This window comes from Nylanderia fulva, unplaced genomic scaffold (assembly GCF_048542155.1).
Source record: "Nylanderia fulva isolate GAGA-0341 unplaced genomic scaffold, ASM4854215v1 Scaffold476, whole genome shotgun sequence".
Taxonomy (NCBI): domain Eukaryota; kingdom Metazoa; phylum Arthropoda; class Insecta; order Hymenoptera; family Formicidae; genus Nylanderia; species Nylanderia fulva.
Genome location: NW_028190561.1, coordinates 46 through 70,000, shown reverse-complemented (window position 1 = coordinate 70,000; position 69,955 = coordinate 46). Strand labels below are relative to the sequence as shown.

At 44.6% G+C, this 69,955-nt stretch overlaps 1 protein-coding gene and 4 pseudogenes across 1 annotated transcript; all 5 read right to left on the bottom strand.

Annotated features, from left to right (window-relative positions):
- The window catches only part of LOC146721438 (large subunit ribosomal RNA), a 4,842-nt pseudogene extending 3,066 nt beyond the window's left edge, over positions 1–1,776 (bottom strand).
- A 1,043-nt stretch (positions 1,777–2,819) lies between these two features.
- LOC146721437 (5.8S ribosomal RNA) lies at positions 2,820–2,984 on the bottom strand (annotated as a pseudogene).
- An 830-nt stretch (positions 2,985–3,814) lies between these two features.
- LOC146721436 (small subunit ribosomal RNA) lies at positions 3,815–5,122 on the bottom strand (annotated as a pseudogene).
- Positions 5,123–24,728: 19,606 nt separating this feature from the next.
- Positions 24,729–26,372, bottom strand: LOC146721435 (large subunit ribosomal RNA; annotated as a pseudogene).
- A 2,135-nt stretch (positions 26,373–28,507) lies between these two features.
- On the bottom strand, positions 28,508–29,509 carry LOC114932961 (uncharacterized). The gene has a single exon (XM_029305364.2). The coding sequence runs from the start codon at positions 29,507–29,509 to the stop codon at positions 28,508–28,510; it is 1,002 nt and encodes a 333-aa protein (XP_029161197.2).
- Between the last annotated feature and the right edge of the window lie 40,446 nt (positions 29,510–69,955).

The following is a 69,955-nucleotide window of genomic DNA, read 5'->3' as shown; positions in this document are numbered from 1 at the left end:
CGCGACCCTCCTACTCGTCAGGGCTTCGTGACGACGCGAGAGAAGACTAACGCCCGCTCCCGGTTGCCGCCCCACTTGCCGCTGACGGCAGAGTATAGGCTCGACGCTTCAGCGCCATCCATTTTCAGGGCTAGTTGCTTTGGCAGGTGAGTTGTTACACACTCCTTAGCGGATTCCGACTTCCATGGCCACCGTCCTGCTGTCTTAAGCAACCAACGCCTTTCATGGTGTCCCATGAGCGTCGAGTTGGGCGCCTTAACTCTGCGTTTGGTTCATCCCACAGCGCCAGTTCTGCTTACCAAAATGGCCCACTTGGCACTCTGATCCGAAGATGCTCGTGGCTTCATAATTCAAGAAAGCCAGAGATCTCACCCATTTAAAGTTTGAGAATAGGTTGAGGTCGTTTCGGCCCCAAGGCCTCTAATCATTCGCTTTACCAGATGAGACTCGCGCGCGTTCCGTGCGGAACGGCCGAGTGCCAGCTATCCTGAGGGAAACTTCGGAGGGAACCAGCTACTAGATGGTTCGATTAGTCTTTCGCCCCTATACCCAGTTCCGACGATCGATTTGCACGTCAGAATCGCTACGGACCTCCATCAGGGTTTCCCCTGACTTCGTCCTGACCAGGCATAGTTCACCATCTTTCGGGTCCCAACGTGTACGCTCTGGGTGCGCCTCTTCTCGCGATGAGAACGAGACGCCCCGGGAGTGCGAGGCCGCATCGCGACGCGGCCCATCCTCCCTAGGTCGACGGCCAGGGCCGACCTTCACTTTCATTACGCCTTTAGGTCTCGCGACAAGTCCCAATGACTCGCGTACATGTTAGACTCCTTGGTCCGTGTTTCAAGACGGGTCCTAAGAGTACCCAAAGCAGTAGCGTCGCCGACCGGTATCGGTCTCCCGCGAGACCGCGGGAGACGTTCGCAGGCCTGTCGAAGGTGTACCGTACTGTAACCAACAGTGGGCCAGGACCGGGGACGGCGCGAAGTCCGTAACCTCCGAGTACCGTGGCGCGCGCTTGCGACGGTCTCGACGCACCGTGAATAGTGCGGCCTGATACCTTGCGCGTACCGCCGAGCAGCCGGCCGGGCGACCGAGGGTTTGTCGCGTGCCGTTTTACCGGCGACGCGACAGACACCGCACCCGGGCCGTAGACCGACACCCATCGGGTCGCGACGTTCTACTTGGGGAGAAGTGCACGACGACGAGCGCCGGACATCGGCGCACGGTAGCGTGCCCGCGCGCGAGCGCAAGGACTCCGCGGGACATCGCCGACCGACGCGAAGCCAGCGCCGCGGACGATGAAGCTCCCCGTTCGATCTTTTTGGGTTCTTAGGTTTACCCCCTGAACGGTTTTCACGTACTTCTTGAACTCTCTCTTCAAAGTTCTTTTCAACTTTCCCTCACGGTACTTGTTCGCTATCGGTCTCGTTGGTCGTATTTAGCCTTAGATGGAGTTTACCACCCACTCTAGAGTGCACTCTCAAGCAACCCGACTCTAAGGAGAGATCCTCCCGAGGCGCGCAACCGGTCTCGACTACGGGCCTGGCACCCTCTACGGGTAAGTGGCCCATTCAAAGCTGGATTGGACGAGACGCGGCACCCTCGGGATAAGCGGATCTCCCAAACACCACATTTCCCTGCGGCGGAACGCGGGATTCGGTGCTGGGCTCTTACTGTTCGCTCGCCGCTTACTAAGGAAATCCTGGTTAGTTTTCTTTCTCCGCTTAATAATATGCTTAAATTCAGCGGTAATCTCGTCCTGCTCTGAGGTCGTCGCATAGTGAGTTTTCGTAGCCGTTTGCCTCCTCCGCGTCGCTCATCGTCGTCTCTCCTCTATAATATATATTATAAGAGGGGAGAGAGAGAGAGCGTCGAACGAGGAGAGCAGCAGCGGCAGCACACGAAATACGCGAGAAGGCAAATCGCCGGGGCGCTAACCGCACACACACTCGTTGGTGGTAATGGAGACGATATATCGCGGGGTTCGAGATTCTCGGACTCTCCTTTCTTTTATATACGAAATTCGGGCGGAATCGATTCGACGAGTACACGACGCGGCGCGCCGGTCCCCTTTTTCGCTTTACGAAAATTTGTGGACTCGGACACGCGGTCGGCTCGCGATTCAAAACCCTTCTCCGTAAAGAGGTTAAAGGATTACGAATGCTCTCTCCGCCGGACGACGACGCGCCGTATATTTCTCCGTAATACCGTTATGTGTGCGGGCAAGGGCGCCTCGGCATAAGACGCGCGAGCGCTATCGCACCGAGAGACGCGGCACAGAGTGCGAGAGCAGTCCGGTCAGTCTGTGTGTGATGTACGGAGAGGAGAGACGGTGAGACAAGCGCTACCTACTTACGGGAGACAACGACGCACGCGCCGCTCTAGGGAAAGCGGTGCCATTCACCGTCCTGACCCTTTTTTGGCCGTTTGTTGACTCCCTTCGCGCGCGCTCTTACTCTCATCCCATTTCTCTCGGCTCCTCGCGTACACACACGACTTGGATACACAAACACGCTCCCCCTCTCTAATTCGCGCAGCATTCTCTGGGCGCGCGTTCGCCAACGTTTTACACGCTTGTGCGCTCACCTCCTCATTATTATATTATTTCGGTGTGTGTCCATTTCAGACGACGCCAGGATTTGCACCGCTGCCGCCGTCGGCGCGGCACAGACACCTCGGGCGAACGTCCAAACGATCGCTCGTACGCCCATTGTAGGCGGTTGCACAGGGCACAGGCGACGCGCGCGCCAATTCTCTGGTCGCACCGCGTCGTGGCCGTGCGCGCTTTTCGGCGCAAGCAGTTTAGGGGTACTAAACGACCCTCAGCCAGGTCGGTTCCGGGAATTGTATCCGTGGACCGCAATGTGCGTTCGAATGTCGATGTTTCATGTGTCCTGCAGTTCACAAGTTGACGCCGCTAATTAGCTGCGTTCTTCATCGACCCACGAGCCACAGGACAAGTGATTCCACCGTTCCATGGTAATCGTTCGAAATTTTGCGTTCCGCGAAAGAAACGCGCTGCTCTCGGTTCAACCATCGTGAGTGCTCTTCCTTCTCTCGGACGAAGAGAGAGAGAAATAAATCGTGGTGGCTCTTACGATCAGCCTGTCCGCGCGCGTCCCTGAGGACGCGCGCGGACCGCCGGCCTCTCGCCAGGGATGGCTACGGCACAAAGATAGAGGTTGTGTTGTTCTCTCGTTCGGAAGCGTCTCTCCCGCAACGGAGAGAGACGGGGCGGAAGCTCTTTGAAGAACCGTCGGCCCGACACAGTTGACAGATTGGTCGAAATATCATCGATCCCTTCTCTGTGTTATATATATATATTATAATAATATATGGGGGTCCTCTCGCTACGCACTCGCGGTCGCACACCGTGTGTTCTCGGCACGCTGACCGCTGCCCCGCGACAACGGGGAGGGCGCGCGTCCGACGAACGTCGTGTGGTGCTGCACACACGCGTGCGCGGGCATAGGTTACCACCGGTTCGCGCTCAACGCCGAATCGACGCTCTGTGTGTGTGTGTGGCGGAGAATGGCACACACACGAGCGTGATCGCGCAAGCGTCTCGCTCCGAATCGTCGTCGAACACCGCCGGGCGCGCTGCTCTGCTTGCCGACTACTTTCGGTCAGAGAGGCGCGACGGCGTCCGTCGTTATATCAAAACACAACAACAAAGTTCCGTCAAATCCGTTATTTTCTTTTTCTCTGAGAGCGCCTTTTCAGCGCGTCCATTTCAGTCGCCGACTGCTGCGAGCGCGCGTCTCTCCCAAAAGAGAGGACTCTCGACGCAGAGCAGGACCTCCGGAACCGTTAATGATCCTTCCGCAGGTTCACCTACGGAAACCTTGTTACGACTTTTACTTCCTCTAAATGATCAGTTTGGTCATCTTCCCGGCAACATCGTAAATGCCGAGACATTACCCGCACAATTCCGAAGACTCACTAATCATTCAATCGTAAGTAGCACGGGCGTTGTGTACCAGGGCAGGGACGTAATCAACGGCGAGCTTATGACTCGCGCTTACTGGGAATTCTCGTTCATGGGGAACAATTGCAAGCCCCAATCCCTAGCACGAAGGAGGTTCAGCGGTTCCCGGGCCTTTCGGCCAGGGAACACGACGCTGAATTCCTGCAGTGTAGCGCGCGTGCGGCCCGAACATCTAAGGGCCTATCAGCAGACCTGTTATTGCTCAAAGTCTCGTGCGGGCTAGAAGCCAAGCCCTAGTCCCTCTAAGAAGATTGTTTTGTACGTTGGTAGTAAGAAAGCCCGCCAGCCGAGAGCCGGGGGCCTTCGCGATACCATAAGGTACGCCTATTGTAGCAGGCTAGAGTCCGTTCGTTATCGGAATTAACCAGACACAATCGCTCCACCAACTAAGAACGGCCATGCACCACCACCCACCGAATCAAGAAAGAGCTATCAATCTGTCAATCCTTCCGGTGTCTGGGCCTGGTGAGGTTTCCCGTGTTGAGTCAAATTAAGCCGCAGGCTCCACTCCTGTGGTGCCCTTCCGTCAATTCCTTTAAGTTTCAGCTTTGCAACCATATTACCTCCCGGAACCCAAAAGCTTTGGTTTCCCGGAAGCCTTGCCCGCCGAGTCATCGGAGGAACTTCGGCGGATCGCTAGCTGGCATCGTTTATGGTTAGAACTAGGGCGGTATCTGATCGCCTTCGAACCTCTAACTTTCGTTCTTGATTAATGAAAACATTTTGGCAAATGCTTTCGCTTCTGTCCGTCTTGCGACGATCCAAGAATTTCACCTCTAACGTCGCAATACGAATGCCCCCATCTGTCCCTATTAATCATTACCTCGGGGTTCCGAAAACCAACAAAATAGAACCGAGGTCCTATTCCATTATTCCATGCACGCAGTATTCAGGCGAAGGTCAAACCGAGAAAAAATCGCAAATCTTCCTGAGAGAACTCCCAAAAAAATGACCCTCCAACAATTCGCCGAAAGCGACGCGTTCCCGAACAAACTATGAAAGGAGATATACGAGACGATGCGTTGCAAGACACGCACTGCAGAACTCGAGAAAGCGGGCCGAACGAGAACATCACAAGCTCGCGTTGAGAACTCTTCTCCGAGAGAAGGAACGAACAGCGTCAACCCAGCTCGAATTATGATCCTCCCTCGCAGGCAAACTAACCAGCTAAGTCCTTCTATATAGAGAGCTTCTGGGGATACACGAACTGAAATTTAGCTTGCGGCGAGTACCGCGATGCGCGATAGCCGCGAGTGCCATGATAAAACAGCGGGCGAGACGAGACCGGTGACTTCGTGCGAAAACGACTTTAAACTGAAGCCCGATACATTCGATGAAGTGGTTCCGCTGCGGGAAGTTCCTCTCCCATTTCTTTTTTTATAGCCGTCCCGCGAATATGGGGATTAGAAAGCAAAAATGATTACTCTCCTCGCTGCACATTTCAAGGGGAAAAGCCCTCGGTCCGTTTTTAGAAAATGTTGAGATTTTTTGAAGAATTAACTTCCCGGAATTAAAATCAAATTAAGGTTTGCTTTTTTGAAGCCGGAAACTTGACGTCAAAATTATTACTATTCTTTTTACGACACTGAAACAAAAATAATGAGAGGATTTCGCATTCCTTCCTTTTGGAGCCGAACTTGAGAGACTGTCGCGTCGGGCTTACCCCGAATGTCCATAGCGTTCCGCGATAAATAAGCATGCGCGCATTTGGTGTCCTCGGCATTAATAGAGGGTTTTTCAAAGAACCTCTTCACTGAGGATTACATCCTTCATTTGCTATAGAAAGAGCTAAGGCCAATAAAAATAATTCAGGGGGATAGTTTTATATAAAAAGAGACAATTTTAGTAACAAAGGAATTACGCAAAAATAAAGTCAAAATCAATCAAAAGGGAGAGAGGGCGACGCGCGCGAACCGATTCCAAAAAAAAGAAAGCGACGGTTTGACTCGAAAGGGAAAGCGCAGCGAACAACTTTTCGGACCAAAGGGAAATATGTTGGTCTTTTGCGAGAAAATCGGACATTTGCGTTTTTAATGTCCTTAGTCTGAGGAAAACTAGAGGTAGTTTGAATTTTTTCACACACGGAAAATTCACTCTTACAGAAACGCCACGACTTCCGATTTGTTGATACTCTCATTGATTGTAGTGTTAGAAGGATTTCTAAGAAAGATTCTTAATTATTCTATTTTGGTAGATTAAATAAAAAGGGAGTGTCGTTTTAAAATGATACAGGCTCTGATGTTTCCATATTAAATAAGCAGATTAGGGGAGAAATCTGAAAAGATTCGAGTCAATGATATTAATTTAAATATCCGACGGGAGACAAAATGTTAATTAAATTTTTTTAGTAAAACAAAAATTGAAATCGGAAATTATTCGGTTTGCAAATTCCGTTATTGAGTTCCTGAAATTAATGATCAATGTATTTTGGGGAATGGATTTTCTTAAATGATTAATTTGGGAAAACGTTGGTGGAGAAAGTTTTTTAATATCCAGTTGTGACCGATAAATTTTCAATGTTCAGAATAGAGAATTTTCCAAAAGGAATCCGTCGATTTTTAAAAGAACTTTACAGAAAATAGCTTCGATTCATTTGCAAGAAAAACAGAAAGAACCTTTGTAAATTGTCCTTAAATGAATTTAAAGATCTATTCTCCATTCTCCTGTAATATTGTTGCTGGGAATTGCAATATTATGAACATGTGGTCATAAATGTAAAAGACTCTCTCCCCATAAAACGGGTCCCCCCCGAGGATCCTTTTCAGATTGAGGGATGAGGTTGATAAAATATGGAAGAGATGAAATAGAAGGAAGCTAGCAAATCTCACATCTTTGGGTTTCGCCGGCTGTTATGGTCAAAAAGAAAGACGGAACACTGAGATTCTGTTGTGATTACCACCGGACACCTTAACACTATCAATCAATCACGTAAAAGATTCCCTATCCCTTCCCCTCGAATTGACGACATTTGGATCAGTTATCAAGTACACTTGGTTTCTAACTCTTGATTTAAAACGACTGTTACTGTTGGTTCTGGCAGATAAAAAGCGATTCGTTCTTCAGACAAAGAAAAGACACTTTTTCTATCGGTAAGGGGACCTTTGGCAATTTACGATCAGCCCTTTCGGTTTGTGTTACCGCTCCCGCACCGTTTCCGAGACTATGGAAAGGTTTTTAAAAACGGATTGAATTTCGACAAAGTGTCTAGTTTATTTTAGACAAATAATCATCATTTTTTGGAAAAGAATCTGTTGAACTGTTTTCAAAACCTTAAAGAAGATTCGTGCGACTACGGATAGCAAATCTTAAAATTAATCCAAAGAAATGTGGGCTTTTCCAAAGAAACGTAAAATATCTTGGGACAGGTAATTTCCGAACAGGCATGTACCACCACACCGACCCAGAACAAATAACTGCTATTAAAGATTGTGACCAGGTACCACATACTAAAAAAACATGTGCGTAGTTTCTTAGGATTTGCTTCGTATTATAGAAGTTTGTTAGATAGGGTTTTCTTCAATGCTAACCTCTTTTGCTTTAACAGGAAATCAAATTAAATTTTTTGGAACGAACTAATGTTGATCGTGCTTTTCAAAAAAAACTTGAAAATTAATGTTATCTTCTCCTCCCCCATGTTATCTTTTCCTAAAGAAGAAAGTCAATTTATTTGGATCCTGACGCGTCAAACTTCGGAATGGTGCAGTGTTTATCACCGATACAGGATTAGAAGGAATGGTTATCGCGTAATTTTAGTCGAGTTTCTTAGCAAACTGGCGAATTATTGTGTACCGCGTCGAGAATTATTAGCAATTATCAGTGCTATGAAATGTTTCGACATTAGCTTATTGGGTCGAAGATTTTTGATTCGACTGGATCATGTTTCCGTAAAATGCTTATGTTCATTGTTAAAAGAATTTGGAAAGGGCAACTAGCTCGTTGGTTTGAAAAACTCCAAGAATACGATTTCAAGTAACAACACCGAAAGGAAATCTCACAAGAATGCGATGGCTTGTCATAACGACTATTGCTACTTATTTGTTTTGATATTTTTCCCCTTCGCGATCACCTACATTACTTCTGAAACCGAGCAAATGTGAGCAGCCGACTTATATTCCAAACGAAATCTGGGAGAATGGCGTAAAGATCAAGAGGAAGATCCTGACATTGCCATTTTTAATTCAGGGAAAAATGAAAGAAACACGACCATCTCGTTCTGAATTCGTGACTCGTGAGACATTTCTGCTCGAAGTTATTGGACTTATTGGATGCATTAATTCTTCAGAATGGAGTCCTTTACAAACAAGAAAGTGGGAAGCTCCGAATTTGAAGTCTAGTTTTCTTCAAATTGATTGTTCCTCGAAAGCGAGTTAAACAAGTCCTTGAGGAAGTACATAATTCTCCGTTCGGAGGTCATTTTGGTGTAAACAAAACCTTAGAAAAGGTACGAAAACGCTTTTATTGGGCGACTTACAGCAAGACATTGAAAATTGGTGCAGATCTTGCAAGGTCTGTATTTCTAGAAAGGCCCCACAGGAAAAGGAAAATCTCCTATGCAAGATCTATAATGTCGGAAGTCCTTTTGAAAGAATTCAAATGGATATCCTAGGTCCACTTCCAATAACTTTTTTCTGGAACAGATATTTAATTGTCATCGTAGATTGCTTCACCAAATGGGTAGAAGCTTTTCCCCTGAAGAATATTAGAGCAAAGACAGTGGCAGAAATCTTCATTTATGAGTTTATTTCAAGACATGGAGTACCTTTAGAAGTACATACCGATCAAGGGAAGAATTTTGAATGAATCGAAACTGTTCGCTGAAATAATGAAGCTTCTCGGAATTAGGAAAACGCGAACTACTTGCGTGGCATCCCTCAGTCTGATGTCAGGTCGAACGACACACATCAAACAATAATCAATTATCTAGCGAAGTATATTTCACAAAATCAAAAAGATTGGGATCGGGTGGATTCCCATGTTTCTTCTAGCTTACAGATCTTCAAAGCACGAAACACTGGGATGACTCCTGCGGAATTATATTTCGCTCGAGATCTAAGACTCCAGTGGATCTATTGCAAAAGGAAATGTTCCTAGATTAGAAGAAAAAGAGCTGTCTTCGATAGAAAATTTCGCTAATACTTCAAAGAAAGTTAAATGATATCCATTCCGAAATTAGAGACAAGATGAATATTAGATCTTCTAGGGTGAAGAGTTGGTACGATAAGAGGAGTTAGACAGATTCTTTTTCAAGAGGGAGAGAGAGTCTGGTTTTATAACCCTCGAAGAATTAAAGGTAGAGCTAGCTCCCAAGTTACAGAGTAATTGGGAAGGACCTTTCTCTATTGTAAAGAAATTCAACGATGTGGTGTACTGCATTCAGAAGACACCCAGACATCGGAAGAAAGTAGTGCATGCAGATAGATTAGCTCCATTTTTAGATAGAAATATTGATTGTTAATTAGAAATAGTACAAAAACTCAAATAAAGATTGCTAGGAATTGGAGAGTTGTGTTTGGTGTATATTTGTAAGTGCATTTTTTTTTAATTGGTGAATTTATTCTGCGTAAGGAATGTTTTCTTTTCTAGTTGGAAATTTTTAAGAAGAGGCTTGCCTGAGTTTTTGTTACAAGAGAATTCTCTGAGGAAGTTCCTGCGACCATTACTCATCGAGGGCAACTGGCTCCTTTCAATTGAGAAGACCGTCTCATCTTCAGAAGATTGGTCATTTGGTTCATCACGTTGAAGACTGTCCCTCTCGTGGTTTTTGATCCGTGGTTTTCCCACGAGACTGACTGAGGGCAAATGTCGGGACAGAGACTTAGGGTGTTCACGAGGAACGTTGGGTCCACGGAAGATATTCCCCCCTTTGTCTGAAGATTCATGGACCATTTCGTTATCCTTCCGGGAGACGGCGAGTATAGTGAACCGCGAAGACAGCAGGGATATCTTCTATCAACTCGACTGTTATGGGAAAAATCTGGCCAATTTTTCTTCAAAAAAAACAGTTCGAGTACGGAGAGGAGGAGGGCGAAGCTCGGTAACCTGTAGCAGCAGCTAAGGGAGAGCAGGATTCGTCCGGACAGTGTAGACGCAAAAAGAGAGGGACCAGGCGTTTCGTTCGGTAACCTGTAGCAGCAGCTAAGGGAGAGCGGAGTAGTCGTTGGTGCCCTAATAGCAGCGTCAGAGTCCTGGGTCTTCAATCTCCGTGAGAATTGTCGGGACGACAATTTTGAAGAAGGGGGGCAGTGTTGCGCCCCCGTGTTACGCCCCTGGATCTACACTACATCTTTGTATCGGGTGATACTTTTCGCGGGATCAACTCTTTACGCCTCCGGGAGATCGTCGTCAAGGGAGTTGTTGTTAAACAACTAAGGGTCTTCTTCTGTTTTCGGGAGACATGACAGTTTTGGTCTAGCGGTCGCATCGTGCGGACGTTTTCCGAGACCGGAGCTTCTTTGCATTACGAATGCACTATTTGTTATATTTCATTGGTTTCGTGTATTGGTTCCTCATATTAAAGTTCATTTCCCTATTATGCGAGTGTCTTATTTCGCGCGCGAGTGAGAGTGACTGTGTGTGAGTGACTGAGCGAGAGGCGTCCCGAGGGACGCAACAATATATATGTAGATACATGTGTATATGTATATATTTATTAATAATAATAAGAATTTTATTTGTTATATTAATATTACAGTATTATAGTTAATCATATATATACAAATATTAAAAATTATAATAATTAATAAAAATAATAAAAATAGTATATATTAAGAATTATAATTAATAAAAAAGAAAAAATACAATACACATATAACGCTTTTTATAATTACTCTAAAAAAATATATTACAGGTAAATTTGTTTGAAAAATACACACATTAATTGAAAAAATTTTTATAGAGCAAAAGCGAAAAAGCAACAGGAGCGTGAAGCACTCGACGAAGCAGAGAATGCGAACTGATGATGGAAAGATGCAATATATAATTCATATTAAGTCATATTAAAACTCATATTTAGTTTATTTTATATATATTGTAAAAGTTATATATAGTTTATATTATACTATTAAGTTTATTTATCCGCAGTAGCGTTATTTCCGGTTCATTTTTTTCAATTTTCAATTTTCTAATTGGCTGGTTCTAAAAGTAAGAATCACGTTCGATTGCTACTTGAGCTGTTGAGTCTGTTGAACGCGGCCAATAAGTATTATTTTATTTCGTTCTAATTTTTATTTAAATTTTTATTTAATTTTTTAGTTTTAATTTTTCTTTAATTTTTATTTAAAAATATAATGCAATTTTTATATGTTTGTGCAAGGGGACTCAAAAAATTTTTGCGGAAGCATCCCAGCCAAAGAAATTGTTACGCTACTGCGTTATTATTATATAAAAATCATTTATAATAACATTATATATATATATATATATAATGTTATATTAAAATAATATATAATATATAATGATATATATATATATATATATATTAATCTGTGATATGTATATTAATAATGTAATAATTATATATATTTATATATATATTACATAATAAATAATATAAAACATATATATACAATTTTATAATTTTATATATATATATATATATATATATATATATATAAATGAATCTCTCATATATCCTAATAAGCTTACAATAACCTTAAATTGTAAGATTCCACAAAGATTAATAAATATGCCATTAACCTCCCAATAACATGTGCATGTTCGTCCAATCTCATTCCCTTAACATCCCACAAACCTTATAGGACATGTTGTATTAATATTCATATAACATACTAACAAAAGAACCTTTTAATTTGTAATATTAAAAGGTTCTTAGTATGTTATATGAATGTTAATACAACATGCCCTGTAAGATTTCTGGGATGTTAAGGGAATGAGATTGGACGAACATGCACATGTTATTGGGAGGTTAATGGCACATTTATTAATCTCTGTGGAATCTTACAATCTTACAATTTAAGATTATTGCAACCTTATTTAAATGTTGATGTGCTGTGAGGGAGATGATGAAAATGTTGTGCAAAAATGAGAGAATACAGGGGAAACTGGATGAGTGTATGCGTCGAGCGAGTCGGGACTTAGCCTACGGCGGAAGTGGAATGAGCTATGCGAGCGTGAGTGCGAAAAATGTTGAAAAGAGCGTGATTGAAAAGGTACAGGAAGTGAATGTGAAAACGAGTGAAAACGAAAGAGAAGAGTTATGCGGTAATAGTGAGAGCGGATGATGCAAGTGCGAGTGTGACAAGTGAGGAAGTAAAGGAGAGAATGATGAAGCATGTGAGCAAGTCACTGAATGTGCGTGTAAAAGCGGTGAGGAAAGTGAGGAATGGAGGTGTAGCGATTGAGGAGACGATGAGCGAGAGTGAGTTGAAAAGAATAAGAGAGTGTGGTCAGTTTAAGAATGCTGGCCTAAAGGTTGAACTGCCTCGCAAGATAGGCCCAAAGATCATTCTTGTACGATGTGCCGAATGATATGGCGAGTGAAGTGTTAATGAGAGAAATGTATGAGAGGAGCTTGAAAGGGCGAGTAGATGAGAGAGTATTTATGGAACGTGTGCGTGTTGTGAGTAGGAATGCGAAGAAAGATGCAACCTGCGGAAATGTGATATTAGAAGTTACGAGTGCAATAAGAAATGTGCTCTGTAGTGACGGACGAGTGTTTGTGCATTAGAAGGCCTTTAGGGTGAAAGAGTTTTTCAGTGTGCTGAGGTGCCACAAGTGCTTCGCATTTGGGCACATGATGCGGCAATGCACCGAAAAGGAAAGACTGTGCCAAAAATGTGGATGTGTAGGACACATGATGAGAAATTGTAAAAAGGAAAGTGTGTGTAGAAACTGTAAGCTGAAAGGGAGCAAATGTGATCACTCGGTTCTGTCCGAAGTGTGTCCGGAATACGTGAAAGCGTTGTTAGAGAGAGAGAAAGCGAGAATAAATGACGAATGAATGGTGCGTGAATGTGGTGCAGTATAACTGCCCGAGAGCGTATGCGGTTATGTGTGATCTGGGTGAGATGATGCGCGCAACGTCGAGTGAGTGTAGCACTGCTGCAAGAACCGTATGAAAGGCATGGACGTGTGGTGGGCTGCCCATAGGTATGGATGTGATTGTATGCGAAAGTGGGACGGGTGTTGAAAGCAGCAGTGGTGGTAAATGACTCTAGGTTAGACGTGATGTGCGTGAGAGAGTGTACGAATAAGCTTGGAGTGAGTGTGTGGTTGAAGGGGGACTTTGGCGAATGTATGTGGTGTCCATGTATTGCAGTATGGTAAGTGTATCGAGCCGTACTTGGCGTACATGGACAGAGTATGTGAGACGGCCGGGAGAAAGCGTCTGCTGATAGGTATGGATGCGAATGCCGTCTCTCCCTTGTGGTATAGCAAGGGTGGAGGCAGCAGAGAGAGTGAAGCGCGTGGTAGAGTGATTGAGGAATGGATGATTGCGAGCGGGGATGAATGTTGTTGAATGAGCCAAGCGAGTTTTACCGTTCCAGCGGGCCGAATGGGGAGAGTGACATCGATGTCACTTTCGTGAACGGCGTGAATGGAGGGTGCCGGTATGAGTGGGAAGTAAGCCCCGACTGGGGAGTGAGTGACCATAACGTATTGTTAATACGGATGGTACACAGAGAAAATGTAGGTACAAATGAGGGCATGCGTAGATGGGTGTGCAAGGACGTAGACTGGGAAGGATATATGTGTGATATGCGAGAGAGTGCGTTAGAGGATGCAGCGAGCGCCATAGACGAAGCGGATGCGCAGAGCTGTGTAGAGCGAATGATGAAATGTATCCATAGTGCGAATGATCGATGGATAAAGAGGTGTAAACCTGTGTATGCTAGGAAGCTTGTGTGGTGGACGGACTGAGCTTGAGAAACTGAAGAAGGCTGTAGGAAGGAGCAGACGTGCCTACCAGCGTGCGAGAAAGAGGAATGGAAGCAGAGTGGAAGAAAGAATGAATGAATATAAGTATGTTTTGCGGGAGTATAAGGAGGAAATGCGACGAGTGAAAGAGGAGAATGAATATAAGTATTTTTGCGGGAGTATAAGGAGGAAATGCGAGAGTGAAGAGGAGAATTGGAAGCGATTGTGTGCGTGACTGGGAAGAGGGATCCATGGAGCGATGTATATAAGGTGTGCATGGGAAAGCGTGATAGGGTAAGATTAAGTGGCATAAAAGTGGGGTGATAGAGTGACGAGTACATAGAAAAAAAGCGCGGATGAGCTAATGAAGAGATTCTTCCCGGCAGCAAGGACGAACGTGGCGATAGACGCCAGGGGAGACGTGAGGGAGGAAGAAAAGCAGTTTGAATGGAGCGAAGTGGATGTGGCAGTGAGATCGATGAAAGTGGGTAAGGCACCTGGTATGGATGGTGTGAGTGCTGAGATGTTGCGAGCGATTTGGCGTGCTGTCCCGGTATGGATGAAAAGAATGTATGATGTATGTCTGAATACAGCGTGTTTCCCCCCGGCGTAGAAGACTGCGCGGGTGGTAGTGTTATTGAAGTCCCCCGATAAACCTAGGTCGGACCCTGGGTCTTATAGGCCCATTTGACTGCTGTCCGTGCTGGGGAAAGTGTTGGAGCGAATGATGGTTGGAAGACTCGAGCGAACGATGTGTGGAAGAATGTGTGACGCCCAGTACGGATTCGTAAGGAATCGGTCGACCGAGGATGCATGGAATCGAGTGCATGACTGGGTGAATGGGTCGGAGAGAAAGTATGTGTTAGGAGTGTTCGTGGACTTCAAAGGAGCGTTTGATAACCTAGAGTGGGAATGTGTGATCGAGAAATTGCGTGAGGTTGAATGTGAAGAAATGAATTATGGAAGAGCTATTTTAGCGGCAGACGTGTATGCATGATGGGTGCGTGTGACACAGTGTGGAAAGACGTAAAGCGTGGCTGCCCGCAGGGCTCCATCTGTGATCCATTTATATGGAACCTAATGATGGATGAACTGTTGTGGCGGCTGCGTGAGAGTGAATGTAAAGTGGTTGCGTACGCGGATGACTTGTTGTTGGTCGTGGAAGGACAGAGCCGAGCGGAGTTGGAGAGAAAGGGTACTGAGTGGATGAGAATGGTGTACGAATGGGGAGTGAAAGTAGGTGTGAGTGTGTCTGAGAACAAGACTGTGATGATGTTGATGAAAGGTAGTATGGCTGGGACGAGGCCTCCCAATATACGAGTGAATGATAGATGCGTGAGGTATGCGAGGAGCGTGAAATATCTGGGTGTTTGTGTGAGTAAAAGGATGAACTACAGGTTGCATCTGGAGTGTCTGAGAAAGAAATGTATGAATGTGGTGAGAAAATAAGACGCGTGTTGAGAAGTGAGTGGGGTTTGCGAAAGAAAGCTGTGACTGTGTTGTATAAAGGTCTGTTCATGTCGTGTGTGATGTATGGAGCGAGTGTATGGTATGGAGTGATGAGATTTGAATATGCGAGGGAGCTCATAAATAGGTGCCAGCGAGTGGTGTTGAGTGCGTGTCTGAATGTATGTAGAACGGTCTCCACGGCGGCCATGCAAGTCCTTATGGGTGGCTTGCCGTGGAACCTGGAGTGCGTGAGAAGAGGAGTGTTGTATAAGGTGAGAAAGGGAATTAGTATGAGTGAGTATGATGTAGTGAATGATAGTGACTTGCGTGAGAGAGGTGTGGAAGGATGTATGGAATTGGTGAGTGAAAGGCTGTATGAGATGTGGCAGAATAGATGGAATAAGTGCGAGAAAGGAAGAGTGACGTATGAATTTATAAAGAATGTAAGGTTCGCGGGTGAGTGCCGAGAGTTCGAGCCTAGCTTGAGCCTGGGCTATATCCTGACAGGGCATGGAAGTTTGAATGAATTCCTGTATAAGCGTGGTCTGTCTGAGAGTGAGAGCTGTGCATGCGGAGCGGAGAGAGAGAAGTAAAAGCATGTGTTGGTTGAGTGTCCAATGTATGGTGATGTGAGGAACCTGAGTGAGTGGGGTGTGATTGTGCGAGAGAATGGCAGTGTGGATGAGAGTCGCATGTTGGAATGTAAGGAAAGGTATAAAAGTGTTGGTGTGTATGCGAAGATTGTATTTCAGAGAAGGAGGGCGATGCTGAAAGGAGGATAAGAGAAGCCGATGTTCCCGAGGAACATAGGCCGACCACTGCCTGGGAGGTGTAGGCCTCCGAAAGCTGGGAGTGGTCTCGGCCACGAAGATCCAACCAGTGATCTTGACTGGTACCACGGGAGTCGGGTTGCCCAGGGGGATTCGTCCCTCGTCCCGGCAATTGAGGTCGGACTCGTGGGGGTAGTGGTTGAAGCCGCATGCTAGTTAGGGGCTCTCGGGCCTCGACGGGTGAGCAGCGTATCTGCTCGGGCACCAGTCCTGCACAGCTGGTAGAGCGTTGGACAGGCGCTCGCCCCAACCGGTGGGTTGCCGAAGAGTCCTACAAACTCGGAGGCGCTACTGGTAGTTCCTGGCCTGCTGGAACGATCTGATTGAGCTTATCCCAATTCCGCACCCATGGGGGTCGTGTGATTAAGCTCTCTGAGCAGGTACCGCACGTTAAATCAACCACGGACATCTGTTCCTATCTACTTTTCCCCAGGAGGCTACTGACGATTCGACAGTAGTACGGGCATGACGCACCCGGGGCCCCGAGGTCCCTTTCAAGCCAGGATGGGAGGCATCGTGTCTGGGGCTGCATGGCCGCGGGGAGGTTAAGTTGCGCGACCGCAAACGATCCCCCAGGGCACCTGGCGCAACCTTTGTGGTATATAAGTCGCCTTACCCAGGTGATGGAGGCTCTGCCTGAGTCGACATTTTTTTTCCTGCCATACTCGTGGGATATACATGGAAAGAACAAAATTCAAACAAAAACACAAAAACTTGGCTGATACTTTGGTAACGACTAATGCTGGCACGAAAGTAACCGAAACTCTGAACGCCGAAAAAGAGAGAAAAAGAGAATTGCTGTTTGCGCGAAGGGGATCTGTAAGTAGAACACCACCTCCTTTGGGTAGTACCCAAAAAGACACTGAAGAGACGCATGAAGGGAACACAAGGCTGAGTGATTCTGAAAATGAGAAGGATGGATATGAAAAATTAGAACAGAGCACAGGAGTAAATGAAGTAGAGGAGATGATGGAGACAAAGGAACAGCTCGAGACATTCATGTTTAATGATAACAACAAAATAACAAAATCTGCAATAAAATACATATTGTCCAAATGGGCAGTACTAGAAAATAGACTACATAATGTAGTTTTAGAAAAAGAAAAATGGAAAGCTGCTTACCAAGCTGTTGCTGACTTGAGGCCTAAAGGACTCTCCTATGCCAATGTTACGGCAGGAACTCCAAGGACTGCTACAGGTGCTGTAAAAGAAAAAGAAAGGAGGTCAGATACTACGCACAAAGTAGTACTAATTAAACCTATAAAAGAAGACGAAGATGCGAGAACGAATAGTGAAATAAAGAAGGAGGTTATAAAGGAACTGACAAGTACAAATAAAAGGCTGAGGATAAAGGCAATAAGGCAAATGAGAGGAAAAGGAGTAGTGGTGGAGGTGGATGAAAGAGACGGGGACTTTGTGAAAAGAATAAACCTAACAACAAAGAAATTGAAAGTAGAGGAGCCAAGGAAAATAAATCCTACTCTTATAATTTATGACGTAGACAGGGAATATAAGTTTGAAGATCTCAAAGAAGATTTCATACTTAAAAACTGTGACGATCCGGATCCAATCGAAATAGAAGAATACAAAAAGGATTGTGTGGGAGTAACTATGACTCTCTTGGTCCTCAAAGCAACACGCTGCGATGGTACTTAGAGAGAGTCGTGGTTGATTCGTGATGCGCCAACGAAGTCCTCTAGTAAGGACCTTCAGCCTCTCACGTCCAAGTTGTACCTCCACCTCCTCGTAGTGCTCCCGGAAACGGCCTACTTTGAAAGTTTAAACTCGGTAGGTGTCGACTAAGAGAGTGTACAGCGAAGTGCGCCCCTAAGGGCTTCGGCCCATGCGCCTACGGTCATGATGAGTTGTGGGGCTAAGAAAGACCGGGGTTTCTTGAGGGGCTCTCGGTTGTCAATCCGTTTGCCCCCCTACACGCAGTTAATTATGGAGAGAAATTTGAATGAGAATACTGTCCCGGGTTCTCGGATGGCCCGGGGACTGCGTGCGAGTGCTCGCTTGAGTGAGAGCGCGAGAGGTGCGGAGGACCCTGACGGGGTCGCAGCTGGTCCGTCGCAAACCACTATAAGGACCAGCCAGGCTGAAGTGGACAGCCTAGAGGAGGAAATGGTCAGCTGTGAGCAGTGTTCGGCGAGGTTCCGGAACATGCGTGGTCTTGGTGTCCACAAAGTACGTGCTCACCCACTACAAGCCAACAGTGCTATCAATGTTGACCGCGTAAAGGCCAGATGGTCAGTTGAGGAAACTAGACTCATGGCACGCGCTGAGGCTGAAGACACCTTAGCCGGGGAGCTTTTCATTAACCAGTATTTGGAGACAAGGTTCCCCAATAGGAGTCTCGAAGCCATCAAGGGTAAACGGCAACAGGAGCCTTACCGAGTGATGGTTAGAGACTTCTGCCAAGAGATCCAATCGCGTCGCGCGATTGTGATCGATGAGGGCGATAGGGATGGTGCGGTGATGACACGAGCCGACACCATTCCTGCGGCCACTGAGGCTAGTACTGACGATCAAAGCGCACATCAGCCTTCCCCTGAACAAAGTTCTCAGAGACTGCGGGACAAGATACAATCACTCGTAGAGCAGAGTGCGGCGTTCCGTAGCTACGAGGCTGATACTCTTGCTGGCACGGCAAGAGATGCTCTGACGGCGGGGAGGGTCGACGTCTTGGCTATCAAAAGATGGCTTGGCATGATCTTCCCTCGGCCGCTACAAGTGCGCCCTCCGCAACGCGTTTCGGCAAAGAAGCACTGTCCTCCAGTCAAGCGAGAGAGCAGGGAGCAGAGGAGAAAGAGGGAGTATGTAATTGTGCAATCTCTCTACAAGAAGAACAAGAAGTCCTGTTTGTCGCGTATCCTCGAGGGCGACTCGGTGCGCGAGAGGCCGTCTGCTGTCGAATTCTTTAACTGCTAACGCCCCATTATAGAGGCCTCCAGCGGTGCGGATGGAGACATGACGGACTTGCGTGAGTCGTTTGGGGAAGCGGCACAGGCTGCGAGTGCTGGCCGGGGCCGTACGTCAAGTTTGAGAGGGATTCACCTCGAAGGTCTCGGCGATGGCGCTGCCACGGATCCAGTTTCTGTGGCGGATAAGACCTTGCTCTGGGATCCTATAATACCTGCAGAGGTAAACAGGATTTCCGTAAGGACTGGCACTGCGCCCGGATGGACCAGATTACGCCGAGGATGTGGAACGCTGTTCCTGCGATTCTTCGTGCGCTTCTGTTCAATCTGCTGCTCCTGGCAGAGACGATCCCCTCGTCAATCGCCACAACCAGAACGGTATTCCTTGAGAAGGGGGGTATGTCCGATCGGCCAGGTCCGACGGAGTACCGTCTTTTCAGCATAAGATCCGTTATAACAAGACACTTCCACAAGATATTGGCAAAGAGATTGGCAGCCCTCGACATCTTCGACAAGCGCCAAAGGGGGTTCCGGCCGGTGGACGGGGTATGTGAGAACGTCACAGTCCTTTCATCCGTGCTTTGGGACGCCCGGAGGCGTTGTCGTTCTCTGCATGTGGCGTGCGTTGATCTGTCGAAAGCTTTCGATACGCTGCTATTCATACGACTCTCGATGAGCTGGGGCTCCCTCGGGAGTTTAGAGAGTACGTAAGGGCTGTCTATTCGAATGCGCTGACCGAGTTGCAAGGGGTCAGCGCTGAGGAAGTGTCGGCCATCATGATTGGCCGTGGCGTGAGACAGGGTGATCCGTTGTCGCCCCTGCTGTTCAATCTGGTTGTAGATAGAGCACTAGGAATTCTTTCGGAGGACGTTGGCTATCGGTTGGGTGGCCGGCTTATCAATGCGCTGGGCTACGCAGACGACATTGTGCTCCTGGTCTCTACCAGAGATGGTCTGCAGGAGAACTTGACACGGCTTCATGACGCTTTTATGCGAAATGGGCTCGAGATCAACGCGAGAAAGACCGGAGTGCTGTCCATGGTGGCGTCCGGCAGAGACAAGAAGGTGAAGGTGGACACCACACCTTATTTCACCGTGGGGGGGAGCGATGATACCGCAAAGATCCCTGGTCGATGTCTGGACGTATCTGGGCTGCAAATACACAGGTGCTAGGGAACTCGCAAGCGATCCACCCTTAGCTCAGGCCATCGAGCAACTCACTAGGGCACCTCTTAAGCCGCAACAGCGGCTGAGGTTGTTGCGTGACTGTCTTCTTCCACGGTATTATCACCGATGGACAGTGGGTACGGTCTCGGCCAAAACCCTCAAGGGTAAGAATATCATCGTACGCACCGCGGTGCGACGATGGCTGCGTTTTCCCCATGATGTTCCTGCTGGATACCTGCATGCGCCGATACAGAGTGGCGGGCTTGGAATGCCTCTATTGAGAACTTTGATCCCAATTCTGAAACATAACCGACTGCAGCGGTTGTGTCGGAGTACTCTACCCGCAGCATGCGCGGCTGCCGAAACCACGTATGTGGCTAGGCAGCTTGTCTGGTGTGAAAACCAGATGCGAGTGCGGGGTCACAGAGTGACTACGACCGCTGAGCTCAGACAGCAGTGTGCGGCCTGGTTGCGCAAGTCGTGCGATGGGAGTGGACTCAGAGAGGTTGCGGCCTCCAACCTGAGCTCCTACTGGGTATCGGCTGGCGCCGATGCCATCCCAGGTGCCAACTACGTGCACTATCACCACATACGAGCTAACTGCATACCGTCTAGAGCGAGATGCTTCCGAGGTCGTGATGGGCGCGATAATCGCTGTCGTGCCGGTTGTCCCGAAACCGAGACGCCGGCTCACTGCGTGCAACGCTGCTTCAGAACGCACGGAGGGAAAATCCTGCGGCATGACGACCTATGCCGTCAAGTTGGTGGCTATTTACAGCAGAAGGGATGGCGCGTCGATGCGGAACAAGCGTATTCGACGTCTGCCGGCCGGAGGCGGCCCGACCTGACCATCGCTAAGGGTGGTGAGGCAGTGGTCGTAGACGCGCAGGTAGTGTCTAGCAAAACCGCGTTGGAGATGTCCCACGAGCGTAAGGTGGAAAAGTACCGGTCATGTAATGATCTGGCAGCCGCTGTGGCGGAGCGCACAGGAGTACCACGAAATAATGTTCGTTTTACCGCCATTACTATTTCGTGGCAAGGTGTCTGGAGCTCGCGAAGCGAGTCTGAGTTGCGGGGGCTGGGTTTAACGTCCGCCCAACTCCGAACGTTGACGACTCGGGTCTTGTGGGGCTCATGGCTGAAAACGTTTTAACGCAATGACATCGCGTTATAACGAGAGAAGACGGAACGTGGCCTCATCTAGTGGTGCATGATGGATGGCGCGTAGAGTTGGGGGCCTCCGCATCATTCGCGCGAGTTTGAATGATTGCGTGAATGGTCGAGGTGAAATACGAGCTGCCTTTAGCTAGCTCCGACCTTTACGATCCAGGGTGTTGACTGCGAACACCAACAGTAAACAGCTCTGCAATATCGCTGTCGGTGGCGACTTGGCGACTGTGATTTTGTAGCAGTCGTCGCGCACCGTAGGCGAAACAGCCAAATGCCTCGTCATCTAATTAGTGACGCGCCATCGCCACCCTCCCCTGACCCCTTTCCAGGCCCTTCTCGTCGGCCGCCCGCTGGGCCACGACGCCGCCCAACAATTGCTGCCCCTGTCCCTGCTCCCCGCAAGCCCCGCAATTCCCATGCCCACACTGTGATCGTGCGTTCACCACGAAGACCGGACTCGGCCTCCATCGCCGACGTGCACACGAGGCCATCGTCAACGAGGAGGTTAACGTCGAGAGGGTTAACCGCCAATGGAGCGACGAAGAGAAGCGCATGATGGCGAGGGAGAAGGCGCTTGCCGCGAATCGAGGCGTTAGGTTTATGAATCAACATCTGTTAACCGTCGTCCCGAATCGCACCCTTGATGCCATCAAGGGGATGCGTAAGAACGGCGGTTACCAGCGCCTCGTCGCGACGGCACTGGAGGATCTGGCAGCCGCATCATCGAGCGAGAGCTCGTTTCTCTCGGCCGGTGGCTCCAGTCCTCCGTCTCCCCTCGACCCATCGCCATCTCTCCCCACGGGTCGCCTGGCTCGCCTCCGTTTTCTCCATTTTCTCCCGGCTGGGGTGATGCGTACGGCAGTTTTGCCGGTGCTATACGCGCGCTCATCCCGGTTGTGGAGGCCATCCAGGGATGGAAGTCCCATATCCTGATCCAGATCGGATCAGGAATTCTGGATGGCCAGCGGAGGACCTGGGCCCGTGGGTATTGAGTGTGTTCCCTCCGACGCTTCCTCGTGTGCGACCGCCCGTACGAAACCGTGTCGTCAATCCGGATAGAAAAGCGCGCCGCCGAGCGGAGTATGCGCGCGTCCAGCGCCTCTTCCGTTCGAGCATGTCGCGCGCGGCCAAGGAGATTCTGGATGGTGCCACTGAGGCGGACGTGGTTCCCGGTGTGCGGCAGATGGCCGCGCACTGGGGCCCGTTCGTAGCGCAGGAGTCCGCTCCTGTCGCACCGGCTCCGCGTCTTCCACCGAAAGCGGAGCTTAGTGGCACCTGGTCTCCAATCTCCTGTGAGGAGGCGGCAGCCATCAACCTGCCCCTCAACTCGGTCCCCGGATTAGACGGCATCGGCGTACGGATATGGAGATCGGTACCAGCTTCCATCAAAGCTCTCCTCTTCAACATCGTGCTACAATACGGAGGTTTCACAGCATCGATGCTGGTGAGTCGGACGGTTTTCATCCCGAAGAGGGGGGAGTGCTCCCTGCCGAAAGATTTCCGTGTAATAGCGAACCTTCCGCTCGTGGGCGTCCGATAAGGGAGTCGCTCCGCTGACGACCTGTGCGTCCACCACAACGGCCTTGGGGCCACGCAGGCAAAGCAAGTCAGGCTTGCGTTTGCCCTCGGTCGTGACGTACGACGGTTCTTCTCTTACGGTCCAGCCCACGTTCCTCAGTCCTGACGCTAGGACTCTGCACACTGCGTTGTGCCTGAGGACGCGGCCACCATGGGTGCGGAAACACCCCTGGATGACGTGCGCGGCTGTCTCTGTTGAATTACAGCCTGCACGACATCCGGTGGCGTACTGCTCCCGCCTCACCCCCCTAGACGTACGTATACGCGTCGGGAGGGTATTGGCGAGAACATGCACGTACTGGACATAATCACGACCGGGAATGGCTTGGCTACCGTGATCCACCCACCAGGAGGACAGGTTGGACCCCGGACACTCCCGCAATTCGTATCCGTCGACTGACTGATGCAGTGACTTGATGCCCAGGTCCTCCGCTGGCCATCCAGAATTCCTGATCCGATCTGGATCAGGATATGGGACTTCCATCCCTGGATGGTCTCCACAACCGGGATGAGCGCGCGTATAGCACCGGCAAAACTGCCGTACGCATCACCCCAGCCGGGAGAAGATGGAGAAAGCGGAGGCGAGCCAGGCGACCCGTGGGGAGAGATGGCGATGGGTCGAGGGGAGACGGAGGACTGGAGCCACCGGCCGAGAGAAACGAGCTCTCGCTCGATGATGCGGCTGCCAGATCCTCCAGTGCCGTCGCGACGAGGCGCTGGTAACCGCCGTTCTTACGCATCCCCTTGATGGCATCAAGGGTGCGATTCGGGACGACGGTTAACAGATGTTGATTCATAAACCTAACGCCTCGATTCGCGGCAAGCGCCTTCTCCCTCGCCATCATGCGCTTCTCTTCGTCGCTCCATTGGCGGTTAACCCTCTCGACGTTAACCTCCTCGTTGACGATGGCCTCGTGTGCACGTCGGCGATGGAGGCCGAGTCCGGTCTTCGTGGTGAACGCACGATCACAGTGTGGGCATGGGAATTGCGGGGCTTGCGGGGAGCAGGGACAGAAGCAGCGGGTGTTGGGCGGCGTCGTGGCCTAGCGGGCGGCCGACGAGAAGAGCCCGGAGAGGGGTCAGGAGAGGGTGGCGAAGGGACGACAGGACCGGCGGCCCGAGGCTGCCGCCGGAGATTATATTTTTCTCTTCTTGTGGTGCCTGCCGTAAACAGACCCGAAGGGCTGGCAACCCCACGGACCCGGACGGAGCGTTGCCGCTCCGCCAAGCCAGAGCCCCGTTGGCCGCCGGGAGGTTGGTTCCGACGTTGCCCGACTCTCACCGCGAGGAGGTGGGGTTGGCGCATGGAAACCACCAAAATCGGCGGCTCCCTTAAGAAAGTCATAGTTACTCCCGCCGTTTACCCGCGCTTGCTTGAATTTCTTCACGTTAACATTCAGAGCACTGGGCAGAAATCACATTGCGTCAACACCCGCGAGGGCCATCGCAATGCTTTGTTTTAATTAGACAGTCGGATTCCCCTAGTCCGTGCCAGTTCTGAGCTGAGCGTTGAATGGCGGCCGAAGAGGACGACCACGACGGCTTGCGCCGCCACGGAAGCCTCGCAGCAAGGAAGATCCGCGGGAGGCCAAGGCACGGGACCGAGCTCGGATCCCGGGACCGGCGCGAGAACGCCGACCGTTCACCTCGCCCAGGCCCGGCACGTCAGCCCCGCTTCTCAGAGCCAATCCTTATTCCGAAGTTACGGATCCAATTTGCCGACTTCCCTTACCTACATTATTCTATCGACTAGAGGCTCTTTACCTTGGAGACCTGCTGCGGATATGGGTACGAACCGGCGCGACACCTCTACGTGGCCCTCTCCTGGATTTTCAAGGTCCGAGGGGAAGATCCGGACACCGCCGCAACTGCGGTGCTCTTCGCGTTCCAAACCCTATCTCCCTGCTAGAGGTTTCCAGGAAACTCGAATGCTTATACAGAAAAGAAAACTCTTCCCGGATCTCCCAACGGCGTCTCCAGATCATTTTGGGTTACCCCGACGAACACTCTTACAAGGGCCCGAATTGTATGCGGTTCCGCTGCCGGGTTCCGGAATAGGAACCGGATTCCCTTTTGCCCGACGGGCGTGTGTCTTTCGTATAATATTTATTATTATTTCTCGACACTCGAGTATATTGTACGCCGTCATTGACATAGGATTTCTCCTAGGCTTAGGATCGACTGACTCGTGTGCAACGGCTGTTCACACGAAACCCTTCTCCACGTCAGTCCTCCAGGGCCTCGCTGGAGTATTTGCTACTACCACCAAGATCTGCACCGACGGCGGCTCCAGGCAAGCTCGCGCCCAGACTTTTCTGCGCTCACCGTCGCGACCCTCCTACTCGTCAGGGCTTCGTGACGACGCGAGAGAAGACTAACGCCCGCTCCCGGTTGCCGCCCCACTTGCCACTGACGGCAGAGTATAGGCTCGACGCTTCAGCGCCATCCATTTTCAAGGCTAGTTGCTTCGGCAGGTGAGTTTTACACACTCCTTAGCGGATTCCGACTTCCATGGCCACCGTTCTGCTGTCTTAAGCAACCAACGCCTTTCATGGTGTCCCATGAGCGTCGAGTTGGGCGCTTTAACTCTGCGTTTGGTTCATCCCACAGCGCCAGTTCTGCTTACCAAAAATGGCCCACTTGGCACTCTGATTCGAAGATGCTCGTGGCTTCATAATTCAAGAAAGCCAGAGATCTCACCCATTTAAAGTTTGAGAATAGGTTGAGGTCGTTTTGGCCCCAAGGCCTCTAATCATTCGCTTTACCAGATGAGACTCGCGCGCGTTCCGTGCGGAACGGCCAAGTGCCAGCTATCCTAAGGGAAACTTCGGAGGGAACCAGCTACTAGATGGTTCAATTAGTCTTTCGCCCCTATACCCAGTTCCGACGATCGATTTGCACGGACTCCGCGGGACATCGCCGACCGACGCCAGCGCCGCTGACGATGAATCTCCCCGTTCGATCTTTTGGGTTTCTTAGGTTTACCCCTGAACGGTTTCACGTACTCTTGAACTCTCTTTTCAAAGTTCTTTTCAACTTTCCCTCACGGTACTTGTTCGCTATCGGTCTCGTGGTCGTATTTAGCCTTAGATGGAGTTTACCACCAACTTAGAGCTGCACTCTCAAGCAACCCGATTCTAAGGAGAGATTCTCCCGAGGCGCGCACCGGTCGCTACGGGCCTGGCACCCTCTACGGGTAAGTGGCCCCATTCAAGATGGACTTGGACGCGACGCGGCACCTCGGGATAAGCGGATCCTTTCGAACACCACATTTCTCTGCGGCGGAACCGCGGGATTCGGTGCTGGGCTCTTTCCTGTTCGCTTGCCGCTACTAAGGAAATCCTGGTCAGTTTCTTTTCCTCCGCTTAATAATATGCTTAAATTCAGCGGGTAATCTCGCCTGCTCTGAGGTCGTCGCATAGTGAGTTTTCGTAGCCGTTTGCCTCCTCCGCGTTGCTCATTGTCGTCTCTCCTCTATAATATATAAGAGGGAGAGAGAGAGAGCGTCGACGAGAGAGCAGCAGCGGCAGCACACGAAATACGCGAGAAGGCAAATCGCCGGGGCGCTAACCGCACACACACTCGTTGGTGGTAATGGAGACGATATATCGCGGGGTTCGAAATTCTCGGCTCTCCTTTCTCTTTTATATACGAAATTCGGGCGGAATCGATTCGACGAGTACACGACGCGGCGCGCCGGTCCTTTTTTTTGCTTTACGAAAATTTCGTGGACTTGGACACGCGGTCGGCTCGCGATTCAAAACCCTTCTCCGTAAAGAGGTAAAGGATTACGAATGCTCTCTCCGCCGGACGACGACGCGCCGTATATTTCTCCGTAATACCGTTATGTGTGCGGGCAAGGGCGCTTCGGCATAAGACGCGCGAGCGCTATCGCACCGAGAGACGCGGCACAGAGTGCGAGAGCAGTCGGTCAGTCTGTGTGATGTACGGAGAGAAGAGACGGTGAGACATGCGCTACCTACTTTCGGGAGACAACGACGCACGCGCCGCTCTAGGGAAAGCGGTGCCATTCACCGCCCTGACCCTTTTTTTGGCCGTTTGTTGCTCCCTTCGCGCGCGCTCTTACTCTCATCCCATTTCTCCTCGGCTCTCGCGTACACACACGACTTGGATACACAAACACGCTCCCCCTCTTAATTCGCGCAGCATTCTCTGGACGCGCGTTCGCCAACGTTTTACACGCTTGTGCGCTTTTCTTTCTCATTATTATTTCGGTGTGTCATTTCAGACGACGCAAGGATTTGCGCCGCGGCTGGTCGGCGCGGCACAGACACCTCGGGCGAACGTCCAACGATCGCTCGTACGCTTATTGTAAGCGTTGCACAGAGCACAGGCGACGCGCGCGCCATTCTCTGGTCGCCCGCGTCGTGGCCGTGCGCGCTTTTCGGGCGCAAGCAGTTTAGGGGTACTAAAACGACTCTCAGCCAGGCGTGGTCCGGGAATTGTATCCGTGGACCGCAATGTGCGTTCGAAATGTCGATGTTCATGTGTCCTGCAGTTCACAAGTTGTGCGAGAACCTTCGATTTGTTTTAATTTTCCGCGCAGAGGCAAATTTATTTATTTATAAGTCGGCTCGTAGATACGAAGGAGACTGGATGCGGAGAAAATTGTAAAGGTGGAGAAATTCACTTTTGAGGCAAAGCAGTTTTATTCAAAACTCTCGCAGACAAGATTAAAACGCGGAAGTTCGCTCTAGAACGAGATAAATTCGCGCGATGCTCTTTTCGCTGATATACACGGAGACGTCTCTTCAGTTCAGACTCCTCGAGTAGACTCATTTTTGATCCTCGCGGAATTCGGCAGCTAAGGCTCATCCGATCGACGCGTGGCACACGTGCTGAAATCCTATTCGCGGACGATTGCCCCATCACGCTCCGAAACGCGAGACAAAGGCGAGTTTTTGTAGATTCCTCGCTCGCGGAATCGAAAACAACCGGAATAACATCTCGGCGTCGAATATTTTCAATTTCTACGATTAACCTTGCTTCGTCGCTCCGAAAATACGTGACAATTTTAAACATACCGCCCGCCTCGCATTTGAACGTATGCGAATATGCGAAATATAGCCAACGGTAGTCTTCAACGTACGTTGAAGACAATAAATCAATTTTCAATCAACCAAGAAATCAAACAAGAGATCAATGCAATAATTCCTTGCAATCGAATAACGAGGGCAAGTAATCAGAAGGTGAAAAAACCTTTTACAATTTTCGAGTAAATATTTCTAAATTATAAAGACGCTCTAAATTTTCAATAGGCACTGAGCCTTAGCAAATATTTGCCTCTTTCGGCTGTTCGAGCACGCAAATACAATTATACATGTTTCAAAATTCTACCGACAATGCGATGGGTCGAATAACAAAGTCATAAATGCGATACCTGGCTCGAAAACCACGCCGAAAAGGAGAATATTGCTTAACATAGTAGATTTTGACGCTAAATACATAAATCACACCCGAAATTTATCAAATAATTACAATCTAAGTTTAACGCAAGTACAATTTTCAAATATTGCTATTGATTGGCAGCCGGCACAGTAGCGTAATTGGTCGTTTCAGGATCGAGCTCGCAGTTCTCACCGTAACTACTCGCACGAGTCCATCCGAGCCGGGATGAATCTGCGTGACTCGCGCTAGGTTCCACTTGCTCGGAGGGAGCAAGGGATTCTTCAACAAGGCGAGTTCTCCTATGCGAAAACAAGACGTTTTTTCCGACCACTTACGCCGCTGCTGCAGGGAGTGCAAGTAGTCTTGTGACCACGAGCGCCAAATCTGTTCGACTAAAGAATGGACCATCTGCCATCGCGATAGTCGATTCGCATTACTTTCGAGCACTGACTCCTCCGGTATCACAATTATGGGGCGCCCGATCAGGAAATGACCCGGAGTGAGTGCCGATAGGTCACTCGGATCGTCGCTTAATGCCGCGATCGGACGAGAATTTAAGCACGCCTCGATTTGGCATAATAACGTCGCGAATTCGGCCTGTGACAGAGTTCGCGAACCGGCGACTCGTTTTAAGTGCGACTTGAGACTTTTGATTCCCGCCTCCCATAGCCCACCGAAGTGAGGAGCCGCAGACGGAATGAAGTTCCATTCAATTTTGTCATTTGCAAGGATGTCGTGCAGTGACGAATCCTTCATCAAGGCGCTGAACGCGTCGTTCAATTCCTTGTCAGCCCCGTGGAAGTTCGTTCCATTATCGCTATATAGCTTGGACGGCAAGCCCCTTCGGCTCACAAATCGCCGAAAGGCGGCGAGGAACCCAGCGCTAGAGTAGTCTTCGACTAGCTCTACGTGGATTGCTTTCGTGACGAGGCAGATGAACAAAGCTATATAATTTTTTCTGGTTTTTTGGCCTCTGCCAACGAACGGAGTGACTAAGAAAGGGCCAGCATAATCCACTCCCGTATGAGCAAATGGAGACGACGGATTGACGCGTGGAGACGGGAGGTCTCCCATGAATTGGCTCGAAAGTTTAGCCGAGTGACGTACGCAAGGATGCATTGTCTTATATATCCCTTGACGGAGTTTCGCCCTCCCATTAACCAATAATTCTGACGAAGGGTGCGCAGCACGATTTGAACTCCACCGTGGAGTGTACTCTTATGAGCTTGAGCGATTAGAAGGTAAGCGAGTTGTCGCGGCACGATTACGGGATGTTGCTCATCGTAGCTAAGAGCGGAGTGTCGCAACCGCCCGCCAAGCCGGAGTACCGAATCTTTTCCTAAGAATGGAGCAAAAATTCGAAGGGAACTCTTTTTTGAAATCGTGGCAGTCTTTTGCAAAGTTTTGAATTCGACCTTGAAAGCTCTCCGCTGGACATAAGACAGCCAGAATTGCTCGGCCCGTTTAAGCTCGTCGACGCTCAGTGTCGAATCTTTTTTAAATTTACGAACCTTTTCCTTCCGCAGTAAGGCGAGAAACCTGTGGACGTAAGCCGTCACTCGGACGAGCTTCGTCCAACTTGAAAATTTGTAAAGTAGATCCCACTCTTCTTCACCTTCAATGTGAAGAACTTTAGTTTTTCGCCGTTCAGCTGAAACTTGCTGTAGTTCATTAGTGGGTCTAGTATTCGTCATATCATGAATTGGCCAAGCCGTTGAAGGTTGCCGAAGCCATGGTGGTCCCGTCCACCATAGCGAATGCGACACTAACTCAGACGCGGATAGCCCGCGCGACGCACAATCCGCCGGGTTCTCTGCCGATGGTACGTGACTCCACCGAGTAGATGGCAAATTGTTCTGTATTTCAGCCACGCGGTTGGCCACGTATGTGTTCCACTTTGATGGGTGCTGGCGCAACCACGCCAGAGCTATTGTGGAATCCGTCCAACAATGGATCGGAATTCCAACTAACTGCAACGAATTAACAGTCCACTTTACGAGGCGACTCAATAACACTACCGCGTTTAACTCTAGACGCGGGATGCTCACGGTTTTCACGGGCGCGACCTTTGTTTTTGCTGCGATTAAATTTATTGCGAAGTCTGAAAGCGAATGATAGACGCGAAGATATACGACGGCGGCATAAACTCGATTTGACGCGTCAGCAAAACCGTGTATCTCTAGCGCGAGAGTTTGTGGACCTTGACCAGTCCACCGTGGAATTTTGATCATTTCTAATTTGTGAAATTCTGATACAAAATAATTCCAACGGGACGTTAACTCATCGGAGATGAGAGAGTCCCATTCGCAATGTAACAACCACAGCTCTTGAAGTATTATTTTTGCCACGATCACGACGGGAGCGGCCCATCCGAGAGGGTCGTAAAGCCTCGCGATAAATAAAAGAATTGAGCGTTTGGTAGGTCGAACTCGCGAAGCCGCGTACGACGTGATCTTCGGAAACACGTACACTGTGATTGGAAATACTGGGTCGGATTTCGCGCACGGAGTCATTCGCAAGGACACGCGCGACTTTGCGGCACCCGTGTGTGTAGGTTTCCCCGAATCCTTTGATTTGTAAATCGGTTCTTTGTCGCCTGGTCCGTATGGTTTGACAGAAAGATTCCGATATAAAACTAAAATTGGATCCCTGATCCAATAGCGCGCGAACCTTAAAGCGTCGGCCCTCAGCGGTGTGGATGTTCACCCACGCGGTTGCGAGGAGAACCGCGGGAGTCGTAAAGTCCGGCGGCTCGATTGTCTGGACGCTGGCCACGGCAGCGTTATTGGAACCGTCCAAGGCGTCGGACTTCGCATTCGTTTTCACGCTTGGTTTCGCAGCTTCCGAATCTTTTCTGACAGCTGACGATTGATAATTTTCGGAATGCAATAAAGAATGATGAGACCGACTGCAGTGGTTGCATCGCTGTTGGCTCGGGCAATTCGGCGAAATATGCCCCGAGCGCAAGCAATTAAAGCATACACGATTTTTGCGAGCGAGCTCATTTCGTTGTTCAACTGATTTTTGACGAAACGGCCGGCTCGCACTTTATCACGAAATGATTGCCTGAGCAGCATATGCACTTGACAGCGTGACGTTATGCATTGACGAACGCGGCTTGTTTGGCTTTTGATTAACACTTTCTCTTGAAACTTCCGCGAAGTCTGACAATCCGCGGATTCGAGTCGTAAGAAATTCATGAATATCTTTGTACGCCGGAATTGAAGTTATAGAGGAACACTTCAAGTTCCACTCGCTTCGCGTTTTTTGACAGAATTTTTGTGAGACGCAATAAACAAGCATATCGTCCCACTGAGCAACCGGTCGACTCAAATTCGTCAACGCGGCCAGCGATGCAGCCACCGTGTCTCCCAATCTCTTTAACTCGCCTACGCTTTCATGTTTCATAACGGGCATGCTCATGAAAGCATGCAAGTGAGTATTAATCAAGGTCGCCTCATCATCATATTCGGCAATTAAGAGTTGTCACGCCGATTCGTAATTCGGATCCGAAATCTTTAAATTATTTATTATTAAAGCAGCGTCACCGATGACACTTGTTTTCAGGTAATGAAACTTTTGAGTGTTAGTGAGCGTACCGTTACTAGCAACGAGAGACTCGAAAGTGTTCTTGAAGCTTTCCCATTCGGAAAACTTCCCCGAAAATTTCGGAAGCGTAATACAAGGCAACTGGAAACCATTATTATTACTGTCGCGAAACGAGGAGTCAGTGCTACGATCGAGAGAAGGCGGTGAAGAGACGCTTAATTTACTTATCATATCACGGAGCGTATCGGCCGTCTCGAGGTAGACATCCTCAGCGATTAGAAAATCTTCATCGACGAAGTAGGCAACCTTCGCCCGTTCATCTGAAGACGTAGATTGTAAAAGCTTGACGTGGAGTTCCCTGCAGGATGCCCAGAGCGACGTAAGCTCGTCCAATCGTTCTTGAATTTTTGGCAGGGTAATATTGACCTTAGCCAACTTCTTGTAATTCACGAGCACGCGTTTTACTTGAGAGATCGTGTCTAATTGCAACAGATCTTTTGCTGTCGACACATTTTTTTTTTTTTTTGAGCAATGTCAGTAGTACAGACGGAAAGATTCGCGGACGCTTCCTCTATCGAACGCGACGCGTATGTCTCAAGTTTGACTTGAGACCATTGATTATGTCAGGCGCGTGAACGGCGCGGACGGCAAGAGTTCGCGGACGACCTTGTTGTCGAAACGCGACGAATTTGTCTCAAAAGAGACCACTGAGTATGTCGGGCGCGTGAACGGCGCCGACGGCACGAGTTCGCGAACGACCTGACTGTCGAACGCAACGAATTTGTCTTAAATGTCACGTCCGGCCGTATAAATTTTTTCGTTTACTCCAAGTTCCTTAAACGCTATTTGAAAAGCGCGCCAAAGCCGGCCATGACGCTTAACTCCGCCTAGAAACTAAGCGTGGCGCTTCGTAGCGCCTAAGGATCTCCCACCACGGTGAGAGCCCCTACTCCGGAGAGTTCCCCCTCTCCAGGCCGCCGCAGGCCCGAGCCGCCGAAACGAAGGACCTCAGAGCAGTCCCGAATTTCGGCAGTTCTCTGCGCGACACCGAACAGTATAGTCGCACTCCTAAATTCTAACTCTAAGTCCAAATTTTAAATCCTAACTCTAATTCTAAAATTCTAACTCTAAGTATAATATTCTAACTCTAAATTCTAAGTCTAAATCTAAATTCTAATTCTAAGTTTTAGTCTCGAATTTTGTACTACTATACGAATAAATCAGTGTATTCATGTGTGAAAACAAGTGTTCAGTATTCTTCAAAACTTCCACTCCCGTGATAAAATATGATAGCGTTTAAATTTGTCATACGGCGTTTGAATTCAGAATAATTCAAACTGTGTTTGGAGCGGACCACCGCTCATCACAGTCAGAATTAACATTCTCAGCATTTGCCAAAATAAGGAATTGATAGTGAGGTCCGCCGCATATCAACCCTCCTTATTTGAGTAATCATTCAGAGGATGCATCAAATTCAATATGCCTAAGACGCGACGCGCAGGAAGGACGAATCAATTACGAAAACTAAACCGACTTTATCGCGAATCAGCGACCGAGGAATATTCTCAATTCCTCGGAGTGGAATATCAGGCCGATCCTGAATACGAGAACATTTTCAACATTAAAAATAATAACAACGACGAACTCCTACAGTGGAAGTGCATACCAATAACGTTCCAACCACGACGCCTGCCGCCGCCAAACATCCCAGTGAACGACCCTCGCCGCACGCACTACCTCCAAGTACGAGCCGACACGATCAAGAAAGTGCTACTAAAGGTAAGTGAAATTCACGTTAACCTAAGGAATCGCGCGTGTTAGCAAATTCAGAGACGCTTCTACCACGTGGAAGAGAACATTCTAGAAAAATCTCCGACGCATTTTTCCTCTTTTCCATCGTCACTGCGGAAGCTATAAAAAAAAGGTCGGGCTATAAAACTAGGGTCGACCACCACATGCGGTGCCACCCTCGGAATTCTAACACGGAAAAACGCAAATAGTTCAATCTCTTAAAAATCTTGTGTCTCAAGAAATAACTTCGTAAATCCGTACAACAAAGTAGTCATTTAAACAATAATCAATTGAGAACACTTTCGATTTACCAACATTACCGACGATATACCGACATACGTTCTTTTACCGACGTTATCGACAATATACCGACATACGTTCTTTTACCGACATTACCGACTATATACCAACATACGTTCTTATACCGGCATTACCAACCATATACCGACGAACGTTCTTTTACCAACGGGTTATCGACACCTTACTGGCACCTTACCAATGTTTTACTGAACAATTACCGACGGTTTTGCCGACGACTACTAACTTCTCGATAACTGCCGGGTTCACCGAAGATCTACGAGCGAATGACGCATTATAATTTGTTGCAAAACAAAATGTGCCCCAAATCACGCTCCAAAACCCCGGGAAAAACATTTTGAAGACCCTCGCCCCGGAACCCCCAAAACAACCGAAATAAAAATCTCGGGTAAAATTTTTCAATTAAACCAAAAGGGGGAATTGCCTTGCTTCGGCCCCAAAAACGTGAAAAAATTTTAAAAATTCCGCGCATTTTCCTTTTTTCCAATGGGCCTCCAAAACCCAAAAAAAGGGGGGAAAAAAACCTAGGGTAAAATGGGGTTGAAATTTTGGTTCCCAAAGGAAAAACAAAAATTAGTTCAAAAAAAATCGTGGAAAAAACTTCTTCCTCAACAAAGAGCAAAAAATAATCTTGGGGGAAAACCTTTCGTTTAAAACTTCCGAGAAACCGCCGCACCGCCGCCGCCCGCGGGGACGGTTTTTAAGGAAAACCAAATAAAATGTTTTTCCGGGATCCAATTTTTTTCCCCAAAATTTTTTTCCCCGGGGGCCCCCTTTCCCTTCCCCAAATGTTTTCCCCCCCCCGGGGGTTTTCCAAAAATCCTTTGGGCCCCCAAATTAAAATGACCTCTTTTTCATTGCCAAAACCCTTTCCCCCCCCTTGGGTTAACCCCTCCCCAAAAGGTTTTTTTTGCCTTTCCCCCACCCTATAACCGGTTAACATTCCCCATTTCTGTACCCCCATTCCTGAAAAAAACTTAAATTAACATACCTTCCCCACCATCGGGGAATTGGGGGTATTTCCGATAATACCCCTGGTATTTTGGGGTTTGCCGCCCTAGGGTTTTTGGGCCCACCGCTTTGCATCCTTCCCAATTTTCTTTTTCCCGGGATTAATTTCCCACCCTTCCCAACCCCCCCCCCCCCCCCCCTTTCCCCTTTAATTGACCTTGGGGGTCACCCCTACCCTTAACCTTTCCATCGCATTCTTTTTTAAGGGGGACCCCCCCTTCCCCGCAATAATTTCCCCCCGCCACCCCAAGTTGGGCGCCTATTAAAACGGAAAAATTTTTCCCAAACCCTTTTGCCCCAAACCCCCCCCTTTCCCCCCAACCCCTATTCCCACGAATTTCCCCCTTTTTCCTCCCCTCCCTTTTTTAACTTAACCTTCCCTTCTTTTTCCCAAAACAAACCAAATTTTCCCTTTCCCCTTTTTCCCAATTTCCTTTGAAAGAACTTGTTTTCCCCCCCAAAAACCCGCCCTTTCAATTCCCCGGGGCCCCCAAAATCATTTTTTGTTTTCCCCTTTTCCCGCCCTTCCCTCACTCAAGGCCTTTTCATCCCCCCAAGTTTTTTTTTAAATTTTGGGGGTTTTTTTTTTTATTCCCAACAACCTACTTTCTGGGAAAAAATTCCCTTTTCAAAGGGGCTTTTTTTTTTTTTTTTAAATTCCCTCGAAACTTCCTTCCCTTCCCCAAAAAACCCTCCTTTTTCCCTTAAAAACCGGGCTCTTTTTCTTCCCCGCTCCATTTTTCTTTTTCTCACCTTTTTCGGGGGCCCCCACAACCCTCCCGTTTTAAATTTCCCAAACCCCTCCGCTCCAAAATTGGCCCGGGAATTTTGAATTTCCCCGCTTAATCGCCCGGCCTCTCCTTCAAAAACCAAAATTGCCCTTTTCGTCCCTAAAAAATTAAATACTTAAAACCCCCCAAATTTACCTTCCTCGCCTTCCCAATTTAACCTTCTTATTTTTGTTTTTTTCCCCCCCCTTACTTCCCATTTTTTTCCCTTTTATCGCAGAAGGGGAAAAATTCTGGGGCCCCCCCCCCATTTTCCAACCCCCCCCGCCTCCCCCGGGAACCTCCCCAAAAATTTGATTGTTGTTTTTAATTTTTCCCCCCGCGGGGGGGGAAAGTTTTTTTAAAAAAAAACCGTCGGGGCCCGACACATTGGGACAGATAGTCAAAAATATCTTTCGATCCTTCCTTATTATACGGGGGTGATTCAAAACAACCGTTTGTTTTTAAAATGTCGTTTTTTCCTGATAAATTTTAAAGACGTTTTTTCCCTTTCCAAAAAATTTTTACCCGAAGTTTATTTTTTAAAATTTATAAAAAAAAAAATTAGTTGCAAATTTAAAGCAAAAATTTCCCGGGCGGTAATCGGGAGGGGGCCGCCCCCACATTTTTCCGACGCGGGGGGGGTTTAAGTGAGGCTCGAAGGTTTGGGCTTTTTTGTTACACGCGGCGTTTTGTGTGTGTGTTTTGGTGGTGTGTGTGCGTGTGTGTTTTTACCCCGTATACACACACCCCCACTCTCTTTTCTTTTCCTTTTACTGATTTTTCCCTTTTGTAGGGGTTTTTTTTGATGTCCTTTGACAAATTAATTTGTTCCCTTTGGATGGATACAACCCGATATTGAACACGTGACAAAATGAATGTGAAAATAATTTTTTTGTAAAAAATTTCTATTGACACTTTGACTAAAGCACTTGAAAAAAAAATTATTGTAATAAATAACTGATTAAAATTAAAAACACATAATACAATCTGAGAGAATTTTTCTTTGGGAATTTGGGCCCCTGAAAATTGGGTTAATGTAGGATAAAAAAGGGAGGGAAAAAATTTATTAAAAAATTCCTCAAATTTAATATTTATTTTTTCAAAAAAAATAAACTATCCCCAAAAAAATATAAAACATTTTTTATTAATTTTACAAAAACCGTAAAGAAAAATTAAGGAAATTTTTTTTTATATTTAGTTTGGAGGGTTTTTCCTTTTTATTTTTTAAAAAAACAGTAATTTTTTGTATAATATCAGTTTTGGGACACTGTATCGGGTTTTCCGACGCTTCGGCCCCTTTTTTGATAATTTATTGAATACGGTTTTAAGGTTCGATTGTCGTTCTTCAAAAAACAAAGAAAAAACAGGAATCGCGGACCCGTTAAAAGCATAGCTTTATCTTGGGTGTTTTAAATGTGTTTTTGGCTAACCTAAACCCTTTTTTTTTTAACCTGGGGGGAAGACAACCGATTCGGAATTACGAGTTTTGCTTTGAACTCGGCGGTGACACGCGCGGGGGAAATCGGGGATTCGTGGCCGGTTGACCTGTCGATGTCCGCTCGGGGGGCCAAAACAAAGTCGTTTTGGGTCGACCCTTGGGGTCCCGGGTTCGATGGGAAACCCAAGAACAATATATTATATATTTTTTTTTTTCGACAGTTGGGGTTTCCCAAAATTTTTTTAAAACATATCCCCCCGCCTGCAGGGAAAAAGATGCGAAATCTTTCCACAGGTTTGAGCCCGTTATAAGGGGCAAAAGGGAGAAAATCGATTTTTTTAAAATCCCCTGAATGCCCTTTAAAAGGGGCGAAACCTTATAATCTTCGCGACAAAACGTAAATATGTGACAACAAATAAAATTTGCGACAATGAGACACCCTTGCTTAAAAAAACTTTGCGAAAGTATTTATTTTCTCGAAATTTCGAGGGGCAAATAGGGAGGGAAAATTTTACAAAGGTCGCCCGTTGGGAAACACAGTTATCTTAAACCCAAAAAGACCAGCGAACAGTGTTTGGCAAACAAAACAAACTCTTCCCTAAATCTAGATTTAATCCATTAAAATTTTTCGGTTTTAAAAAGGAAATTTAAAATTTCACAATTAATAAGGAACGGCAAAGCAGCGTGAGGGTCGCTTGAACGAGGGGGACGCGGTCGTATGTTCTACCCGAACGAGCCCGTGGGATCCGGGGTGGATCGGGGAAAATCGAGCGATTTTCCCATTTTACTGGGGAGGGAGCAGGGGGTTTCTTTACGGGGAAAGCTCACCGACGCAAAAAACTCGCATTTCTTACCCTTCCCCTTTGCTTGTTGCGAAAAGAATCCCAAAATTTCAAGAGACCAAGCACGCCAAAACCCCCCCCTCGTGCTTTTGCGTTGACGGGGCTGCCATCGAGAGAGTAAAATTTTCGTTTCCCGCGAGAAATGATTTTTCCCGGGTACTGCGGTTATTGATGGGCCTATAAAAAAATAAACCCGGGGGTGAGTGTTTAAAAAAAATCGCCCCGGGTCGTGTTTTTTAACGCCAGCAAAAAAGGAGCGAATTGAGAAAAGGCCTGACTCGGGAAAAAGTGGGTTGGGAAAAATTTCGACCTGAGACAAGGTACCCCGGACCCACTCCCTTTTTTCAAGTCCCTTTTTTTAGGCTTATTCCCGCTTCCCAAGACCCCCTAAATTTTGCGGTGTGGGTGGGATGAAACCCTTTCCATCGGTCTTTGAAAAAAAAGGGCTCGTACCCAAAAGGTCTTTGGGGTCAATTTGTAAAAGCCGTTTTTTAATTTCCCCGGGGCCGCCCCGTGAAAGTTCTTTCTTTTGGGTCGTTTGTAGATTTTTGTGGAAAATTCCCGGGTCGATTAAGGGGAATCTTGAAAGACCGCTATAAATTCCGAAGGGGAAATTTAATCCTCAACGAGCCTTATGGGGGGTTTAGCCTTCTTTCCAAAGAAAAAATAAAACAAGGGTTTGTAATTTTTTACGGGGTCTTTTGTTCTTCCCCGACTAATAAAAGTAAAAAGGGAAAAGGCCCCCGGCGAAATCAAATTTTGTATGCGTAAAAGAAGATGATGGATTTAAAAAGGGGGGGGAAGGTCTCCTATAAGTTGATTTGATAGTTTTTTGGGGGGGGAAAAAAAAAATTTTTAAAGAATTTTTTTAAAAAAAATTTTTTTTTTTGGGGGGGAAAAAAATTTTTTTGGGGAAATTGGGGCCCTTTTAAAAAAAAAATTTTTTTGGGGAAAAAAATTTTTTTGGGGGGGGGGGGGAATTCCCAACCGGGCCCCCCAAAAAAAAAATTTTTTTTTTTGAAAATTGGGGGGGCCCTTTGGGGGTTTTTTTTGTTTTTTTACGGGGGCCCCCTTTTTTAAAAAAACCCCCCTTTGGCGTTTGGGTTTCCCCAAAAAAAACCCCCAAAAAAAACCCCGGGGGAAAAAGGGGGGGAAAAAAGGGGGGGGGAACTTTAAAAAAAAAAGGGGGGGAAAAAAAGGGGGAAAAGGGGGGTTTTTTGGGGGGCCCCAAAACCCGGGGGGGGGGGAAAAATTTTGGGGGGCCCCCCGGGGGGGGAAAAACGGGGGCCCCCTTTGGGGGGGAAAAAACCCCCGGGGAAAAAACCCCGGGGGGTTTTTTGGGGGGGGGGGTTTTTTTTCCCCCCCTTTTTTTTTCCCCCCCTTTTTTTTTTTTTTTGGGGGGGGGGGGAAAAAAAAAAAAAATTTTTAAAAAATTTTTTTAAAAAAAAAAATAAAAAAAACCGGGGGGGGGGCAAACCGAAGGGGGCCCCCCCTTGGAAAAAAACAACCAAAAAAAAAAAAAACCGGAAAAAAGGAAAAAAAAGGGGGGGGGCCCGGGAAACCTTTTTTTAACGCAGAATTAAAGGGGCCCCCCCCAGGGGGTTTAAAAATTTTTGGGGCCCCGGAAAAAAATTCCCCCGTTGACCCTTTTTGGAAGGGGGGCCCCCCTTTAAAAAAAACCCCCCGGGGTTTTTGGGTTTTTTTTAAACCCCCCAAAACCCCCGGGGGGGGGGCCCCCCCCCCCCCGGGGAAGGTTTTTTTGGGGGGGGAAAAAAAAAAAAAAGGGGGGGGGTTTTGGGGGGGGGTTTTTTTTTTTTTTAATTTGGGTTTTTTAAAAAACCCCCCCCTTTTTTTAAAACCCCGGGGGGGGTTTTTCCCCAAAAAAAAAACCCCCCCCAAAAAAAATTTTTGGGGTTTTTTAAAGGGCCCTTGTTTTAAAAACCCCTGGCCCCCAAAAATTTTCCCCGGAAAGGGGGGGTTTTTTTTTTAAAAACCCCCCAACCCCCCCGGGGGGGGAAAAGGGGCCCCGCCCCCGGGGAAAGGGGGAAAAATTGGGGGGAAAATTTTTGTTCCCCCCCCCGGGGCCGGGAAACCCCCAAAAAACCGGCCTTTTTAAACCCCGGAAAAAAAAATTTTGGGGGGCCCCCCCCCCCCCCCAAACCCCCAAAAAAAAAAAAGGGTTTCCCCCGGGGGGGGGAAATTTTTTTTAAAAAAAAAATAAAAGGGGGAAAAAAACCCCGGGGGGGGGCCCGGAAATTTTCCCCCCCCCGGGGGGGGCCCCCAAAAAAAATTTTTCCCCCCCAAAAAAAAATTTTTTCCCCCCCGGAAAACCCCCCCCCCAAAAAAAAAAAAAAATTTAAAAAAAAAAATGGGAAAGGGGGGCCCCCCAAAACCCCCCCCCCCTTTTTTTCCCCCCGGGGGGGGGGGGGCCCCCCCCCGGAATTTGGGGGGGAAACCCCCCCCAAAGGGGGAACCCAAAATTTTTGGGGCCCCCCCTTTTTTTTTTTTTTTTTTTCCCCCCCCCCCCAAAAAAAGGGGGGGGGCCCCCGGGCCCCCGGGCCCCCGGGGGGGTTTTTTCCCCCCCTTTGAAAAAAAAAGGGGGCCCCCCCCAAAAAAAAAGGGGGGGAAAACCCCCCCCGGGGGGGGGAAAAACCCGGGGGGAAAAAGGGCCCCTTTCCCCCCCCCGGGGGAAAAAAAACCCCGACCCCCCCCCAAAACCCCCCCCCTTTAAATTTTAAAAGGGGGCCGCCCCCCCCCGGCCCCGGGAAACCCCAAAAAATTTAAAAAACCCCCCGGGGGCCCCCCCAAAAAAACCCCCGGGGGCCCCAAACCCCCAAAGGGGGGGGGAAAAACCCCCGGGGGGGGGGTTTTTTCCCCCCGGGGGCCCGGTTTTGGGGGGGGTTTTTAAAAAAAAATTTTTAAAAAGGGGGGGGGGTTTTTTTCCCTTTAATTAAAGGGGGAAAAAAAAGGGGGGGGGGGGGGTTTTTGGGGAAAGGGGGAAATTCCCCCAAAAAAGGGCCCCCCCTTTTTTTTTAAAACCCCGGGGTTTTTTTTAAAAAGGGGGTTTCCAAGGGGGGCCCCCCCCGGGAAAATTTTTGGGGGCCCCGGGGGCCCCAAAATTTTTTTTAAAAGGGGGGAAAAACCCAACCCCCCGGAAACGGGGCCCCCCAAAAAAAAAGGGGGGGGTTTCCCAAAAACCCCCCCCTTTTTCCCCCCCCAAAAGGGGGGGGAAACCCCCCCCCCGGGGGGAAAAAGGGGAAACCCCCCCCCCCCGGGGGGGGGGCCCCCCCCCCGGGGCCCCCCCCGGTTTTCCCCCTTTTGGGCCCCCCATTTTTTTTTTTCCCCCCCCCCCCCAAAACCCCCTTTTTTAAAATTTTTTTTTTTGGGTTTTTTGGCCCAAAACCCCCCCCCGGGGGGGGGGGTTTTGGGGAAAAAATTTTTTTTGGGAAAAATTTCCCCCAAAAAAAATTTTTTTCCCCCCCCCCCCAAAAGGGGGGCCCCCCCCCAACCGGGCAAAAATTTTTTGGGGGCCCCCCCCCGGGGGGGTTTTTTGGGCCCCCCCCCCAAAAAAAAAAATTTTTTTTTCCCCCCCCTTTTGGGGCCCCCGGGGGGGGCCCCCCAAGGGGAAAAAACCCCCCCCCCTTTGGGGTTTTCCCCCCAAACCCCCCAAAAAGGGGGGGCCCGGGGCCCCCCCCCGGGGGGTTTGGGTTTTTAATTTTTCCCCCCAAAAATTGGTTTTGGGTCCCCCCCGGGGGGGGGGGTTTTTTTTCCCTTTTTTTTAAAAAAAAAATTTGGGGGGGTTCCCGGGCCCCCCCCCCCCTTTTTGGGTTCCGGCATTTTTCCCCCCCGAAACCCCCCCCAAAAAAAGGGGGGGGGCCCCCCGGGGGGGGGGGGCCCCAAAAACCCCCCCCCTTCCCGGGAAAAAACCCCGGGGGGTTTTTTTTCCCCCCAAGGAAAAAAAAATTTTTTTTTTTTTTTTTTTCCCCCCCGGGGGGGCCCGGGGGGGCCCCCCCCTTTTGGGGTTTTTTTTTTCCCCGGGAAAAAGGGGGTTTTTTTTTTTCCCCCCCCCCCACCCCAAAACCCCTTTTTCCCCCCCCCCAAAAAAAAAAAAAAAAAAAAAGGGGGGGGCCCCCCCCCGGGGGGGGGGGAACCAAAAATTTTTCCCCCTTTTCCCAAAATTGGGGGGCCCGGGGAAACCCCAAAAAATTTTTTTAAAACCAAAATTTTTTTTTTTCCCCCCTTTTTTTGGAAAAAACCCCCTTTCCCTCCGGCCCCCCTTTTTTTTTTTTAAAAAAAGGGGGGTTTTTTAAAATTTTTGGGGAAAATTTTTTTTCCCCCTTTTTAAAAAAAAACCAAACAGGGAAAAAAAAAATGGGGGCCGGGGGAATTTAAAAATATTTTTAAAAAAAATTTTTAAAAAAACCGGTTTTCCCCAAAAAAAATGGCCCCCTTTTTTTTTTAAAAAGGGAAAAATTTTTGGGTTTCCCCCAAAAAAAAAAAAGGGGGGGGGGGGAAAAAACCCCCCCCCTTTTTTTTTTTTTTTCCCCCCCCCTTTTTAAAAAAATTTTTAAAAACCCCCGCTTTGGGGAAAAAAAAAATTCTTTTAAAAAAAAGGGTTTTTTTTTTGGGGGGGATTTTTAATAAATTTAAACCCCCCGGAAAAGGGTTTTTTTGGAAAAAGGGGAAAAATTTTAAAAAAAAGCCCAAAAAAAAAAACCCCTTTCCCCAAACTTTTAAAAAATTTTTTTTAAAAAGGGAAAAAAAAAATTTTTTTTTAACCGGGTTTTTTTTTTTTTTTTTTGGGGGGTTGGGGGTTTTTTTTTCCCCCTTTTTTTAAAAATTTAAAAAAAGGGGAAAAAATTAAAATTTTTTTTTAACCCCTTTTTTTTTAAAAAAAAAAAAAAAGGGAAAAAAAGGGGGGGAAAAATTTTTTTAAAAGGGGGCCCGGGGGAAAAAAAAGGGGGAAAAAAAATTTTTATTTTTAAAAAACCAAAAAGGGGAAAAAAAAAAAAAAAAAAGGGGCCCCCGGGTCCTAAAAATTTTTGGGGAAAAAAAAATTTTTTAAAAAAAAAAAACCCTTTTTTTGGGGTCCTTTTAAAAACCCAAAACCCCGAACCCCCCGGGAAAAATTTTTTAAAAAAATTTTTGGGTTTGCAAGCCAAAAAATTTTAAAAATTTTAAAAAAAAAGGGGGGGTGGCCGGATCATTCGTTAGGAAACATACAGGTTAGAGAATAAGCACGCCTATAGCAAATATATTATTAACCTTAAAACTCCCATTCATCAGGAGACTAAAAATTCATATGCAATATAACATTACATCCGTCGTACGCTCAAAGGTACTACTAAATAAGGATATCGTAGTTCAACCATGAATATATAGGTATTTTATCTTGATTATGATCTTTTCTATAATAAGCATCAATTTACATCTAGCCACAAAAGATATGTGTAATTTGAGTGTTAAACTTAGTCAGGGACAGTTAGCGAATAACCGATAAGTCATATGTAGCCGCAAGTACGGTATAATAGCACAAAATTAATACGTTATTCTCCATATGAGTTTTCCATCAATTTACATGTAACTATGGAATATAAATGTAAATTGATAAGTTTTAACCGTCCATCGTGATTTTCAAATCATAAGTATAAAATATTAGAAAATTTAGAAATTCGTTCCTGACACGAGTTATCTATCAATTTACATATAACTATGAAATGTAAATGTAAATTGATAAGTTTTATTTGTCCATCACAATTTTTAAATGACGGATATAAAATATTAGAAAATTTAGAAATCCGTTCCTGACGCGAGTTACTCCATCAATTTACATATAACTATGGACTGTAAATGTAAATTGATAAATTTTACTAGTCCATCATGATTATTTTAATTCATAACAAAATTTACGAAGTAATGCATTTTATTTTAAAACGCAAAGGGAATCGACATATTCTAGAGAACAATACCTAAAATATATATATATCGCTTGAAAAGTAGTAATTAGGTATGAAACCCGCTTTATTATGTGAACTCGGCTTTACTCTCAAGGAACACCTAAAAGATTCTAGAAGGTTCTAGAAAGACGGTTGAGAACCGTTACATACCAGAAGTACGATGCAATGCATGATGCAACGCTGAAACACGTTGCAACCTGCAAGGCCCGTTGCAAGCCGCGTAGCGATGAGTCATCAAAGAAGCACCGCTATCGCTACCAAGAAGAAGATAAGATAAGTCGGAGCGCATAGCCAACAAAAGCATACCGCTATCGCTACCGAGAATAGGATAAGGAAAGTCGGAGCGCCCGGCGATGAGTCATCAAAGGAACGCCGCTATCGCTACTAAGAAACCATCTCTCCGGGACTTAACCGTCGCAATCTCTACCAGAAACAGATTGTCTCCGGTACTTCCCCGGCATACCTCTCTTGCCATTGGCTAAGCCGCATCGCCCGATGGGAGGAGCGAGCCACATTTTACGGTATATAAACCCTGCGCCCGGCACGGAACGGCAGTGATTTCGTCGCAGTGGTTCCAGTCAACAACAATCCAGCACTCAACCAGCAAATACTACGGGGTCCTGAAGACATAGCCGCCATTTTGGTGAGACACAGCCGCCATTTCGGACCGAGGTATCGAGGCTTTTCAGATCTTCAGACTCAGAGGGAAGAACACAGTAGCGAAGTGTACCATAGCAAGGCACATTAGACATTGTCTAACCTTGTGAGTATTTAAGCCAGTTCACATATCCCTAAATAGTAAAGCGCGACGGGCACTCATTATATTTAATCATTATATTTAATTATCCAATATTAACTCAATCTTACATTACATTTCAAACTCTGAATTTTGAACATAGACATAAGCCACATATTACTCTGCTTTTCCGATATTATTTCAATCTACGATTTGCATCTGCACACGTCTGCGTTACAATCGTCGATCTATTCAATATTTTATCCAATACTATTCAATACTATTTCATCAATATCGCATACTTATTTAATCTATTATAATAAATATACTTATGTATTTTATTATATCACTGCTTATTTATATATGTATGTAACCCTGTATCCTATTACATATTAGCGAATTGAATGCCGCTAATTCCTCTGTACACATTAGAAACTATATCCTGTCAGAAGGTACATTCGCAAGTCATCTCTGAGGTGCACGTTTAGTAAAGTGAACGTCGCATTAGCCTATTAAGACAAGGACCAGAGAACCCGGCCTAGCCGGATGAACACCTATCTCTCTATCGCTTTTACGCTTTTATTACCTTGCATTTTCCAATAGTTGCGAATACTTTACCAAACCGAATAACAGAGGTCTTGATAATTACTAAGAATTATTACTTCAATATTTAAGACTTAAATCTTTGATGCTTGAAAGTACAAATATTAATATTCTTGATATAGATATTAATACATGTACTAAGACTCCTTTCCCTATTCCACATTATTACCAATTCTCTTTCAGTATCGTTTAATTATAATTATAATTGACACAACGCTTAATTAATTAACAGGTGAAGGGCATTCTCGTATAGATTAACCTTTCATCTCGTCTCTAACTCTTTAACACGTAAATCACGACTTAAACGTGAGTCACATTCAATTACCTTTGATTATTTAACTATCTCAGTTCTATTAAACATATTATTCATATAAATTTATTTAACCATTAGATGGTCTCTCCCTTCCGAAGGAAGAATCAAATTGATCGCGACGAACAACGTCTCCACAGACTACGCGAACGTAGGACAAGAAGAGTCTTAAATTTACATGTCCAAATATTTCCTACGCGAGTAATCGTTCGATCCCCTTCTCTAGACGTTCATTCGCCTATAAATAACCTTCCGCCCTACATTGATTATTCTCACCCGCAATTTTCGGAGCCCTCGCCGTTAGAATCAAATACGTTAATAACGAACCCTAATCATCAATTCTTACCCGATCCTGAATATTATATCCCGGATCAAAATCTACCAATCACATTGCCAGAGTACGACCCCATTTTACAATTTAACAACGAACAAACCTTTCACATTCTCAACGAGGACACCGCGAATCTCACTCACGACGTCGATAACGTCATCCCCGAGGAAGCGCAAGATAACTTCACTTCTTTATAACTTACCTACTCAATCTTACTTACAACATTCCCAAACTCTGAATTTTTGACCTCTCATCATCCATATATAAACTACCTGCGTTTTTCCGAATTTTTCAATATCTACGATTTGATCTGCACACGTCTGCGTTACAATTGTCGATCTATTCAATATTCTATCCAATACTATATTCAATACTATTTAATCAATTTCGCATACTTATTTGATCTATTATAAAATATACTTATGTATTTTATTGTATTACTGCTTACTTATATATGTATGTATGTAACCCTGTATCCTACCACATATTAGCAGAATTGAATGCCGCTAATTCCTCTGTACACATTAGAAACTATATCCTGTCAGAAGGTACATTCGCAAGTCATCTCTGAGGTGCACGTTTAGTAAAGTGAACGTCGCATTAGCCTATTAAGACAAGGACCAGAGAACCCGGCCTAGCCGGATGAACACCTATCTCTCTATCGCTTTTACGTTTTTATTACTTTGCATTTTCCAATAGTTGCGAATACTTTACCACACCAACTGACAGTGATTTGCATATTGATATTCGATTCATTCGACAAGTGTACACCACCCGACCCTATTTACAACCAATAGAAATATACTCTGTCATAAGGTACATTCGCAAGTCATCTCTGAGGTGCACGTTTAGTAAAGTGAACGTCGCATTAGCCTATTAAGACAAGGACCAGAGAACCCGGCCTAGCCGGATGAACACTTATCTCTCTATCGCTTTTACGCTCGCTTTTATTACCTTGCATTTTCCAATAGTTGCGAATACTTTTGTTACGTCTCGTGGGGTCGCGGCTGCGAAAATTTGAATGCAGAGCTCGGCTTTTTCCACGAGACACGATCGCTATTACGGGTACGCGAATCTATGCGATTCTCCCCGGGGATACCCGCGATCTGAGGTTATTCGCGCTGGAACTGAGGTGATCGGATTATTGCGTGGGACCTACCTGTGACTCTACTGTAATAAAGATAGCTTCGTCGATTGCTCTATGCGAAACGTCGTTGGGGTTGCGTAAGTAATCTTCGTACGTAAACTGACAAAGCTCGCACAAATCACCGATTCGCGTGAGGGTAAGTCGGAAGTTGCAGACTCCGCAATTTATTCCGATAGGTGTTCCGCCTATGATTAGAGTATGCTTCCGAATCCTTGTCCAAAGTAATTTCGAGACTCTAGGTAAGGTGGAATAGCATGAAGTGCAAAGGGCTGCCTTAGTCTCAAAATGGATGTACGTACCCGATACCAATTTGGCAATAGAATAAGGGTTCAAACGGTACAAAGAGATTAACTTCTGGAGGAGGGGTTATACCTCTAAGGGTGAGTGGGCACATTTGTGCTTGTTGCGTAATCGAATTGATAATGCGTCATTAGCTCGTAGATCTTTGGTGAACCCGGCAGCAATCGAGAAGTCAGTAGTCGTCGGTAAAACCGTCGGTAATTGCTCAGTAAAACACTGGTAAGGTGCCAGTAAGGTGTCGATAACCAATTGGTAAAAGAACGTACGTCGGTATATTGTTGGTAATGTCGGTATAAGAACGTATGTCGGTATATTGTCGGTAACGTCGGTAAAAGAACGTATGTCGGTATATCGTCGGTAATGTTGGTAAAAGAACTATTAAGATAAAGAGCGAGGGTCGTTCACTGGGATGTTGGGCGGCGGCAGGCGTCGTGGTCGGAAAGTTATTGGTATGCACCTCCACGGTAGGAGTTCGTCGTTGTTATTATTTTTAATTTCTCGTATTCAGGATCGGCCTGATATTCCACTCCGAGGAATTGAGAATATTCCTCGGTCGCTGATTCGCGATAAAGTCGGTTTAGTTTTCGTAATTGATTCTTTCTTCCTGCGCGTCGGGTCTTAGGCATATTGAATTTGATGCATCCTCTGAATAATTACTCAAATAAGGAAGGTTGATATGCGGCGGACCTCACTATCAGTTCCTTATTTTGGCAATTGCTGAGAATGTTAATTCTAACTGTGATGAGCGGTGGTCCGCTCCAGACACAGTTTTGAATTGTTCTGAATTCAAACGCCGTATGACAGATTTAAGCGCTATCGTGTTTTATCACGGGAGTGGAAGTTTCGAAGAGTACTGAACACTGGTTTTCACACATGAATACACTGGTTTATTCGTATAGTAGTACAGAATTCGAAACTAGAACTTAGAATTAGAATTTAGACTTAGACTTAGAATTTAGATTTTAGAGTTAGGATATTATACTTAGAGTTAGAATTTTTGAATTAGAGTTAGGATTTAGAATTTGGACTTAGAGTTAGAATTTAGAAGTGCGACTGTACTGTTCGGTGTCGCGCAGAGAACTGCCGAAATTCGGGACTGCTCTGAGGTCCTTCGTTTCGGCGGCTCGGGCCTGCGGCGGCTTGGAGAGAGGGAACTCTCCGGAGTAGGGGCTCTCACCGTGGTGGGAGATCCTTAGGTGCTACGAAGCGCCACGCTTAGTTTCTAGGCGGAGTTAAGCGTCATGGCCGGCTTTGGCGCGCTCTTCAAATAGCGTTTAAGGAACTTGGAGTAAACGAAAAAATTTATATGGCCGGACGTGACAGTACAATCGAAATACTGTAAAACTATTAACGCATATAATTTATTTTTCAAAGTATCGCATATCTTTCGAGTTGATTAAATTCAAACGGGAGAATACAATCGAAATATTGTAAAACTAGTACAATCGAAAAATTGTAAAACTAAACACGCGTATAATTCTTTATTCAAAGTTTCGCGCATTTTCTTTCGTAAAGATTAAGTTCCAAGCGAAGAAAAGAGTTAGTCACCCTTGCCTGAAATGGTGGTGCATTTGATTTAATATTTCGGAAAGATTAAATTCGGAACAAAATAACATAGTTAGACACCCTTGCCCTAAATGGTGGTGCATTAGGAAATCGTTTTGTGCGGAGATAAAAATCCGAAACGATCGTTTCCGTCGGTAGATTCGATTCGCGTAGGTTAAGTCCAAAACGAATTAGAAAAAATCAAATACCATAACTATAAACGGGTCATGAATAACACAGTGGTTCAAAACATATAATTTTCCTTTTACGTGAATCATAAGACGCTTGTCGATCAATTTTATGAATTCGCAAAAAGCAAACGGGTAAGCTCTGAAAATACGTGAAAGTTATGTAGCGACTGGGACGTACCGTAGCAAAGTAACGAACAAAGGAAACCGCGTTGTGCATGGAATATTTTGTGTCATATAAACACTTGCCAATGTTATGTCCAATAATTCATCCGGCGATAAATTACCTTTTGCACAAGACGGTCTTCTCTCGCGTCTACCTCGGCGGACGTTTAAAAAGCTGCTCTCTATTTGTTTTATGGGCAACCTGCTAGGCCGGCTATACCCAGGGAAGCCGAGAGCTTGAGATTCAGTTGAGAGTATCGGACAGAGAAGGAAACTGATGAGTCGGGTCGATAAATAAAGATATTTTACAAGTATAATGTTCTTTATTTATTTATAAAACCTTTACGCCGATATAAAGTTTATTGGTCCTGACGTGGTTCGTGGGGAACTTGAAATCGAGTTATAATATTACTAAGTTCCTCTTCCTGATTGTCAGGCTGATTAAGGTAAGTAAGGAAAGAAGCGAAGTTGTCCTGAGCTCCTTCGGGGATGAAATCGCGAGTATCGTTGATTGTGAGGTTAGCGGTGTCCTCGTCAAAAATGTTGAGGTCTTGTTCGTTATGGGGTTGTAAAGAGGGGTTGTATGATGATGCGATATGTCGGCTTGGACCCGGAATATGGTATTCGGGATCGGGTAAGAAATTATGATTCGTATTTGATTCAGAGTATGATGGGTCCGGAAATTGTGGGTGAGAATAATCAATATCCTAAAAAAATCATAAAAATGAAAAGGTCAGGCCATGTTCAAAAGAAGGCACTCAAAAATTTAAACGATCTAATAATAAATTATCACGAAAAGTAACTGATATGTTATTCAAGGTGCCAGTTCAAAGTGAACATACGTAAAGTGTATATTATCTAAATTTAGTAATAATATATTACCATGAAAAGTAACTGTGATATTTTATTCAAGGTGCAAGTTCACATTGAATATACATACATATAAGTAAAACTGATTACAATTTGATTCTAGAAAATAAGTGCGATATGTTATTCTTAGTGCACAAAATATAATAGTCGTTTATAGAGATTTGATTTGAAATTCATACTAGCCCGTACAATGAAAAATAATTGCTCGTAATTTCAGAGTACCAATTTGTTAATGACTCGAAAAAATAACATGGCGGCCTGCTCTCAAAAAACTTTCGATGGGTAGAATAAATAATTTAAATAAGAGTTGTGAAAATTGTATAAATTAAAAACCTCCAATCTTTCTTTAGTAAAATTTCGAATTTTCGTATCAACTTCCGATTTGTGTTATACCGTATTTTCGGAGAGTAAGTTATTGATCAGAAAACTTTGCCTTGTTGCTCGAAACGGGTGTATATTAAGTAAAATTTATAAATGTACAGTTCTCAGGTCAACTACAATAAAGCTATACGCTTAAAAACTTTACTGATTATTTGTCGTAATATACAATAAAAAATTACATATTAATTATTCAAGATACAAGTGAGATATAAATATCATTAAAATATACAAAAAAAATTTATCAATTTGACTCTGAAAAGTAAGTGACATGGTTCTCAAAGTGCAAGGTTTCATTTGACTTACAATTTTCTTCAGAAACAAAGAAGAAAAAGGTATTTGTATATAGTTTTGTATATTCACTTCGTTGTGTGTAGAGCTTTTAAAAATACGTTGAATCCTTATTCTAATCTAATCTTCTTCTAATGTAATACTGTTCGTACTTCACAAATGTTGTAGTAATTATTCTGTAAGAGCTTCGACATTATTTCTAAATGGACATCGAGAAACATCATAGTTTTTTGAGAACAGGCCGCCATGTTATTTTTCTGAGTCATTAACAAATTGGTACTCTGGAATTACGAGCAATTATTTTTCATTGTACGGGCTAGTATGAATTTCAAATCAAATCTCTATAAACGACTATTATATTTTGTGCACTAAGAATAACATATCGCACTTATTTTCTAGAATCAAATTGTAATCAGTTTTACTTATATGTATGTATATTCAATGTGAACTTGCACCTTGAATAAAATATCACAGTTACTTTTTATGGTAATATATTATTACTAAATTTAGATAATATACACTTTACGTATGTTCACTTTGAACTGGCACCTTGAATAACATATCAGTTACTTTTCGTGATAATTTATTATTAGATCGTTTAAATTTTTGAGTGCCTTCTTTTGAACATGGCCTGACCTTTTCATTTTTATGATTTTTTTAGGATATCACTTACTTTTTAAAGTACAGATATATAGAGCAGCTTTCTATAATAGTAATTCATGTATAAATTAATAGTAATTCAAGTATCACAAATATATGTATTTTCGATTCTTATCACATAACTTTGTATAAGTAACAATTTATGCAATACAGTTCAAAATAATTGAAATATATGGTATATATGTACATATATAAAATATATAATTATATTATAGTATACATATATATTTTATTTAATCATATATGTAAATGTTTGTATAATTGTAATAACTTTTAACGATACATTGCACATTTATTTCAATTGCAACAGAATGAATTTATATTCTTGTATGAATATTGAAAATAAAGAATGGGCCCCTCCATCGCCCATTCTCGTGAGAACGCAACCATATATTTTTCTTCGTCTCTCCGATTTTAACACGACATACATATTTATGTCTGATAATTTTTTTCTTGATGATACTTTTTGAAATGTCATGAAGCCTAGGTCAAATTAGAAACTTATTGCACTCGTTTTAACGCAGCGCTTACAGCAGCTTTTATAAAGCGCCAGAGCAGCCGATATTTTATTTTGGCGCTTACGGCAACTTTTATACAGCGCTAGAACAGTTGATGTTTTAATGTAGCGTTTACGGCAGCCTTTATACAGCGCCAGAGCAGCCGATGTTTTATTTCGGCGCTTACGGCAGCCTTTATACAGCGCCAGAGCAGCCGATGTTTCATTTCGGCGCTTACGGCAGCCTTTATACAGCGCCATTATTTAATCTGTTCTAAGAACAATATGTATGCCCCTTGTGCTCCTTTGGGCCATTTTTTCTTGAACACTTCCATATCATTAGAATAATACCATTCCGATTTTGTGTCAGCTCTCAACATACACGTGTAGTGACCACGATTCATTTCTTCACCTTCGTGAAATATAGCGCTTATTACCTTGTACTTTTTTTCATTAATCGTGATATTACTCGTCGGCACGGCGTTAATCCGATTGTTGATAATTTTTTTAGAAGCACCGTTTACAAAAGTATATAAATTGAGCTGTATTACTACGACGGATAAAGTTGATTCGATTACGGTTTTCCTTTTCAACACGGTACCCTTACATTCGTTACAATTGCCGTTTATCGTTTCCCATTTAGAAAATTCTACATTAATCAAACTTTGTAGAGTGACACCTTTTTTCCTTTTTAATGTCGAATGTATAGGTAATATTAGCAAACTACTGCTTTCCAGCTTAGTTACATTGTAATTACATTTGACATTCGAGCAACATGTTACGTGCTTTAATTCGAGTTCTAATACATCATTGATGTCGGAATACGTCGACATTAGAGCCGTAAAAAATTCCGAAACATCTTGTTGTGTTCGTTCTTCGAAGCGTTTTCCGACAGATCTTCTAACCGCTTGAATGTTGCAATATTTACGTTCACCATACGCGCAGATAGCATCAGTCAATGCATTCGATGCTTTATTTTTCAGTATTTGTTGCCTAATACGTACGCAATGAAACGCACATTGTAATATTACATTAGCGTAACACGAAACAGCATCGTTATTGCAAAGGCCATATATTTTCCACGTAACTATACTTTCTGGTTCCTCACAATCATAATTCTGCACATCATCAATGATATTAGGGATAGCCCATCGACGATCGTACATTTTCACAACCTTTTTCTCGGACCGATTGATTTGTGGCAGTTCAGATTTGAATATAGATCTCAGTCGATTATATTCCACAATGGCTCTCGAGTTTGCTTTAACTGATGCTGGATTGAAATTTATCAAATGTAGGCCTTCCAATTTACTTACTCGTGACAAACCTACATAGGCTTGACCATCACTGAATACAGTCGTTCCTAAATCCATCATTGCATTGTTACATGTAATTCCTTGACTTTTGTGTATAGTTATTCCATAACTGAGAGACAATGGAAATTGTTTCCGATGTACCACTAATTTGTGGAATACTTCAAATTTAATATCTACTTTCGTTATTGCGATTTCTTTGTTACCCGAAATAACTATTTTGATGGAATCAATACGATTGCCGTCAGCAGAGCGATTAACTGCAACTACATTGCCTATCGTTCCATTGACAAGTCCCAAAGTTACGTCAATGTTTCGTCGAATCATCACTTTAGCGCCAATTTTAATCGCTATTACTCTTTCAATGCCAGCTGTTTCAGACACTTTATCATCTTTGTCTTCTAAAATTTTATGCACCTTTTTTTTCATTGCTGGAGCACAGTCGACATCATCTTCTGCTATCAGTAGAATTTCATCGCTGTCGATTTTATCGAGCATTGCTGTGTTCAAAACCTTGCACAAATAACACGTGGGCAATAAACAAATTGTATCAATCGGTAATTGATTCATATAAGTGCAAAGTTCATTCAATCTTTCGTCGCAACTACTTTCTTTAAAATTGATTCTTCTAGACTGAAGAACATTGATGTCAGAATCCGTTACTAAACCTATTCGTATTCTAGAAAGTATATCACGATATGTATTATCGCATCTTTGTCGCATATTAATCAAAAGTTCGTCGTACTCGAACAATCTCCACAAATCACATCCACCCATGGTACCTAAATACTTCTGAATCTCTGATCGAGACATTTTAACAAACGAAAATTGTCCTTTTACAGGAGGAAGCTGCAACAAGTCCCCAAACAGGAGAATGTGTTTTCTGCCAAAGAAACCATCATCTGTATCTGTCGTATCAAAGATTTCACATAATCGTAGATTGATAAACATAAGTGTCACATTTGAAATCATGGATACTTCATCGATTATAAATAATTCGACATTCTTTAACTTGTCTCTCAAAGTTTTCAAGACCATGTCTGACAATTGCGTATATTTTGGTGTAGATTCATGACTAACGGGTAGTTGAAACATTCTATGGATTGTCAAGCCATCGATATTGAATGCTGCGATACCCGTGGGAGCAGATATGGCAGTCGTTTTTTCCAAATTTATTCTGATCCAATGTTTAATCGTTTCAATTAGAAAACTTTTCCCTGTACCACCCTCGCCACTTACGTACAGTCGCAGAATCTGATTCTTATCTTGTAAAACTTGGCATACTCCATCAAAGACTCTTTTCTGGTCTTTGTTCAATTGCGACATCATTTGCGATAAATCAATCGGGTCGTCAATCTTACCAAAATCTTCCAGATCTTTCATCGCGTCGTCAGCTTCTATCGGATTACAATCCAGTTCATCGTCATCGGATTTGTCTCTGTCTGCTGTTTTCAGATCATTTTCGCGCTTCTCGATTAATTCAGCAACGTTCTCAAAAGCTTTCTGTATTTCTTCGAGCCTTTCGTGATATTTCATTGCCTTCGTTAAAACAGACTCTGAATTCTTAAAGGCATCCGTGTAAGTCTCGAATGTACCTTTGAGTTCACTCAAATCTCTCCATGGTTTGAACAGAAGAAGCAGCGAGTAAAAGTATTTTTCGGGCTCAGTTTTTATATTAAATCGATAATGGTTAATTAAATAACCCTTTTTTCGTTTTTTTAAAAATAAACCCGATGCCAGTTTGTAACACTTGACTTCGTCATTATTTGACATCTGTTTCGTAATTTCCCAGAATTTGGCAAAATCGTACAAATTTAATGATTCTAATTCCTGAGGTCTATTTGGATAGTAATCATCGATGAGTGACGAACAGTAAATATTCGTAGAATTTTCATCGAGAGCTTTAATTTCATTAAATGTTTTAACTTTTCTATTTCTCACCTCATTAACATCGATCCATTTGACCACGGTATCATTATCTATACCGTACAAGGGATTCCCTAATAGTGTATCCGCAGCTTCTAAAGCACCGCATTCTCTGTTATTTAATGAACGCATTGCAAAATTCCACAGTTTCGATGCCAAGGACTTATTCGAATCTATCACTTCAAAGTCTGTATTGCATTTTTCCGACTTTGTCGTGTATTTTGTTAAATATGAGTTTAAAAACTCTGATTTTTCTCCAATAAATTGTATGTCCATATTTCCCTCCCAGGCTAATTTGATAGCCGGATTATAATCGTTTATAAACCTTTCCGACTCCTTGCGAGGAAGATCGTACAATCTGCTCTTACTGCGTAAATTTTTTCTACCGACTATCGAAGTGATAACGTCTCTTAAAACGAAATTCTCAGTAACTGGACGAGGAAAATCGAACCGACACTTTCTGTATATATTAGTTTCCGTTTTTTTCGTACGCATGCAATACGAGTTATGTTTATGATTCTGATCACTTATTACCGTATCGTACAACGTTGGCGAAACATTTTCATCTGGAATTTCACACGTTACGTATTTTCGAATAAACGTAGCAACTTCTTCATCCAGCGATTTTCCTATTACTGGAGCATCTTTTATCCAAATCATACAATGCATGTGCTGAATACCTCTACTTTGATATTCCAGTCGCCAGAAGTAATGAATAACCTTTCCTATTGGATTATCGGACGAACAAATAAAATCAATCATGGCTTTGAATTTTATGCACATGAATCTAGAAGTACTTACAGGATCGTATGCGACTAGTTCGCTGATGCCTAACTTCTCTTTATCGGGATTCATATCTCGTAAATATTCACCCAAATCGGACCATTTCCATTCACTAGGACTCAAAGTCAAAAACCACGTCGCTGGACCGTAATGCAAAGTCATGCATTTTACATTATTGGACGGTTGTCGCCAAAATTGATCCGTATTTCTCAATTTTGCGAAAATACTCATTAAATTCGATTCTAATTCGTAACCTTTCAATTCGTTCAAGTATCTACCAGCAGTGTATCTCTCTCGTGGGTTAGTAACCATCATCGTATAATAGATACCACTTTTCAACTGTCGGTAGTTAGCATCATTGAGAAGGAAGAACAGATACTGCAGATTCAACCTGAATCTACTATGTTTCGACATCAATCGTGTTCTAATAAATAAATATTCCGGCAATGCAAAGTTTCTATCTTCTCGTTGTCCATTGACACCATCAGGATATAAATCAGGGAAACACATGACATCCAGATATTTATAACGATTATCCATTGGAAAATCTTCAATTTTCATCATTTGATAAAGCTTCAATGCAGATTCGTTATCGATTCTTTTCGCGTGTATTGGGTATATTGTATACTGATCGTTAATATCCGAATCTTCAGTGATTTGTGTGAGGAAAGCCCTACGTTTTAAAACGATTTGATCATTATTATTTTTGTTTTCCTGTACATTGTACAAATTCAATGCTGGTAATTTCTCAACCACCTCATTTATTTCGTCATTGTCGCTTTCGTCATCGACAATCCGATATTCTGTTTCCTGCAACTTATCATTTAATAGATCATCAGATGACGCCGGAAGACGAATTTTCGAGTAATGAGGATTATTTTCGTTCAACCATTGTAAAGCCTTATACACTTTATTAATATCTACCAAATTTTCCCAAACCACTTTAGATTTCTTGGGTATACCTCGAACGAGAATGTGCAACTCGTGATTCAAATTTATAGGATCTTCCGGAGGACATACCTTATCCAATGTTTCTTGTAAAGGTAGAGGCAAATGAAATGTTCTACCTTTTACTTTGCGGATCATTTGTCTATGCGGTATATGTTTGTTCGAAACTTTGCCCATCAATTGCACTACTTGAAAGCTGCTCATTCTCTTGATTAACATTTTTTCGTAATCATTGAAATCTGACAAAACATCTGGTAATGGTTTTATCGCAAGATTATTCAAAATGCAAGTAGAAGGCAACACGCCTTTTTGAAATTTACCCAAACAAAGCTTACAAACGAATTCAGTATTATTACTGTGTTCTGTTACGTTTGCTATCAGATCTTTCCAAAAAGGTCCGTCTATTGTTTTCCTCAGCTTCTCGAGCTTAGAAACGTCTCTTCTCAAGCATAATTTTTCGCAAGAGATGCAAGGGATACGTGGTAAATCCAACAATCGCTTTTTCATGACTTTAAATGCTTCGTAATTTTGCGAGAAAATCTTTTCCTCGTCCAAACAAACATCAGTTACATTTTTTGGATAAAATCTTGCTTTATTCTTAAAATCATTGGAAATTTCAACTAATTTATCCATATTGAGGAATCTCAAAGATGAAAACAGTTGACAAAACTTATTATAATTGTCGATCAATTTGTAAACATTTCTTCGAATATTCCTCACGAAAGGAAAATGAGGTGATAAAGTGTTTATCATTGCAATGTATGACTTGCAAAGATTCGGATTTGTATAGCATTCCGGAGGATGTCCTAATCTGCTACTCGTACGTGAAACGGAACAATTTTTTAGCTGCGCCATGAATTTAACATTCATTATCTTTTTCAAAGTACCTTCTTCAAACAGTTCCAAAAATTTTACAAACTTTTCCATGGAAGTATCATTTATGTGGCATTTGTTCTCATCACAATGCCACATTTTTAACTTTTTACCATTGTTATCTATTAACGGCAAAACATTTATTACTCCGTGAGGAGAGGATTGTCTCATTATAAGTGGTTGCTCAAACTTTTTCCTTTGCTCGTAAGCAGTTTCATAAAAGTACGCTTCGGAAGACGAAGTATGTTTGGATAAGCCACAACGAGCAATTATTTTTCATTGTACGGGCTAGTATGAATTTCAAATCAAATCTCTATAAACGACTATTATATTTTGTGCACTAAGAATAACATATCGCACTTATTTTCTAGAATCAAATTGTAATCAGTTTTACTTATATGTATGTATGTTCAATGTGAACTTGCACCTTCAATAAAATATCACAGTTACTTTTCATGGTAATATATTATTACTAAATTTAGATAATATACACTTTACGTATGCTCACTTTGAACTGGCACCTTGAATAACATATCAGTTACTTTTCGTGATAATTTATTATTAGATCGTTTAAATTTTTAAAGGTTTAAATTTTTGAGGACCTTCTTTTGAACATGGCTTGACCTTTTCATTTTTATGATTTTTTGGAGATAGGGTGAGAGAGGACGAATGAGAGTAAGAGAAGACAAGATAGGCGAACTTTAGAGTATATACATTTAAAATTAACCAAAATACATAAACGTTACGTATTTAACATAACGTTCCCAATTATGTCATTAAAATTACGTAGTTTTTTACAAATTTTTGAGTAACCCATTTAAAAATTAACCATAATACATAAATCAAAATTAATAAAGAACCCCAAAAATTTACATAACAATTTTTATGTCCCTTTAAATAGATTAATTACGTTATTGACATAAACGATACGTCACAGTTAGGCAATAATTGCAAAATTTTCCCCTTTCTTTTAACCTTACGCGGTGTAGATTCTCATCTATCCCCGCATTCAAATTTCAGTCAGGAAATTTTTAAAGTTGTAAAATTGACGGTAACATCTGTGTTAATATAGAAATTAATTTCTCATGTTGAGATCATGTCACAAAGAATAATGAGATTATCATAATGATAGTATCAATTAATTATGAAATTTAATAAACATTTAAATTATATATTGATTAAAAAATAAATATTACATTTACTATCTCTTAACTAATTTTTCATATTTATCTAACTCATTTATTTTTAATCAATATATAATTTAATTAATTATTAAATTTAATAAACATTTAAAGTATATATTGATTAAAAAATAAATATTATATATATTATATATATAAATAATTCATTGAAATTATTCTTAAATATTATAATAATATTAATATATAATATTTAAATTATTAATAATTAATACTCCTATTCTCTATATATAATATTTATTATTTTAATAAATAATTAATTATTAATTAAATAAATGATTTATAATAAATTTATAATAGTTTTATAATATATTCTAATGAATAAATATTTATATATTTTATATAAATATTAACCTTATATTATTAAAAACATTTTATTATAACATATTACATTTTTATTTTATACCATACCTAATATACCTAAAAAATACCATATTATCTAATTACTAAATAATTTCTTTTTTAATTACAGTTTACAGAGAAGACGCGGGCCGGGGTTCGCGTCCAGGAGGAGCGCTTTATGCGCTTCCTCCTAAAACTGTCCTCGCCCCATCAAATTTCCCCAAAAAGGGGAAAGATGGGTGGAAAAAGAAGGAGATAGAAAGAAAGGAGAAAAAGAGAAAAGGGAGGAAAGGAGTAGAAGGAACAGAAAGAGGACGAGAGGAAAAGGTAAAAATGGAGAAAGAGAGAGACTTGGAATATTGGCTGTGGAAAGTGTACACGTGGCAGGGATCAACCCGTCGATAAGACAGGAAAAGAAGGAAGGTAAGAAAGAAACCGGAAAGATAGGACAGGTGAGAGGGGAAGAAGGAAAGGGCGCAGTGTGAGAGAAAGGAAGTTGGGAAGTGGCGCGAGCAACACCACGCAGAATACGCAGGATAAAAGCGAGTGGTGACATAGAGACATAAGAAGAAACTAGAGAGCGGGGACAGGTGGGAGTGGGAGGCAGAGAAAGAGAGGAGGAGAGCAGGAGGAGTAAGGGAGAGGAGAAAGTAACGTAGCGCGCTATCACATGGATAAGCACGCAGGTAAGCGCCTGGGGGATATAAGGATATAGGGAGAAAGCAGAGGGCATCTGACGAATAGGAGCAGGGGACAGAGAGGGTGCAGGAGAGTACAGGAAGAGCACATGAGAATGAGGAAACTGCGCGCGCAATATCACACAAGATAGGCCACGTAGGTGAGCACATGGTGGCAACGAGGTTTACGATGTTTAAGGTAAATCGAGAGCAGGGTAGAAAGATTAACAGAAGGAGAAGGAGAGGAAGGTAAGGAAAAGTCGAGAGGAAGTGTGGAGAAAACGGTGGTGAGAAAGAGGAAGCGACAGGAAGAAAAGAAAAGGACGAGATTGGAAAGGAGAGGAGAGGAAAGGGGTTAGGCGCAGAGTAGAGAGAGAAGGGACAATGAGACTTTGGTATTAGGATATAAATAAAACCATGAAGCATGCGTAATCGTTGTTAGTTTATGGGAACATCAAAGAGGAAATTAAATGATAGTAAGAAATGGGAAACGATGCCAGGCGGAGCAAGGAGGAATGTAAGAGAGATTAAGGTGAATGACTGAAAAGATAGAAGGGATTATAGGGAAGATGAAGTGGGCAGAATATATAGGATAGAGAAGAGGGCTGGGAGAGAGGGAAGAGCTGGGAATAGATGGATAGGGCTGGAGAGAGGGAGAGGGCTGGGAGATCCTCTCAGCCCTCGGATAAGACGAGGACGTAGGGCCGCATCCCTGGAGATGGGTGTGCGGGCCCTCCCTCTCCACTCCTTGGCGTGTTTTTTTTTTCGCCGCGTCCTTTGGCGGGGGTGGGGAGATGCGCCTCAGGATGGAGACAGAAATGGGGCGCGGGGACGTCCCCTTTTTTCCGCCTGTTCGGCGGAGCTCCGCTCGTTTGTGCGGCGGGAATTCGGGGGGGGGCGCGTCCGCGGAGGAAGGGGAGATACAGAAATAGGGCGGGGGGGCGGGCCCCCTTCTTTTCCCGCCAATCGGCGAGCTTGCTCGTCTGTGGTGCTTGGGAATCGGGGGGGGGTCGTGCCCCTGGGTGAAGAGAGATGACAGGATGTGGGACGGTCCCCCTCTTTTCCCGCCATCGGCGAGTTCAGCTCGTGCTGTGTGGCGGGAACCGGGGGGGTCTTGCCCTCAGCGATGCAGAGGCAGTCGCGAGGAGGGGTGGGCCCTCTCTTTCCCCGCCATTGTGGAGATCACTCTCCCTTGGTGGCGGGGGGCGGGGAGGGTCCGCCATCTTGACACCCGCGGCGTTAATGACGCCGGGGTGAGGTTGCCGGGGGGGGGGGGGGGGTCGGGGGACAATTAAGTCCATGGACTCCCCCCCTAAGACCTCTCGAGAGCGGGGGCGTGGTGCGCCGCCCTCGTACCTAGGCTGGGTGGGCGCGGCCGGCGGCCCCCGAACGGGAAATCCCCCCTTTGATTGCGCGCGAATCCCGACTCCAAGGGGATCAGAATGAGCCGTAATCGGGGGACTCGAGGGGGGGCACGCGTCCTCGGGGACGCCTGGGCCCCCCTCTATGGACGGAAACGTACGCGCGTGCGGGGGCCCCTCTTCACCGGAGCCACACAGGCCCGATGGAGGGCAACGCCGTCCACGGAGGGGGTTTCTCTTCCTTCTTGGATAGGACCTCCCTGGAGAGGGGGGGCGCTCCGGGGCGAATGCCGAATCCCCATTCCCTTTGTGAGGGGGAGGTAGCAGCCGCTCCGGAGGCGGGGAGGTGGCGGCTCGAGCAGGACACGCGCCGTGACCCCCGCCCCCCAAACTTTTGGAGGTTCGCGACTTAGGGTCGAATACCGCCCTGCTTCGCAACCGCGAGGAGCCGCCCCCTCACGATGCGCTGGGGTGGAGAGTGCCGCCTCAGCGCACTCTTCCCAAGGAGGATTAGGCGGAGTGCGGCCAGTCGGCATGGGAAAACCAGCATCCGGCCGTTCCCCATTAAACGCCCGTGAAGGTAATCGCGCAGTGGGTTTTAGTGAGGTGAATGTTTTGGCCCCCGGAACCGATCCACTTACTAAGTGGATCGGCCAATGTGAACAAGAAGTCCCACATAACCATTTCGGCCGCTCGTCCGGGAAGCCGGAGTATCCAAAGATTTCCCACTGCGAAAAACAAAAAAAGGTGATAGAGGATCGAAGGGATATGTAGGAGTTACTGAGATTGGTGAAAGGAGAGAGGATAATGAGATTGAATAAGAAAGGAACAGGTGGAGCGAAGACATAGATATTGGAGAAAAGGAGTGCAGAGATACGATGAAGATGAGGATGAGAATGAAAAAGGGGTACTGCAGGTGAGAGGAAAAAGGACGGAGAGAGCAAGGTAAGACAGAGGAGAGTGGAAGAGTGGTGGGAATTGTGAAGAGGGAAGGAGGTCCAGATGCCGGGGGAAGGAATGAGCAGACCGGGGGCAAGAAAGAATAATAGAGAAGAAGGGATATTGGGGGAAAGGTAGAGAGAGAAATGGGAACGGAGGCAGGTGGAGAAGAAGAAAAAGGGAAAGCGAGCGGAGAGGAAGAGATCAGATAGGAGAGAAGATTTCAAGTAAGTGGAAAGAAATAAGAGTAGGATGAGAACGCGCAGGAAGAGGAAGAGATTGAAAAAGAGAAGATAAAATTGTCATGAAATATGAATGCATATTGAGAAAAAGAAGATATGAAAGAGGAAGAAAAGAGATGGAACGGAAAAAGGCATATATGGAGGAAGATGAGAATTAAAAGAAATGTGGCATGGAGAGGACTTGAACCGGAGCGGACCAGGTATTAAGGATGCTGCTGATGAAGGATAACGGAGGTAATTTAGATAGGAAGGCGGATATTAAGGTCATGGATAGTTAAGTGTGACTGATGGAAGATTATTGTGATGGTGGTAGATAAAAGAGGATGATAAGAGGAGCTGTTGAGAATGGAAGATCTGTGGAATGAAATGTGTATGTAGAAGTAGATGACGATTTGGACGAGAGAGGAAAGGAGGATTAATGGTGATGATGGATAAGAGCGAGAGAGAGAGGGCTAGAGAAATGTACGCAATGGGTATGGGTAAAAGATGTGATAAATGGGAAGGAATTGATGGGGATGAAGAGAAGCAAAACTAGAAAAAAAGAGAATAGATAGAGGCTAGGGAAAAGGGGGGGCAGAGGCGAGGGGGGTCGAGGAGAAAAAGGGTTTTATAGTAGTAAAAGGATAGATAGGTGAAAAAGGTACATGAGGGAAGAGACCCATTTAACTTGTAAGGTCCTAACAATGGCCCGGTTAGGAGAAGAGTAGAAAAATTGTTTTAAGGGAAATGTGAGTGGGGCAGAGGAAAGGGAGGAGAGGATTTAATGATTTTCTGTTAAAGGTAAAGAGAAGAGGAGCAGAAGGAGAAGATGACCCGAAACAAGGGAGGGGAAACAGAGAAGCAAGAGAGGACCTTGATATAGGAAGAGAAAAGAGGGAAGAGAGGACGAAAAGAATATGTAAGAAGCAAAGCAGTAGAATTAAGAAGCAAAGAGAGAAGGGGAAAAAAAGGGAGGGGAAAAGGAAAAGGGGAAAAGGGAGACGGTTATTGTATCATATTATATTATATATATATTTAATGTAAAATGATATGATAAGTAAAGGGAAAAAAGAAGGAGATTGTAGGGGGTTTGGCGGATCCCTAAAAAAACGCCCGGCAACCCTTTGAGGGCCTTGATGCGTGATTAGTGAGTACGTATAGTTTTTTTTCTTTCTTTAAGCGAGAATGATAACAAAAAATTCTTGCGTGCCATTTCGTAATTATTAAGTTTACGCTAGTATTGCGACGTGTCATATATTCATGAAACCCGTAAGATTGTCCGGAAACTGAACTGTGTACGAAATATATTACGTGAAAGGAACATTGATCTTTCTTTCAACAACTGTCAAACTACAAGTTTTTCTGCATTTTTTGACCTTGTTTCACACTCATTTTTCAGTTATTTATGACGTGTCAAGAGAGCAGGTCAGTTTTTGGACAATCTTTCAAATATGCTAAAGCGATCAGTAGCGTTATTTTGTTCAAACATGTTTTTATCTAAAAATGGCACACAAGAATTTTCGACGTGTCATTTCTAGCTTCTGACGTCATGAATCCAATATGACCGCGGTGACTACCGAAGAGCCTTAATATATTTAACATAGTGTAAATTTACGTTTTTATATTATATTTAGAATAGGATTAGATAAACATTATGTCTTTAAATTTTTGTGTTTAATATATTCTGTTGGGTTACAATTCTATTCTATTAAGTTACAATACTATATTAAAAATATAGTATAGAGAAAAATTTATATATTTAATTATGTATTATGATAAAACAGAAAGAAGAAAAGTGCAAATAATAATGCTAGTCTGTATTATTTTATAAAACAAAAGAAAGAAAGGTGCAATTTTTTTTTAATTTTATGAAATAGATTTTAAAATACATGTATTATTAACACACACATTATATTTATATTATGTATTCATATATATGTGTATTAATTATTATGTTTAATTTGTTTAAAAAAACATATTGCATCGTATAAATATACTCGGCTGTTTATATATGTAAAATTATATATACCATATTTATATATGTATATATATAATTTATTATTAATTATAGTGTTTTTTATTGTAAACTTGTTTTTTTTTAATAGATTGTTGTATTAACTCTTTTTCTTTAATATATCATTCCACATGACTTTATATGTATACACACACATATGTAATAATGTCTATATACATGTATGACACATATGACTCATTCAACTAAATAAAACTACTATTGTATATTTATATCTATAACATAAAATTATTATATATACCAAAAGATCGCCAAAAATCGTCTAAAATAAAAGATATATTCTATATGTTCACATGTGCACATTTATATAATATAGACAAACTCACAAGTATTACACTAGGCAGGTCAAAAGTGCCTTTTTGTATAAATTTTGTATCCAAACACATCATATGCATTTTTTAAATATAATATAATATGTATATACTATATATGTAGCTGGAATAATGTACATAAAAGATTCAAAATGTGTTATATGTGTGTGCGTGTGTGTGTGTGCGTGCGCGCGCGCGTAATTAGTACAGTTTATGTATTGTATACTCCGTATATACATTCTTTATATATATATAGCTTGTATCACATATCATACTAGTAACAGCAATGCCTAATACATGAATTTATGTGCATACATATATGCTTCAATTTGTGCATTATATCATGTGTTAAAACATTCCTATCTCTTTTTACATAAACTGTATTCTGATATTCATTGTCATTACTGCAAATTTATAGTATATGTGATGTTTCAGTGAATATCAGAACGTAGTTTATTTAACAAACACAGGGATAAAAATGTTTTAATACATGGATTTATGCACATATTGGAGTATACCATATATATGTATGTGCATAAATCCATGCGTTAAGACATTGCTGTCCCTGGTATTGTACGTGCTATATATAAAGAATGTATGTACATAATATATAAATACATAAACTGTACTAATCATGCACATATGTATATACTTTGCATCTTCTGTGTACATTATTACATTTACATATACATTTCATATTCGATGTATCTACATGCATAAAAAAAGTATATACAAAAAATATACATAAATACATATACATGAAATGTACATAAATATACATCTAGGTGCATTAACACAGTTTAATTTTTATATACATTTTACGTTTTCTGTATGTATACTGTATCAAGAAAGTATATACATGGAATATATATGTATGTGATATGTACATGTTACATATAATAATATAATGTATGTACAGAATATACATATCATATACGTATGTATATATTTTGAATCTTCTATGTACATTAATCCGGTTTCATTTGCGCATACATTTTACATTTAATGTATGTATATTACATTAAAAAAAGTATATACCTGGAATATGCAATATACATAAATGTATGTACAATGTATGTACCCAGTATATTTTTACTATCTAATGTATGTACAAATGTGTATATATATGATATGTACATGTTACATATAATATTGCATGTACAGAACATACATACATACAATGTACATATCATATGCATATGTATATACTTTGAACCTTCTATGTACATAAACCTGGTTTCACTTGCGCATACATTTCACATCCATTGTATGTATATTACATCAAAAAGTATATACCTAGAATATGCAATATTGTACATAAATGTATGTACAATGTATGTACTAAGAATATTTAAATGTTTTGTGGGTTACATTATCTAAAGTCTGAAATTAATAGAATTGAAAAGAGAATGTATAAAGTGTTACCGGAAAACTTAGTAGTCGAATTTCTTGAATTAAACAGGCATAACATCAACATTTATAATAGCAAATATAAGAGCAAAGCAATAAAAAAATTTAATATACTAATAGAAAAACAAAATAAGATGATGGGGTTTATCAATAATAGAAAAATCGATAAATCTAAATGATTAGTTAATATTAGTAAAAAAAAAACAGATTCTAGATACAGTGGCTGATTTTCTTAGCCTTGGTGATAAGTTTGCCCTTCCAATAAACCAATTCGATAAGAAAGATCGTTTGAAATCCGTCTTAGAGATAATAAAAAACGTTAAAACTAATTGCCATAAAATTCAAACTGAAATTCTGAAATCAACGAGATGTGGAGTGTCGTGGAGAAAGCCCTAAAATTTTTATGTAAACATAATCACATTAACCATAATGATAGATACATTTTAAATTGTTTCTCTAATTGCAAACAATTTTTACGTGAGAATGACGATCTATTGGTCACGAGAACTGATAAAAAACAAGTTACTGTGATTATGGATAAAACTGACTATATTGAGAAAATGAACGTGTTACTTAGCGATGAGTCCACGTACAAAACACTGAAAAAAGATCCGACTAAACAAATTAACAATAAGATTAATTCTTTCGTTAAATCGTGATTATGTATGTCTATTTCATATGTAAATTTCAATCTTTGATGATAATTGTTAAAAATTGATAACATCTCGTCTATTTTTTTACGTGGCAAAATTGCAAAGACGTCATCCACATATCTATAATATACATAATATATATATTTATAATATACAATTCCGATAATCATATTGTTTAATAAACATGACAACAATGTCAACTAACTGCGCTTTTATCAAGGAAGTATGTAAAAAATTTTTAATTCTTGCGTTTAACATCAAAGTGTTTATTAATTTTATATATTTTAATTGTACCAATCTAGTTTTTCACATGAAAAGGACCAAAAACAGATGGTCGAAACGTTGTGGAAATAAAATAAAAATTTCTTGGCTAGTTTGGGTCGAATTAAATATATCGTTCCTTCCCTCAGGGGCACTACAGACTCATCCCTGTAGTGTACGGGTGTCGCAATCCCGAGGTACCCGAGCTGGAGTGGTCTGGTCGAGGATGAATGGGGTGCTGATGGGCGTGCAGGCCCTAAAAAGGACTTGTCCACTGCACTAGGTGAAGGAAAACACCGAAGATAACACCCGGGGGGGAGGCCCCGTTAGCTGAGTAAGGCAACCTCCTAAGGGGAAGGAAAACCCCCGACAGAAAAACCAATTTCTTCTTTTTCGCAGGATAGTGGTACCGAAAGAAGAAGAGAATCGTCCCTGAGGCTCGGGATTACCCGGGAACCGGCGCTGGGGGGGGGTGCTAGGCCTGGCTCTCCCTCCATGTCGTCAACAGACGACAGGGTTCGTCCGCAGTTTTGCCGGCTGGGGCTGCGGACTGGACAGCGACAGTGCCGAGACGTACGCAGGACACGAGATGGATGACCGGCTCACCAGGCTGGCCATCAAGTGGGAGGATCGCGATAGATCCGCTGATCCTAGGGACCTCGCGCTGAAAATACGTCGGGTCCTTCAGGACGAGATAGTGCGTGAGTTCCGGTATCTCGGGATGTATCATACGTTGTCCCGATATGCCGGAAAGTTTTACGCAAGTGTGCGATGGGCAGGACTAAATTCTGCGGGGCGCATGAGTGTGTCTCTGACGGCTCGCTGGAGGATCGTCCTCGTCCTCCCTCTGCAGAGAAGATCCGAGATGGCAGTGGGGATGAAGCTCATGAGGTGAGTCTGGGTGTAGATGCGTTGGGCGCAGCCTCTGCCTCCCCTGAGGGGCCTGGTGGCGTGCTTGACGTATCAGAGCCCTGTGTACTTCTTGGCCCGGTGGAGATCCATGACAGGGAGCAAATTCTGTCGGATAGCTGCCGGGCTTACGCGGAGGAGAACAAGAAGCTGATGGAACGTGTTGGTCTCTTGGAGGAGAGCAACAGGAGACTCCAGGAAGAGCTGGAGTTGGTGAGAAGAGTAGCGGCTCCCCTTCCTCCTCTTCTGGGGAGAAGCTTAATAGGAGAAAGAGGAGGAGACAGAGGCGGGACGAAGGGGGCGGTCTCCGAACCAGGAGTATCTGGTAAGGAGGTCGCTTCTGGAGTGCGGAGGGCTCTGTTTGGGCCCTCCCTGACGCGGTCGTGGGGGGGGATCCGCTCCAGCTGCTTTTAGCGCGGGTGGATCTCCTTATCAAAAGCGCGTCTCTGGGGCGGTCGAGGGCCTGAGGAGGACTATAGAGTCTCTCAGGTCCTCGTTGGTTTCCCGGGGGAGTGGGGTGGGTTCGCCTGCCCCTGCTCTGCCGGTCAAAAAAGTTACCCCCGTCCTCTCTTCGCGAAAGCGGGGGAGACGGGGTCAGAGGCGGTAGAGAGGTAGTCTGCTCTCCTGGGGCGGGTCGCTTGCTCCGTCGGCGGCTATTATGGCTGCTGGCGGGGTGGGTGGCTTGGGTCCTGGGGGAGTTTGGGCGCCGGGCCCTGCGGCTGGTCTCGGGATAGGCGCGCGGCGGGGGCGAGTGGCGCGAGCCGCGCGCGTCCCGAGTTCGTCGGCGGTACAGATCACATCGACGGGGGGCAGGTCCTATTCGGACATCTTGAGGGTGGCAAGGTCGCGCATTAGCCCCGAGGAACTAGGCATTAGCTCGACTACAATGCGGTTTAGTGTGACTGGGGGCCTGCTTCTGCAGGTCCCTGGAAAAGACACGGGAGAAAAGGCGGACCTGCTTGCGGGGAAGTTACGGGAGGTTTTTCCTGGCGGAGATGTGGTGGTCTCCCGCCCCCAGAAAACCATGGAGCTTAGGCTCCGTGGGACTATGGGGGAGGGGATCACCACGCGTGAGAGATATTGGAGGCGCTTACATCTCTGGGAGGATGTGTTGCGGGGGATGTTCGACTCGGTTCGATTCGGTCTCTTCCGCGGTCCTCCTGAGTACATTGTGGGTGCGTTGTCCGCTGGTCACTGGTCGACAGGTCGTGTTGGCGGGTAAGCTGAGGGTAGGTTTTAACACTCTCGGGGTGGAGCTGCTTCGCGCCCGCCCCTTGAGGTGCTACAGATGCCTTAGGTTTGGGCACGCGCGAGTGAATTGTGCGTCTGACGTGGATCGCTCGCGGCGTTGTTACCGCTGTGGTGTGGAGGGACACCAAGCGGCGGGTGTGTGTCGCCACTCCCCGTTGTCCGGTTTGTCTGGACGGTGGGAAGTCGGCTGGACATGTCCTGGGTGGTCGGGGATGCGTTTCGCTCCCCCCTCCTCCCGGGCAACGTAACACCGAGGCGGGCGATAGGCGCCAGGCTCCGGGTCGTCCCGATGAGGGACGGCCTATGGAGACGGAGGCTGCCTTGGCGTGTGTGCAGGCTCCGGGGCCCCCTCCTGCTGGGGGGGCTCCCGATAGTCCAGAGTGGGTGGGAGTGGACTGCAGTCGGGGGCGGGGGAGGTCACGGAGAGGTGGCTCCCCTGTGCTGGGCTGCAGTTCTGCTC

Bases quoted from the DNA above. Each gene is read 5' to 3' on its own strand.
- LOC114932961 (XM_029305364.2), bottom strand. From the start codon at position 29,509: ATGCATCCTTGCGTACGTCACTCGGCTAAACTTTCGAGCCAATTCATG.